A 71,599-nucleotide genomic window follows, 5' to 3' on the forward strand; every position below is an offset into this window, starting at 1 on the left:
TGGTGGGCTCCGCTGAGAACTCCTTCCTGCCTTACAAGTGGAAGGGATGGAACATGGCTCTCTCTCTCCCCCTGTCTTCTCCCCTCCCCCTCCCCCTTCTTCTTCTTCCCCTTCTTCTCCTTCTCCTTCTAAGGCCACTGCTCCTATCGGATGAGGACCCCACTCCTGTGTTCTCATTTAACCTTAATCTCCTCCATGTACCGTCACACTGGGGTTAGGGCATCAACACAGGAATTTAGGGGACCCACTTCTGTCCCTGGCCCAGGACGTCAGTAAATGCTCCCACATCCGCCCTCGCTCTTCCCCTGAGACTACATTTCCCAGGCTGCCCTGCCCACTGGCTGCCATCCGCGTGGAGGCAATAGGAGGCCCGGAGGGGGGCTGGGGGAAGGAGCACCCAGGAGGGCCATGCCCATGGTGAGGACGCTGGTGTCCCTCTGAGGTTCAGTCGTTCAGTGACTGAGCTGCGCCCGGGTCCCTCTCTGCTCTCTATTATGGTCTTCTGTATTTTCCACACGGTTTCCGACAAACAGTTGTTACTTTTGTTAACAAAAAACACCAATAAAATCTAGAATTAAGAAAAAAAACAACCCAGGGCTCTCCTCAAGCCCAGTGCTGTCCATTAGAACTTTCTACCGCGATGGAAACGCCCTTTACATCTGCACCGACCAATACAGCAGCCACTCACCACATGTTGCCGCTGAGCACCGGCAATGTGGCTGGTGGGACTAAAGAACAGAATTTTACATTTTATTTAGTTTCAATTTAAACTTCAATAGGCACATGTATTGGTTGCCACATGGGGCAGCGCATCGCCAGACTCACAGTGACTATAGCCGCTTCTGAGAATTTCTCTCCAGGGTGTTCACATCTGTATAAACGTCTTGTACAAAACCCCAAAATCATCAGTCAGCAAGTTATCCGAGTGCCCAGCCTGATGTGAGGGACAGGGTGAGCCAGGACGGGAGGGGATGGAGCAAATGCCAGGAGGGCTCAAGGTCAAATTTAACTCAAGGTCTTTTACAAATCCCTGAATGGCACAAGTGGGGAACACCTATAGAGGTCAGCCTATACGGATTTATGTGCGTGGAAAATGGAGTTTTTCATTCTCCATGCAGATAAATCTGCCGGCTCGGTGCGCACCGGGCCGTACTTTAGAGCCAGTGCCCCAGGTGGGTGCAGCAGAGAAGCCCCAGCCCCTCCTCTGTGGTCCTCTCCACATCCCCGTCCTCCGGGCAAGGCTGGAGTGTGGGGTACCGAGGGGGACAACTACCTCCCGGTGGGATAACAGCTTCAGGAAGCAACCTGCTAAATGCCAAGGCCTTCCTCCTTCCCTCACATGTGGAAATCCACCCCCCCCCCAAGCTCTCCCATCAGGCCCCACTAGGTACCGGGCTGTTTGTTCATTTTTTCAGTCTTTTGACCATTTCTTATAGGATCTCAGCCAAGGTGTGAATGGGGAAGAAGGAGCCCCAGAGGGGTGACAGGGCTGACCTCTACCAAATTCCAGTGAGTCTCAGGGACGGGCGGGCTCCGAGGTGTTACCACATTTCATTCTCCAAACCACCGCCCCCTGCCCCCAAGAAAGACATTTTACATTCTCAGGAGAAAAGGTAATTGAGGTGTAAGGAAGTGCAGCACCTGCCCAAGGTCCCACCACAGGTGAGCAGGGGGACTGGGATTCTACAGGATTCTGGAAGATCCTAGAAGAGCCTGGAAACTCCTAGAAGATCCTGGAGGATTCTGGAAGCTTCTGGAAGATCCCAGAGGATCCTGGACCATCCCAGAGGAGTCTAGAAGATCCTGGAGGATTCTGGAAGCTCCTAGAAGATCTTAGAGGATTCTGCAAGATCCTAGAAGGTCCTGGAAGATCCTAGAGGAGTCTGGAAGATGCTGGAGGATTCTGGAAGAGCCTAGACGGTCCTGGAGGATTCTGGAAGATCCTGGAGGATTCCAGAATCTGGGTTTGTTCTGCTCACCATGCCCAGAACATCTTTCCAGGAGAGACAAACACCACCACCCACAGTAGTGGATGAAAGAAAGGATTCAGGGCACAGAAAGGAAAGTCGGGCAGGGTCGGGGAAAGCTCTGGGTCATTGACTGCATGGTTTATCAAACCTAAGATTAATCACAGGAAGTATTTTAGGCACAGTTGTCATGGTGGCCAGTTTCTGAATTGCATGCCCAGCAGGACAAGGGGCTTTTCTTGTATGGGTACCTTCAAATGTGCAGCTTCCCAGTGAGATGCACTACTGCCATTGCCTGCTTCATGGGGGAAGAAATGAGCTTGGAGAGCTGGACTGAGTTGCCCAAGGTCACATAGTCCGTGAGTGGGGGACAGGGCCTCGAACCCAGATCTCCAAAGTTGGTGTCTTCATCAGCACACAGCCCCCTTTCCTAGGCAGCTGGAGCGGGAGGAAATGCAGCCTGGCCAGGGCAGCCTCTCTGCTCCAGGCGGAGCCAGAGCCCAGCCAGGTCCCCAGTGCATTTTGCCCACCCCAACAGTGATGGGATTGCCTCAAAATTCAGTCCCTTAAAGGCCATCAGAACTCAGCCTAAGTGGGCCCCAGAGTGATCTTGACATTTTCTTTCCCTCCTAATGTTGAAACCCTATCATTCATCCCACCCCTCCATCACTGCTAGCCCTGGAAGATAAGGGCAACTCCTAGGATCATTCCAACTCTGATGACCTGGCTGGTCACGTGCCTCGGAACTCTGAATTAGGTGGTGATGGAATGGATTCCAGGACCTTCAAAAAGCAGGAGGCGTTAGTGAGAGCCTGTGAGGAAAGAGATGAGCTGGGGCCTCAGCAATCTCTACAAGAGAAAGAGGGTGTAAGACATGGGCCCCAGATGCCATGGGCCAAGGTTCTGGAAGGGTCTGGGCATCAAAGCCTGGTCCATCACCCATAGCCCCAGGGGTCCACTTTCTCTCCATCCCCTCCTCTGCTAAGAGAAGGAATAGGGTACTAAGTGTTTAAAACAACAACAGATCTGAAGTCACAGAGCTGCGCCAAATCTCAGCTCAGCCACTTACTAGCTGCCCTTGACAATGTCACTTAACTCCTCTGACCTTCTTTATCCCTCATGCACAAGACAGAAAACAGTGGTGCACACTGTGCCATTTGTTAGAAATAGAGCAACACGTGCTGCTTGAACTGAGGCTGGGTGCAGAGTGACGGCTCCAGGTGTGGTGGCTGCTTGGTGCTGTAGAGACCCGTCCTAGCTCCTGGGTGGCCAGAGGTGATGCATCTGGAAGGCTCCCACCTCTGAGCTCTGACTTGCTGAGGACTTTCTGGGGCTGCAGAGCTGAGCTGAGCTGCTGCAAGGCGCCACAGGTTCGGCAGGTGAGAAAGCTGCGTGCCAAGGATGGCAGTTCTTCCCGAAGGATGTGCCCTGTGAGGGGCTGTAGTTAGTGTTTCACGTATGTAAACTCATCACTTGTCTTATGGTTGTTTCACCAACTTTAAGAGTGTGATCGACAGTGTGAACTGCTTCCCCTTCTGCCTCCAAGGCTAACAGAACCCCACCTGCATGGGCTTGTGCTGTTCCCAGCCCCAGGGAATGAGTGGTGACTGGTCGAAGCCAGCCATGATGATTCCTTTCTACTTTGTCCAATGCTTGCTTTCTAAGCCTCCCTTATAACTAGGAGTGGCCCTGTGACCCAGTTTTAGACAATGAGAAGAAAGGAAAATGTCTGCTGGATTACATCTGGGAAGGATTTTCTTTCTGGATAAAATGACAGGATCATCTGGGGAGAAAGTCCTTAGTTCCTACTCTATTCTTCCTGCTGAGGATGTTGCATATGAGGGCGTGATGTTTGGAGTTGTGGTAGCCATCTTGTGACCATGAGGCAACAAGCATGAAGACAAAATTTCACTGGGTGTAAGAATGGACACTGGATCCTTGACGATACTGTTGAATGTCTGAGCCTGCCCTGTGACCCAGTATTTCTGGGTACCTGATTAAGTGAACAATCTTCTTATGATTTAAACCATAAGGTCTATTGCGTTTTCTAGGGCTTGCAATCAAAAGCATTCCTAGCACCAGCCATTGAGGAGTGTGCTCAGGACAATTAGGGCAGTGAGTGAACACAGAGGCAGTGCTGAACGAGGGGCTTGGAAGTGGTTTGCTGAGTGTGAGAGAATTGGGGTGGAGGCAAAAGGCATTTTTCAGAAGTGTCCTCTGGGTTGTGATTTGCATCCCCTCCATATCCTTCGAAAATGAAAGTGAGAATTGGAATTACATTTTGTTTCCTCTTGACTATTTAGCTGTGTTTCTCTGACTAGCAGAGGCTGAGCCTTGTGGAGCATAGAAGTTATTTGGGTCACATTCAAAGCCACAGTTTGGCTTCTGAAAAAAAATGAAGGATTAAAAAGGATATAAAATCAAGAGACGTTTACGCAATGATATTCACATGTTTTAAGTTTGGGCTTCTCATTTGGAATAAACTGAGGGGTATAAAATAAGTTTACTGCCAGAGAGACTAGAGAAAGGGGACTAATGTAAAAGTATAATATTCAAAAAAATTAAAAACAAAACTCTCATAAAGCACACAGTGAGTAGATGTCACAAGTATTTTATTTGTTAATGAGCGAAATAGGACGGCAAAGTCGATTCAAGAGGATTTGAGAGTTGGATACAAGTGAGATACAAAACTGGTTAATGTCTTGTGTCCCACAAGGCAAAAAAAATTTGTAAACTCTGAGATAATATTTTCTATGAGCCATTAATCATTTCCATCTCTTCCGGACGGTCATTGCAACTTCTTAATCTCTACAAGCTAACATTTCACTTTACTATCAGTCTGGGCTCCAATCGATAGTCAGTCACAGATCAGAAAATCAGATCAGTTTTAGTCAGGTGTGTTGGATATTGTTCTAGTACGATTCTGAAAGAACACGCAGCAATATTTTCCTTTTATTTCCAAGCTTGAATAATGCCTCTGAACACCATAAGAGGGCTACAAAACATCTGGCAGCTTGTGCCTCTGTGACCTGGATTCCAGGACGAGAGCCTCAGGACTGGGGCTGGAAAGAAATCACACTCGGGCAAACCGAATCCAAGAGCACGAAGCCGCTAGTTTACCACCAACAAAACAACCATCTGGAATTAGCAAAAAGCATCTGGAACCAAAGGGGCCTCCAGGCGATTCGAGCTGTTAATCTTGATTGATTGTCCTTTGCGATCAAGAGAATTTCTTGTGGAAATTGATCCTGTGATCCTGTGTGGGATTTGGGAGGAGGGGTGCGGGAGGGCATAGCGTCTACACCGCCTGGACCACTCAGCTCCACGTCACAGTCTGGTGCGGCGGGAAGGGCAGGAAACCTAATCCGGGCTCTGCCACTTGCCAGTTGTTGACCTTGGGCAATTTACCCGTGTCGGGGTCTCAGTTTTCCACCTGAACGATGGGGTGAGGACAGCGCCTGTGTCTGCAAGGACCAGGAGGGTACAGAGCACGGAGCACAGACAGTGCCTCCCACAGAGGTGTGTTGGGGGCCGGTTAGTTCTACGTCCTGCTTGTGGGCAGAGGGTGGGGAGTCGGGGTAGAGGAACGGGCGCTGCGTTCGGGGGGAGTCCGGCAGGGACCCTCCCAGCCCGGGCCTCAATCTGGTCACCAGATCCAGCGCAGCCGCGGTTCCCGTTTGTAAGGAGAAGTCACAGCGGCAGTGCCTCCCCGTGGGACGATCCTATCCCGTCCTCACAGGGCTCAGCGCCTGTATTGTTCCCATTTCATGGGCGGGAAAGTGTCTGCACAGGGGGGTTTAGACATCTCCAGAGGTTGGACACCCCCTCCTGCTCTGGGATTCGGTGTCAACTGTCAGTAGGCAGGCGACTTTTCTTCAGCTGGGGAGGATCCAGGTTGAGAGGAGGGCGGGGTGGAGGCCGACGACCTACTCGGTCTCCAAATACCATCCAACAAGGCCCACGTGTGGGCACGCGCAGCGACCCCGGGGGCCTCTTGCAGCCGCTTCTCAGAAGTGGGGGGACCCGGGGGCTCCAGCTCCAGCAAGAAAAGTGACTCCAGAGAGGGGCCCCGGAACCACACGCAGTGCAGGGCTGAGGGGACGTCTTGGGCCCCCAAACAGCGGTCCCGTCCAGGCTGCACGGACTCTGTGACCACCCGTCCGTTTCCCGTGGGAGTGAGAGTCGGACCCTTGAAATGCAAGCCCCCCGTGGGCTTGTCTCTGAGGCCAGCTGGGAGGATGGGGCAGAGGGACTGCCCACCAAGAGCCCGAGAGGGTGCGAGAAACGCTCCCCCACACACGGAACGTGTCAGCCCGCAACTCCTTACCTGGCCCAACTCCAGCTGTTAGATGAGGACAGACATCTGAGCCCAGAGTGCCTGGTCCACAGGCGCCAATAGCCCATGACCTCGTCAGACGTGGAGAAGAGGCGCGTGCGGCGGGGCCGCCGTGATGGACTATGTGCGCACAGACCCCCTGCGGCTGCAGAAGCCCGAGGGGCGTATGCGGGGGACGTGGGGGAAGGGAGGACCTGGGGGCAGGTGGGAGGGTCCCCCGAGGGCAGAGCCCCGGGGTCATGCCCTTCAGCCGCCCAGCCCAGGGCCCTGGATCCCCGGGGAATCCCAGGGCAGGCGCCAGCCTCCCTCCCTGAGCTCCTCCTGACATTTTCCACCCTTGAATCTGCACAGCGAACCCACCCGCTTCTGGGCACCTTGAGAGCAGCTAGAATACTCACCCTCATCCCAAGGAGCACCCCTCCCCTCCCCTGTCTGTCCTGCGGGCCTCAGCCTGACCCTTGACCGTCCTCTTCTCGGGGCTGGCTCAGAGTTGACCGATTCATGCCCCCGTAAGGGGTGTGGTCCTTTACAGAGCTCCCCACTTCTAAACGCCCACCCCATACCCCCTGCACATCCCCAATCCAGTAGATGCTGAGGGCAGGGATGGTGGTCTCCTGGGCACATAGCAGGAGCTGAATAAACACAAAAGGAATAGACAACATGGGCAACCCATGTTGCAGACATGGCTGAGACATGTTCAGGAAAAATAAATGGTAATTGACTGTTGTCCGTTCCTTTAGGATGTGAATCTTCTCGGTGTCTCTAACTCCCAGGAAAATCTTCCACGCATGTGCACATCTTATGAGAGTGACAGCTTTCGGTGGAAATACGGGAAAGGCTGAATCCCTCACATGAATCAGCACCATGAAGGATGGAGACCAAGATAATGGGAGGACCCACAATTCATTATGGGGACAGACCAGAGGGGACCGTGACAAACTGACGCCCCTTCCCCAAATTTGCAGACATCGAGCAGAGAGTTTGGACTTACACTGGGTGTGCAAGGAGGGGGGCTGGAAACCATCTTTTCTTAGGGGGCAGGGGGATTGCAGCTGGTATCTGTACTCCAGTTCTACACCCACCCAGAAGCCGATGGCAAAAGTCTGTTGACAAAACAAATGAAAAAACAAATGACCCAAGTTAGCCAGGTGTCTGCTCTTGTGGGTTTTTTTTTTCATATTTATGAAGAAAAAGGGGGAAGAGACAAGGCCGAGACCCCATTTATACCTCCAAAGCCAGATGTAACGCTCCAAGACAGGCTGGCTGGCTTTCAGTAAGACAGAAAGTTTTTGAAAGGTAAAATGCAGCTCCCCTCTGTCGCTGAGCAGAGAGCTTCCCAAAATCTCAGCAGCAGGATCTGATGGGCTGAGGGCAGGAAGTGCTTTGCTAAAAAGTCTATGTCACAAAGCACCGAGCTGATCTCCCTGTGCTCTGACGGGTGGGATAGGGAGGGTGGGAGGGAGATGCAGGAGGGAAGAGATATGGGAACATATGTATAACTGATTCACTTTGTTATAAAGCAGAAACTAACACACCATTGTAAAGCAATTATACTCCAATAAAGATGTAAAACAAAAAAGCCTATGTCAAGGCAGAATTCCAGAGCTGACTTGCTTGACCTGGGAACCAGCAGCTCAGTGGAGAAGCAGCAAAGCAGCACTTCTAGGTCACCTTGCACATTCCTGGGACAAGGAGGAGACCTCAGCTGTGCTGGGGCCTGGGGTCTGCAGCATTCCTCCGTCAGACTCCATTTTCTGGAAGTGCTCAATTTGCCCTTGGAAAAAATTGAAAGAAAGAGACCAGGAATGGAGGGGATGGAATGAATTATCCAGTGGATCAGACACTTCGGTTGAAGCCCAGGACCTCGCAGAGTCTTGCATGAAATCTTACGAGCAATATAAACAGAGCAGCCGCCAACCTCGCCACCAGAAATATTCAATAATAAAACACAGCTGTCAGCACTGGCGTTTCCCAAGCAGAGTTTGTCATTCTTGCCATTAGAAATGCTGACAAAGACAAAAACTGTAACATGAAAGCCAGTTTTCTTTTCCCCACCAAAGAGGGAGGCTTTTGTGAACTCTAGTCTAAATATTCCCTTAAAACCAGAACGACCCATAAAAATAATTTAAGACAGAACTTCTCCTTGAAAACTCATTTTGGCCGAGTGTTTGTGCGAGACCTGGGTTGATCCTGGCTAGGATAATCGCTTTGATTTGAAAGCTGTGTCCTGATTATTAAAATACTCTGCAGCCCCTCTTCTTGGCTCACCCCAGAGGTAATTAAGCGGGAGTCTTCTTAGCCGACTCCAAGGGATGGAACTGATGCAGCGCTGGCAGCTGCAGTTGGCCAATCTTGTGGGGACTTCATGACAGTAACATCTTAAAATTGTTCTGTGCGAAGAGAAAGACCCAGATGTGGGTGACGAGAAACATCTGCGACCACAACTCAATCCTCTGGCCTCAAAGCTTCCCACTCCCTGGGGTCCCAAAGATGGCAGCAGGAATTTTGGTAATAAACACAGAGCTTTTGAGGGGGGCGGGGGGCAGGGAGACAAGGAAGCCAGAAGGGCAAGAGTTCGGGTGATCGTGTGTTCTCGGGTTTTTTCTCGTCAGAAAGACAGGTACCGTTCGAGGATACACATCCGATCCAGGGTGTGGGCTGCATGGAGAGGCGGGAGATGGGAAACCAAAGCGGGGATGGAGGCAAGGGGAGGGGAAGTAAGAGAATATATGAAGCGACGTGGAGGCTTTCCGGGGACACGGGAAGATGGAGAGTTTTGAGCTCAGAAGTTAGATGTATTCAAACCTCTCCACCTTAGATCCAAAAAGGAAAAAAAAAAAAAAAAAGAGCATTAGAGGGGGGAAAAAAGGTAATGTTCAGTAGCACATGCTTGCGGTTCAATACAGCGTGTCATAGGATTTGGCTTGGGACAATGAAGGCCCGGGTCTCAAAGGAGCTCCTACCCTGGGTGGCTCTTCCTGCCTGTGGTTTGCTGTTTAAAGACTGATTACATTTCGCCAAGTGCTCAGAGAGGCCGGAAAAAAAGATGGCCCTGCCCTTGGACGCTGTTCTGAGCACGAAGCAGAATGACAACAGGGCAGCGAAGCAGAGAATGCTGGGACTTTAAAAGAGCAATTTTTACCCTAGCAGCAGGGAAGGAATGTTATCTCTTTTTTAAAGGAAAAAATTCCATATTTATTCCTGCTTCGCCTGAACTCGGAGGAGTGGGATGCGATTGTAACGAGTCTGTTCGCCCCAGAGCCGCAGGCTTGGCCAGACTCCACGCAGGGACGCTGTAAGCAAAGGCACGGGTCTTATCTTCTTCAGATAAAGTGACCCCCAGCTGAGAAGAGGCTGGAGCAGCGACTCAGGGGACGCGCCGCCCGGGCTGGTGCCTCGACCTCTCCCGTTTCCTAGCCTCTCCTCTGAGGGGTTGAAGAGCTCTCTGGATGTGAAGTAGTACTGCTTTTTCCTTTGACTGGGGCAACACAGACCCTCAGAAAGTGCAGACACCCTCAGCCTCGCCCACCAGGGGGACCCACTAGGGGACCCGCACCGGGATCAGGCAGTGTAGACCCGACCTGGGGCTGCCATCCCACCGGCTCTCCAAGAGCCCCTCTCAGTCACACTCTGAAAGGGTTAATCACATCAGACAGGCCTCCCCCCCGCCCCCTGTCTGCTCATGGCTCAGGGAGCGAGGGAGGGGATCCACTGACTAGACACCTTCAGTGAAATCAATAAAATATTGTTTTAAAAAATGAAGTTAGAGTGCATTATCTCTCCATTCCACGGGTAGGGCTTGCCCCAGGACACTGCCAGAGATGCAGGTCCCCCAAGGTAATCAGTGCCTAGGTTTCCTGCATGTAGAATGAATTCACCCCAGGCAGCGGCAGGGGGCGAGGGACAGCTTTTCTTTTTAAGCCTTTCAAGTGCATTTTTGTCACATTGAAGAAGAGGACTGCAGAGTCCGGGATGGAACGTGTCTGCTTTCCCTCGCGTATCTGCAGCTGGCCCCGCACCGGTGCCGTCTCCACCCCAAGACCCTTCACGCGTTCCTGCCGGCCTCCAGGGGAACCTACCCCGTTCAAGACCCCTGAGTCTCTTTTGAGGTACCTTGACCTGTGAAGCAGGAGGACCAGTGACTTCTAACTCGGTTTGGGTCCTCATGCCTTCTCTGTGCACCCACCGTGCGTCAAACAATCAAAACCAGCAACACTGACCCCGTGACCGTCACTGGTCACTGTTCTAAGACCCTTCCACGTATCAGCTCACTGAGTCTTGACAACGTCCCAGGGAGATAACTAGGGACAGTTATCCCCACTCGACAGAAGGGGAAACTGAGGCACGGGAAATCGAGTAAGTTGCCCAAAATCACAGTGATCATAAGTGGAGGATGTAAAATTCCAACCCCATCTGACAGCCTCAGAGCCAAGGCCCTGAGCCCTGTGCTCCAGGGACGTGGACCAAAGCGTCAGCCCAGACGGCACGGAGGCCCCCATTCAGGCAGACGTAGACCTGTCGGTGCTTCAGACCCCCTAAGCCTGGCTGCTCTGCCTCCATCAGAGGCCCTGGGGGGAGCGGATGTTCCCACTCCCTGGCCGGGGCCACCGTGCTGCTGAAGGGCCACTTGCAGTGAGGCACAGCCTGAGCTCAGGAATTCTGCTCTTCCATAGAAGGAAGCTGTATTTGCAGAAGGAGCCGCATTTGGCTGGTGAAATTCATCCAATCGAAAGTTGTACCCAAGTTGTTATAATTCAAACTCAGATGTCGATTTCAACTCCTATCTCACAACTATTTTGAGCCCAGGAAAGCCCACAAGCGTGTCTATTCTGAGATGACACAAAAAGATCCAGTTAGAAAAATGTTCAGAGAAACTTGGGAATTATAATTACTCCTACACCCGAGAGCATTCAGCTACTCTCATTTTATAAAGTGGCTTTGCAGAAACTGCATCTTAATGTTCTGCCCCAAAGGCGGTGGGAAGGGGGTGGTGACAATATTTTTAATTGATAGAAGGCTCCCCCATGAGAGGCTTGCAGGGGAAATGGGTCCAGGAACTCGTGGGCAAGCAGGTGTCCGCAGGAAGGTGCGGAGGGGGTTCCGTGGCAGCTCAGACAGAAAGGGGCCCATCGCAGGGAAGAGGAGAGAAGGGATTAGGTAAGGGAGGGCCAGAGGCTCAGCACATACAATACCAGACTTATTTTAGAAACAACGACGTTGGCCTCCATTTAGTGGCCGTTTTATGTTTATGGCCAAGACTAGACTAAGCCCTAGACATGTATGAACTCATTTAATTATCAGAAACAACCCTTAAAATAGATTCTGTTGGAATCCCAATAGCATTGGGATTTTACAGCTGAAAAATTAGGGCAGAGAGGTTTAGTGACTCTGGAAAGTCACACAGTAGAGCAATGAATCCAGGATTTGAATGTAAGCCCCTGACTCCTGGGTTTCTGCGCTCCGTCTCGTGTAATTCTCAGACGAATTGGAGTGAATCAAAGGGTGGCTCCCAGAAAGATATGTCCACGTCCTGTTCCCTGGAACCCGTACATGTGGCCTCATTTGGAAAAGAGGTGTTTGCAGATGGACTTAAGGATCTTGAGATGAGATCATCCTGGATTATCCAGTTGAAACTTAAATCCATTGACAAGAGACACACAGAGAAGAGCGGGTGAAAATGAAAGCACAGATTGGAGGCATGTGGCCATAAGCCGAGGAAGCCAGAAACCACCAGAAGCTGAAAGAGGCCAGGACGTAATCTCCCCTAGAGCCTTCAGAAGAGTGCGGCCCTGCTGACACCTTAGCTTTGAACTTCTGGCCCCCAGAACTGTGAGCAAATACCTTTCTGTTGTTTCAGGCCATTTAGTTTGTGGTAACTTGCTACGGCATCCACAGGACACTGATACGCCAGCCCTATAAGGTTAGTACTCAGTTAAAATGAGGATGCCCAGGGCTTCCCTGGTGGCGCAGTGGTTGAGAGTCCACCTGCCGATGCAGGGGACATGGGTTCGTGCCCCGGTGCGGGAAGATCCCACGTGCCGCAGAGCGGCTGGGCCCGTGAGCCATGGCCGCTGAGCCTGCGCGTCCGGAGCCTGTGCTCCACAACGGGAGAGGCCACAACAGTGAGAGGCCCACGTACCGCAAAAAATAATAATAATAAAAAAGAAAAAATGAGGATGCCCAGGCTCTAGGGGTTAAGTGACTGTAAGCACACATGGCAGGTGGCCAGACAAGGACGCAGACCCCATCTGTCTTCGCTCCACACGCCTCTCCCCATCAGCCCATGAAGCATCCCTGTGAAGTATTTCCAGGGGGCATCTCAGGTTCAGGGAGGAGAGAAACGTCCCGACACTACACAGGGGTCAGTGCCGGGGAGACACTCAGTCTGCCGGGGTTCTGGATTGCCCACCACGGACCGTGGGTTGGACAGAAGGTTCTGGGCCACCATTGATTCAGTGATTTAATCTGCTTGAGGACTCCCAGTTCTAGGAAACTGAGGCAGGTCCTCCATCGTTCAGATGTTCCACTTGGAAATTCTTCCCTTGTATTGGGCTCCAAACACCTTCCAAGGATCCTTGCCACCCCCTGGGAGTCACTCTGAGCGTGCCAGAGTGAAGGGACTCGGTGTGGTCCTGGAGGTCTGCTACCCCACAAGTCTGAGCAAAGATTCCTGCCCTCAAAGAGCTTACGGTCAGCCAGGGAGCGCACTTGACGATATCTGATGTCAACATGGGATTGGCAGAGGGAACCAGTTCCAGATTCAAGAAGACAGGGCTTCTCTCCACATCTCTCGAGTCATCCTGCCTGGCACAGGGTTGCCCAGAGGAGTTGGAGGAATAATCATCACAATAGTAACAAACACAGTGATGGCTCCCACGGGTCCAACGCTGCCACCGGCCAGGTGCCGCTCTGAAACCTTTTGTCTCATCCTTACTTGGACTCCCACCAAAGATGCCATCACGACTCCCATTTTATAGAGAAGGGGAGGAGGTGAGACTCAGCCTGGCTGGGGCCCCTTTCTCAGGTTACGTGGTCGTTAAATTTCTGAGCAAAGATTGGAACCTAACTGTCTAAGTCCAGAGGCTGTGCTCCTGGTCTCTTGTTTCCTAAACTGCCCACTTATGGATGAAGCACTTTGCACCACTGCTGTCCGCTAGACCATCTTCCTGGCCTTGACAACCCTCCCAGAGTCTCCTCGGGCCTGTCACATGAGCATCCCTAATAAATATCTGAGTGGGATGGAAAGGGGTGGGGACCGGTGGGCTGACTTGGTCTGATCGGATCCAAGTTGATTTTAATGGACTTAACCTGACTTGACATGGCTTGAGATGACTTGACATGAGCTGATGAGTTGAATAAAAAATAGTTTAGGACTATTTCTGGGAAACTAAGGAAACATCACTTTACCCCTTTGCACTGAGACCCACCCAGCCCTCTTCCCTCGGACTATGTTGGAGTCGGGAGTGGGGAGGAGGGTGTTAGGGAGGGATGGACAGTCTCAGAAGTGACAGCCCTGGGAGCCTGGGCAGAGCTGGCCAGGACCACAGACATCAGAGCAGGGCAAAGGAAGCCGAATCTGTGCCAGGAGTTGGGTTTCAAACTCTGAGCCAAGGCTGGTACAGAGGCCAGCATGGGCGCAGACAGAGGGAAAATCAGAGGTCGGGTAAGTAGTGAGCCTCACTCAGCCGCAGCCATGCCCACTGGTCACAGAACACGGCCCACTCGGTGTGTAAGTGCGGGGAAGAAACCGAGACCCGTGGCCTTGACCCACCGAATGTTTCCACTGGGGCCAGTGTGGTTCCAGGGTCCATGAGGGTGTATGCCCTCCAGGGTTTCATCTCTGACTTTGGTTCTGGAAGTTTCTTTCCCTCCTGGAGGCAATGCAGAAGCTTGGGAACAGTGAGAGCTTTGAAGTCAGACAAACCTGGGTGAGCAACTCTGGTGGACTTGCTGTGGGCAAGTCGCTTCAGCTCTGGGGGCCTTTGGTTTCTCATCTCTAAAATGGGAATACTGTTGTGCAGAACAGAAAGCGCTCCGTGGAGAGCACTGAGTCCTGCGCTTGGCATGCAGCAGGCACGCAGTTAATGCTAGCTGTGAGTACGGCCTGGGGGGGACAGGCAGAGAGAGCTGAGGCCGTCCTCCCGTTGCCACCCCAGCTGCCGTCGCACCGATTCCCCCTGCATTGTTCGGTGACTATAACAGCTCTCTCTGACCATATGCATTTCACGTGCGTGATCTCATTTAGGCCTTACAACAACCCTGTCATTATCCCCACTCTGCTCACGAGCGAGCCAAGGCCCCGTGACCAACTGTCCTGATTTGCCCGGGACTGAGATGTTGCCTAGGATGTGAGATTTCCGGTGCTAACGCTGAAAACCAGGCAAGCTGGCGGGCCTAGACCAGAGGACCTTGCCCTGGTCTCATGACCAGCCCTCAGCAGGGCCACCGTCAGCCGAGCTGGCTGGATTCCAGAATGTGCAGACCCAGAGCAGCACCCCCCAGGGGCCATCCTTGAACGGAGGCAACTCAGGCAGACATGGACTGTCTCCTACCTCCACCCTCCACAAACCCCTAGAGAAGTGACAGGCAGTTTTGTCCAAAGAGGCATCCTTAGCATGAATCCATCCTGCTTCCCAGCAACCCCGTAGAGGAGGCATGTCCCAGCCCCATTTCACAGCATGTGTAAACTGAGGTCTCCTGAGGTCAAAGAAGTTCCCTTGGGGCCTGTGACCACACAGTTCTGCACCCACATGCCCCTGGAGGTCTGGAACCGACTTTGGAAATATTCAGAAGTATTTATGGGAAAGAGGAACTGTCACTCAGGTTTCATTTAGGGCATAAACAGTCATTTTATAACATTCCTTAACCCAACCCAAGGCAAAGCAAACAGGGAAGTAAACATCGGTGTGCGTCAGAGGGCTTGTCTCAGGGAAAATCACTCACCTCAAACTCCAGCCTGAGCCCAAGAGGGTAAGTGGGGTGGTGGGTAGAGAGGGGTGGGCAGGTGGGCTGCAGGGACACATTAGGAAGGGGGGCTTCTCAACAGGGCTGCACCCTGTAGGGCTCACAGACACTGTGTCACAGCCTTGAGAGTGAAAATTGCCAACGTCCTGCCACGAGGCTCTTCTGGACGGCAACACTGCCAGCTTCTCTGTTGCTGGATGGATCCCCCAGCCCGCTGGGCCCTGCCCGCTGCCCTCAGATGCAGCACCTCGTTTGGCTGTACCTGAAGCCGAGAAATTAGATAAAACTGTGGATCAGTCAGGAGCAGGCAGTGGGGTGACCTTCAGCTCTTGTCTGGGGCACAGGATCTGGGTTCCGGGCCCCAGAAAGTACCTATTCTGTGGGGCAAACAGGAGACCACTGCTGGGGGCCTCCTAGGGGCTCAGGCTTCTTTGCGGGTTTGGGGGATCATGGGAAAGGCAGGCCCTGAGGACCCAAGTCACTGTGGGGAATAAAATGGAGAGACCAGTCTCCATCCTCATCGTCCGTTTTAACTGAGAGCTTACGGCATAAGTGCTTTTCAGACGTTGTCTCCTTTATTCCCACCGTGGCCCCCAGGGAAGAGCAGTTTCTGGCCGGTATCCCCAGCTTGGAGGAGACTGGGTCCCCAGCCTCTAGGTCTCCATTCCTAAACTCTCACTCTGCTGACCTGGAAGCTGGGGCGTTGGCGTCGAGTGGGGACAGCCCTGGGCCAGCAGGGAGGCCGCCTGGGGGGCCCTGAAGCCCCCTCACTGCCCTGAGCCCTTTGTCCTCATCTGGGCCTCCAGGCCCCCAGCTGAGTGTTTGGTTGGTGTGGACTGATTTCAGCCTCGGACTCTCAAGGAGCCCAGAGGCTGCCCCAGCGAAGGCTCTGACGTTGGACCCCCAAGGCCGTCCAAGCCGGGATTTCAGGGGACGGTCCTCACGACTCATCCTCCCAAGATGCTAAGCCACACGGGGAGGGCGGGGCTGTGCATTTGCAAATCCCAGAGACCCCTGGGCTTTCCGGCCCTCCCTGGGGGGGCCACCTGAGTGGGGATCCTCCAGGTCCCACGTCCCTTCCGCCCAAGCAGTTCCTGGCGCAGGGCTCCCAGCACCGTTGCATTTTAAGGAAGAGCGGAGGGTTGCAGAGGGCGAAGGGGGTCGGTACAGTAATGTCACTTAGCACTGTCTTCAGAGTGGCCTGTGATGACCTAGGTTGGGGGGAGATGCGGCCCCCTCTGCCCCCAGCAGCGAAGCAAAGGCCTGAGTGCAGGTAGCTCGTCTGAAAAGTGGCCTGGGGAGCCGGAGTGCAGCTGGGAGGCAGGCGGGAAGGGAGGGAGGAAGAGGCTCAGGGGCCCTGGCTGCACTGGCACCGCTCGGGGGCTCAGCACCCCCGGAACAGGGATGGCCGGGGAGGCGTTTATCCACCGGCTCCTGTGCCCCGTGGGTGCTGACAGGGGCCAGAGGCATGATAGGCTCACCTGGTCCACTTTCTGTGTGGACCCTGTGGGTGCTCTGTGGGCAGCAAAGCCCCAGGACAGGCAGGGATTGTCAGGTGGGCACTCAGAACAAAGCAGCGTGGGCGTGCAAAGTGCACGGGGAGACTGAATGAAGAACAGGAGCCGGGTGAGACAGAGGGAGGTGAGAATGGGGCAGAAAATGGAAACACAAGCGGAGGGCTCTGAGATGCCAGCCCTGAAGACCACCGCGCTGTGTCTCCCGGCTACAGATACAGGATTGCCCAAGCGAGTGCCACCTCCCAACCCTTTAGCTGACTTGTCAGAATCCGCAGCAGCATTTCCAAGGCCCAGTGCAAACTGAATATGCAGGACCTTCCGTTCAAAAATTGTTAAGAATTTCAAGGTGGGACTTCCCTGGTGGCGCAGTGGTTAAGAATCTGCCTGCCAATTCAGGGGACACAGGTTCGAGCCCTGGTCCGGGAAGATCCCACATGCCGCAGAGCAACTAAGCCCGTGTGCCGCAAGTACTGAGCCCGCAATCCACAACTACTGAAGCCCACGCGCCTGAGCCAGTGCTCTGCAACAAGAGAAGCCACCGCAATGAGAAGCCCGCGCATGGCAATGAAGAGTAGCCCCTGCTCGCCGCAACTAGAGAAAGCCCGCGCGCAGCAACAAAGACCCAACGCAGCCAGAAATAAATAAATAAAAATTAAAAGAAAAAAGGATTTCAAGGTGGTGACAGCAAAGCATTAAACTGAGCTCAGGACCCTTTAGAACATGGGGCCCTGGGCGCCTGCCCAGGTGGCAGGCCCGTGAAGCCAGTGCTGGTTAATATCGCCGAGGCTTAGGGGGGTCAGGGAGCTTGTGCAAGTGTCTACACTGCTGGTAAATGGCTGGGTTGGGTTATGAAATCAGTTCTGTCTGACCCCTAAATCCTCGCTCCCAATCAAGGCTGGGTTCTGGGTGTTCAGAAGATGTAAAGGAACCCCGTGTGGGACTGACTGCAGCACCAGGGCACAATTCCAGGCTAACCCAACACTCCCACGCATCAACACGTGCCGTGTGTGCTGTGTCTGCTGCCCAGCATCCACTCCCAGTCTGTTTACCAACAGCACCTGGCTTACCTGTGGGGACTTCTCCTCACTCCTGTTCCATGTACAGGATGGGGTGGGGCTGACCTCACCCTTAATTCCTGGGGAAGACACACGACCCAGGCCTAGTCAATCAGGGCTTTTCGTTCTTGTCATCTTCCTGACTACAGTCATTGGTTCAAGGATGTGCATGGGGCTCCAGAGAGGCAGCCACAGAAGTTGGGAGAGTGATGCACTCTCTCACCAGGACATGTAAAGCTGCAGGAATGTAAGCTGGGAGCTCTGGGAAGCCAAGGCAGGGGAAGGTCCTGCTTGGGACAGAACTTACATGGACAAAACCATAGTCAAAGGATGGTGAGAGAGAGAGAGAGAGACATTTCTTGTGACATTGTTAGAGCCCCTGGATCTAGCCGTTCCTGAAGCTGGCTAGATCTCTGAACATTTTTTCTTAAGCCAGGTTGAGTTGGGCTTTTGTTACTGGAAATGGAAAGAGTCCTGTGACAAATGAACATAGTTTGAGACACTGAGCTTTTACTATTACCAGGCAAACAACAACAACATTTGAACCTGGTTCAGTGTCCCCGAAGAATAATACGGTCAGGGCTCTGGGCTTAAGAGCAGGGACCACAGCTCGGCAATGAGGAGCTTCCCACTCCTACGAGCCCTAAAATCTTTCTAGACATCCACAGGCAGCCTGATGGCCACAACAGCGTTTGAATCCACCCACCACTGGGTCTTCATGAACATCTGCACCGTCCCTGGACAGCGGGCACGTGGTTTCTGTAGAGTGGGGTGGCTTTCATTTCTGGCTCGTCATGGGAGTGGCTCTGGGGGCTCAACAGACTGAACAAAGGGAAGCCAGGGGCCAGGATTAACCTGACACCCAACACTTCACGGCTTCCACACCAGGGTGTCAGAAAAACCCGGAATCTTCCGGGGGCTAGGTTTGCGTTGGAGGAGGGAAACCCTAGATTCAGAAGGAGGCTTCTCTGGGTGCAGACAAGCTGGTCCTCCCAGGGCTGTGACAGGTCTCAGCAGCATTTTAAGTACGAGTGCACAGTGGGGTCAGCAAGCTTACACCCGGCAGAGAGACCCAGTGATGGGGGAACTTGGGGACGTCTCAGAAGGCAGCGGAGGGGGTGACAGTTGGGTCTCAAGGTGAGCAAACGTGGCTGAGGAATCAGGAATTATGAGTGTGGAGAGAGAGAGGGATGAGAATAGACAGACAGGACAGAGGCGGAGAGAGAGGAGGTGGGAACGGAAACCAGCGTAGGCTAGTGTTCAACCCGAGAAAGGAGGGGTCGGAGGAAAATTTTCCACTTTCTTCCCCTGAAACCTCCCTCACCAGACAGACTTCTTCACTGCTAAGAAGATGTGTTTTGGTTTTTTTTGTTTTTTTTCTTTCATCAGCAAACTGTCAAAATTACAGATGCTTGGTATAAGGGGAAGTCAGAATCTTCCATCCCTTTGGAGTTTTTGGATAAAATTTCCTGCCTCTGTATCTCTGTCACATCATTAAGGAGAAGTTTATTTTCTTTGGGGCAACAATGTCGGCTCTGATTAACTTTCAACAAGACAGACTCGGCAGTGAGTCGCCAGGATGGGAAATTAGGGAATGTCTTTTCGGGTCTTTTTGGGGGTTCTACAAGTCAGTAATCACTTTCCTCTTTCCTAAAGGGAAAGCAGTTTTGATTGGTGTGAAGGTGATTTTGTTTTTATATAGACGTAAAACTCACGAATCAGAAGGTAATGGGGGGAAATGGGCTTGTTAAACTTGGTACTGAACTGCAACGTGCCCACTGAACTACGAGCTCATCATAGATGCCTGGGTATCAACTCATCTCATGCTCACTGCAGCCCTACGAGGTCCTCTGGGCTCTACCCATTTCACAGATGAGCATCTGACACTCAGCAGTATTAGCCGTGTCCGGGATCACATGGCTTCATGGCCTGGAGCCAAGGTCCAGACCCTGGCAGGCAGAGTCCAGAGCTCACTCCCTTCCTCACTGACCGCTACCTGCTCTAATCAGTGTTGACCACAAAGGGGGCATTATGGGTCCTACAGCTGATGGCCCCAAGAATCTGACCCTGCGATTCCTGATGGGTGCCCTAGCACCCAGGAGGTGCACAGGACGTGATATTGAACGAATGGATCCTCACCACATACACGCATACTGGACAGATGTCCTGGGAGACCACAGAGAGGGCTTTTCCGGAGACGAAACTCATCCCTGACAAATCGCTCCATTTGGGTGCAGCCCGAAGCAGACCCTGAGACAAGCCATGGAGGAAGGTAGTTGATGAGGGTCGTGACACCAGGAAGCAGGGGTCAGAGAAGAGGGGTGATAAAGCTGCAGCTGCTCCTTCCGAGGAATTGTGGGCGGCACCTCGGAATCGCCCTGCTGAGACCAGGCACCCGGGGTCTTCACCCACTGACTCAGACTCATGGCTGAGGGCGGCCAGGGGCCTTTCCCGGCCACCCCTGCTGATGGGCTGGACGAGCTCTGGGGTGCAAGAAAGAGCCAGCAGGCAGCCAGGCTGAGAACAGGGGGCAGCGGATGGGGACATGGGCTGGCCGAGCTGCAGGAGAAATTAGAATGGCTGAGGGAACCCAGCGGACAAGCAGCTTCTGCTACAGGAGTCAAGAGAGGAGAATAAAGACAAGTGACATGTTTGAGGGCTTACTATTTGCCAGTATCTTAGTCTGTGTGAGCTGCTATAACAGAATACCACAGATTGGATGTCTTACAAACAATAGAAATTTATTGCTCACAGGTCTGGAAACTGGAAGTCCAGGATCGGGGCGCTGGCAGATTTGGGGTCTGATGAGGGCTTCCTGGTTCATAGATGGCTGCCTTCTCACTCAGTTCTCTCATGATGGAAGGGCTGAGGGAGCTCTCTGGGGTCTCTTTTATAAGAGCACTAACCCCATTCATGAGGGCTCCACCCTCATGACCCAATCACCTCCCAAATGTCCCATCTCTGAATGCTGTCACACTGGGGGTTAGGAGTCTAACATACGGATTTTGCTATAGACAAACATTCAGTCTATACTACCCACTAGTAAGCACTAGCCTTATCTCTACTCTACAAGTGAGGAAACTGAGACACAGAGAGGTTCTAATCTCACCCAAGGTCACTCAGCCAGCAGGCAGCAGACAAGGATGAGGCTGGGCAGTCTGGACTCAGAGCTTGTGCTGGTAACCAGGGCTGGGACTCAGGTGATCAAACAAGGCACTCAGGTTTAAAATTTAGGGAGATGTCACTCTCAGGGTTGGTCCTGTGCAAAGTTGGTGCCTGAGAGTCAGGCCTCCTTAAATTTTGCACCCTGAGTGCCTCACTTGCCTCACCCTGGTCTAGGCCCTGCTCATGGCTCTGTGCACTCCGCCCCCTGGAATGAGCTTCCCTGCAGTCCTGCACCCGACCCATCACACATCACTCACAACCTGCACTGGGGGACGTGCTGGCTGGGTTCTGAGGCTGACCTAAGGTCATATGCCCCCACATGCAGAAGGGGTAATTGAGACAATTATGCAGATTGCTTACACAAGAAATAATTTGTCCCTTTGATCTGAATTTTTCAAGAGGTTTCAAGTAACTGACAACAAAATACATTACAACTTGATTTTAAAATGTATTTGAGGACTTCTAGTTTCCGCTCCAACATGCAGAACTTAGAACTCATCATTCTCATCCTCACAACAAGAAAAAAGCAGAACAAACTGAAAATCAACATCTCTTCTTAGATCCTTCAAGGAATTGAGGTCCCAGGGCAGACTGCCTCCCCAGAAACTTGGGAGAGACAGGCAGATACAGAGTGCTAACTTACAGGGACCAGAAGCTGCTAAAGCCAGTAGTGGGCAGGAACTCCTTAACAGCAATTGACTAATTGCTGGAGGTTGAGTGTGGGCTAGCATGAGATGAAAAACTCCAGGGTGTCCCGTTTCAAGACGGGTCCCACACTTTCATGAGTTTTCCCTTCGGAAGTCCCACTTGTGCTTCCAACAGGGAGAGGGGGAAACAACCCTTCTGAAATATGCCCCAAACCTTCTATTCTCCTTAGCAAAGGCCTGCACTCAAGGGAAAATACTTTACCAGAGCCTGATCACCTAGGTCAAGGGCAACTAGATAGCTGGAGCCCCTTCTGGCCTTCCATCTCACTTTAGGGGAGAGGAAGAAACTCTTTTGAAGGTCACAGCCCAGAGGCTCTGGCCCACAGAGATTTGATGATAAGATTACAGAATAGGTCCTTTCCTCATTACTTTACTATCACATCACTATACTAGCTCCAGTATAATAACAGGAGGTTACAAGTGAGAGCCATGAGACACAGACTCAATTTAAGAAAGAATTTCCAGGGAAAACCAAAAACAACAAGAGGATGAAAACATGGGCGTGAGAGGAACTTGAAGCCTTTGTTGTTACCTATGTTTACAACAAATATGAAACACAGCCCAGCTCTGAGCCCCAGACTGTCATAGCGCCTCACACTAAGTCCTGTTTGCCTCAGCTCCTGTTGCTCAATACAACATGTCCAGATTTCAAGAAAAAGTTACAAGGCATACTACAAGGCAAGACAAAACACAGTCTGAGAAGACAAAGCAAGCATTAGAACCAGACTAAGTAATGGCAGAGATTTCAGAATTATCAGACCAGGAACTTAAAATAACTATGATTAATATGCTAAGTGCTCTAATGGAAAAAGTGGACAATATGCAAGAACAGTAAAGCAAAAAGATGGAAACTCTAAGAAAGAATCAAAAGGAAATGTTGGAAGCCAAAAACACTACAAAAGAAAGTAAGAATGCCTCTGACAAGCTCATGAGTAGACTTGACATGGCTGAGGAAAGAATCAGTGAGCTTGAAGATGTGTCAACAGGAACTTTCCAAATCGAAAAGCAAAGAGAAAAAAAAGAGAGAGAGAGAGCACAGAAGAGAATATAGACTATCCAAGAAATGTGGGACAATTACAAAAGGCATAACATAAGCATAATGGGAATAACAGAAGGAGAAGAAAAAAGAAAGGAACAGAAGAAATATATGAATAATAACATGGCTGAGATTTTCCAAAATTAATGACAGACACCAGGAAGCACAGAGAACACCAAGCAGGTTAAATACCAAAATATCTACACCTAAGCATATCAAACTGAAGAAAACCAAAGACAAAGAGAAAATCTTGAAAGAAGCCAGGGCGGTGGGTGTGGGTGGGAACCCACCTTACCTACAGAGGGACAAGGATGAGAATTACATCAGACATCTCTTCAGAAACCATTCAAGCAAGAAGAGATTTGAGTCAAATATTTAAAGTGTTGAAAGAAAAAGCCTGACAACCTAGAATTCTGTATCCAGTTAAATTATCCTTCAAATCTGAAGGGAAAATAAACTGAGGGCATTTGTCACCAGTAGACCTGCCTTGCAAGAAATATTTTTCAAAGTTCTTCAGAGAGAAGGAAAATTCAGATCTACATAAAGAAAGAGCATTAGAAACGGAATAAATGAAGGTAAAATTGAATCTTGTATTTTCCTTACTTGTAATTGATTAATAGATAACTTCAAAATTATAAAAGCAAAATGCATTGGGTAATTATAGCTTGTGAATAAGCAAAACTAACGACAACAATACTATAGGAAACAGAAGGAGGAATGGATTGAGAAGACTGTGTTATAAGGTATCTTCACTACCCATGAGGTGAGATGGTGTTAGTTGATAGTGGACTTGGATCAGCTATAAATGTATATTGCAAACTCTAAGGCAACCATTAAAAAAATTTTTTTAAAGAAGCATAATTGATATACTAGAGAAGAGAGAAAAATGAAGTCATAGAGAATATGCTCAATTAAAACCAGAGAAGGCAGAAAAAGAGAAGACAAAAATTAACAAGTACAATAAATAGAAACAACTACAGTAGATATTAATCCAACTATATCAATAATCACTTTAAACATCAAGGTCTAAATACACCAATTAAAAGACATGGACTTACAGAGTGGATAAGAAAACAAGACCTGACTATATGTTGTCCACAAGAAACCTGCTTTAAATGTAATGACACAGATGCATTAAAAATAAAAGGGTGGAAAAAGATAGATCATTCTTTTTAATGAAAAGAAAGCAGGAGTGGATATTTAAATTCAGACAGAGCAGACTTCAGAGTAACGAAAGTCAGAACGATAAGGAAGGAAGGAAGGAAGGGAAGGAGGGAGAGAGGGATGGGGGAAAGAAGAAAAGAGGTGTTTGGGTTTTTTTTTTAACATCTTTATTGGAGTATAATTGCCTTACAATGGTGTGTTAGTTTGTGCTTTATAAGAAACTGAATCAGCTATACATATACATATATCCCCATATCTCCTCCCTCTTGCGTCTCCCTCCCACCTTCCCTATCCCACCCCTCTAGGTGGACACAAAGCACCAAGCTTATCTCCCTGTGCTATGCGGCTGCTTCCCACCAGCTATCTATTTTACATTTGGTAGTGTGTATATGTCCACGCCACTCTCTCACTTCGTCCCATCTTACCCTTCTCCCTCCCCATGTCCTCAAGTCCATTCTCTATGTCTGCATCTTTATTACTGTCCTGCCCCTAGGTTCTTCAGAACCTTTTTTTTTTTTTTAGATTCCATATATATATGTTAGCATACAGTATTTGTTTTTCTCTTTCTGACTTACTTCACTCTGTATGACAGACTCTGGGTCCATCTACCTCACTACAAATAACTCAATTTCGTTTCTTTTTATAGCTGAGTAATATTCTGTTGTATATATGTGCCACACCTTCTTTATCCATTCATCTGTCGATGGACACTTAGGTTGTTTCCATGTCCTGGCTATTGTCAATGATAGTCATTTTCACAATGTTGATTGTTCCAATCCAAGAACATGGTATATCTCTCTGTTTGTATCACCTTTAATTTCTTTCATCAGTGTCTTATAGTTTTCTGCATACAGGTCTTTTGTCTCCTTAGGTAGGTTTATTAATAATCACTTGATTCTTAATCGTGTTTATATTTAATTATAAACATAAGATTTATTTTTAGAATAAAAAGAATGAAAAACATCTCCATCATGTGTCTTTGTTCCCAATAATCCCTTTCAGATAGATCTGTGAAGTAATACAGAGCACAGTGTCGACATACCTTTCATTTCAAAGGCCAAAAAAAATAGAGCTTAAGTAGTGAGATCATTTCTATTAGGCTTTATGTTAGTATCAATTAATGAGTTAATCAGTCAAACGAGTATCTGTTGATTTAATCTCACCTAAATGAATGGGTCTCTATTGGTTTATCAATGTGATAGAGCATCAGAGTTCAATGGGCAGGAAGAAAATTCTGCCGGCATAATGTGAGTCTTCACTTTTCCTTTCTGAATCACGAAAGTACCTCTCATTCCTACAGGCTTATCTCCATAATGTTTTTCAAGAGTCTGTCTTATACAAGTCACGAAGTTAAGTTTTCCAGTTCTTCTTTTGGCTTTCACCTCAATGACCTTTTAGTTCCTTGGAAAAATGCTATCGCTTACTAAATATTTTTTTTATTTAATTTTTTAAATTTTTTTTTATTTAAAAAAATTTTTATTTTACTTAAAAAAAATTTCTTTAATTTTATTTAATTTTTTATTTAATTTTTTTATTTTATTTAATAAAAAAATCTTTTTTATTTTAATTTTTGTTTGCATTGGGTCTTCATTGCTGCATGTGGGCTTTCTCTAGTTGCAGCGAGCAGGGGCTACTCTTTGTTGCAGTGCGCGGGCTTCTCATTGCAGTGGCTTCTCTCGTTGTGGAGCACAGGCTCTAGGCGCGTGGGCCTCAATAGTTGTGGCACATGGGTTTAGTTGCTCCACGGCATGTGGGATCTTCCCAGACCAGGACTCAAACCCATGTCCCCCTGCATTGGCAGGCGGATTCTTAACCACTGAGCCACCAGGGAAGCCCAACGTATTATTCTTAACCTTAGTTTTAAATGAGACTCTCACTCTGCCTGTAGTATTTTCTGAATCTTTTATAACTGGGTTATTTAAAGAGGTTTGGGACTTGGGTAGCTTTGGATTTTCTGAAGAAAACTACAGTAGTTGCAGTAAGCATTCAAAGTTTTAGCTATCTGAGAACTTTTGGAGAATACTGCATTCCTAAAACAAAATCACCTTTCCAGGTTGGCCTTCACTGGCAAAAAGATTAGCCAGTAATGCAAACCCCAAATCGTGATATTTCTCACTGTATTTCCCTAGTAGGCACCCTCCATCTGCAGAGTTAACATGAGCAAAGTAACGTCCATTCACAGGAGGTTTGTGTTCACTTTCCTTGTGAACAACTGGCATAAACTCAGAATTGAATCCAAGAGTCGGAAATGGGCCTGCTTCTGCTCCAAGAACAAAAGCTCCAGGAAGCTGGATTTCTCCTGCGATTTTATTTAGATCATAATTTTTTTTTATTTATAAGAGGCAATAAGTAAGGCACACCTCCTACTTCTGCAATTCTAGTTTTCCCACAGATACCTTTTACGGGAAAGGTAAATGGCTCCTTAGTCAAATTAGGGCAATCCACTACAGAGACCTGGACATCAGCAAAGGTATCCGTTAGCCCCTTCTGCAGAACTCCAAACTCCGGAACTCCACACTCCAGAGGCCCTCCTTTCGATGTGCTGCCTCTCCCCTTCTGCCGAAAAGAGGTATTTTTAAAAAAGAGTCCAGGGTTTCCCTGGTGGCGCAGTGGTTAAGAATCCACCTGTCAATGCAGGGGACACGGGTTCAAGCCCTGGTCCGGGAAGATCCCACATGCCGCGGAGCACCTAAGCCCGTGCACTACAACTACTGAGCCTGCACTCTAGAGCCCGTGGGCCATAACTACTGAGCCCACGTGCCACAACTAATGAAACCTGCACGCCTAGAGCCTGTGCTCCACAATGAAAGAAGCCACTGCAATAAGAAGCTCGCACATCACAATGAAAAGTAACTCCAGCTCACTGCAACTAGAGACAGTCCGTGTGCAGCAATGAAGACCCAATGCAGCCAAAAATAAATAAATAAAAAATAAATAAATGTATTAAAAAAAAAAGAGCCCAACCAAGAAGAAAATATGTCTCCAGAAACAGAAGAGAATTTCTCTCCGTTGCTTCACCCTCTAGAAAAACTTAATAAACATTATGCATTCAGTAAAACAAATGCTGGAAGACAAAATGATTTTCAAATCCTATTTAAGATATAAACTGACCAAAGGGAACAGACTTTTTAAAAAAATTTTTACATAACTAAGAAATAAAATTTTAAATGACAGAGAACACAACAGATACAGCTGGAAATCAAATATTAACAGAGAGAAAAGGCATGAGATGAAATGAATACACATGAAAAGGGCAAAGAGATCAAAGCTGAGGGAAGCTAACAGAGGTGGAGGCCTGTCGCAGGAGATGCGATATAAGCGTTTGGGGGTGTCCCTGGATTACAAAGCCCAACAGTGACAATGTATTCAAAGACATGAAGCAGGAAACTTTCCCTGAAATGAAGAAAAACCTCTGAAACTTTATACTTAAAAAACTCATATGTTCCAAGAAACTTTTCTTTAAAATGCCCAACACCGAGATATGCTGTAATTGAACAACTGAATTCCAAAGACAGAGAAAGACTTCTTCAAACATTGAAGCAGGAAAACAGATCAGGGAAAAGGAGGGAAATATTTGAGCTGATCTGACTTTTCCACAGAAACACGTTGCACCAGAAAACAACTTCCACAAAGTCCAGACGGGCCGTGGATGTGACCTGGAAACGTTACATGTAGGCAAGATGTTCAAATCAACACAGTGGCTAGATGCTCCACACACAAGAGGACACACATCCCTGGAGAAAACTCCTTGGGAGAGTTTTGGACAGAGAACTGGAGTCAATTTTTTGACAGTGAGATCCAACCAGCAAGAGAGTCATCAAAAAAGAATTCAGACCAAATATACAACTACCCTACAACCCAGCAATTCCATTCCTAGAAACACCCTAACAGAAAAGAGGGCAAATGTCCAGACAAAGACCTGCACATGAATGTTGGAAGCAGCTTTATTCATTGTAGCCCAAATCTGGAAAGAACCCAAACGTGCATCCACAGGAGAATGGACAAACTGTGATACATCCACACAGTGAACACTACCCAGCAGTGATGCAGGAACTACTGGTCCACAAGACACTGATGGATCTCCCAGTGGAAGAAACCAGATGCACATTTTACAAGAGTCAGTTTTCCCAACTCAACTCACTTTACGTGACGATCAAGAACAGGCAACACAGGGCTTCCCTGGTGGCGCAGTGGTTGAGAGTCCGCCTGCCGATGCAGGGGACACGGGCTCGTGCCCCGGTCCAGGAAGATCTCACATGCCGCGGAGCGGCTGGGCCCGTGAGCCATGGCCGCTGAACCTGTGCATCCAGAGCCTGTGCTCCGCAAAGGGAGAGGCCACGACAGTGAGAGGCCCGCGTACCGCAAAAAAAAAAAAAAAAGAACAGGCAAAACAGATCCAGTGATAGAAGTCAGGACAGAGGTTACATTCGGGGGCTTAAACAGAAGAGGTGCTGGAAATGGTCTGAGTGACCTGGGTGGTGATGACACAGGTGTGTGCACGTGTGAAAATTCATCAGGGTGCACTTTGTGTGTGTTCACAGGGAGAAGAAAGGAGGGAGGGGAGGAGGGAGGAAGGCCACCCGCCAGGTCACAGTCACACAGCAGAAAAGAGCGGCCCACCGAAAGGACCGTCAGGGTGACGGCTGATTCCAAACTCGGGGAAACGTCAACCACTGCGGACGAGGAAACCCAAGGCTAATGCAACAGCAGCGTCAGTTATTTCGTAGTGAGGAGAGTGGAGCACAAATACTCTGCAGCTCCAGGAGGCCGATCTGGAGGGAGAATCAGGTAGTGTAGACGCTTGGGTGCAGGGAAGCCCACAAGCCAGGGGCAACGCAGAAGGCATCGCCCCCAGGTTCCTACAAGCAACGTCAAGCCCCACATCTCCGATGAGGGGAGCGTGACATTGTTCTGAAATGAAGGCGCTCCGACAGCAAGGACCCATGTGCCTGGCGTGTTCAGCGCCCTTTGCTGCTCTAACAAGTTGCCGCAACCTGAGTGGCTTAGAACAGCATGGATTTATTCTCGTAGAGTTCAGGAGGTCAGAATTCTGAAATGCTTCTTACTGGACCAAAATTCAGGTGTATCAGGGCTGTCTTCCTTCCCCGAGGCTCTAGGGGAGACTCTGCTTCTTTGCCTTTTCCAGTTTCTAGAGGCTGATGCATTCCTTGGCTTGTGGCCCCTTCCTCTATCTTCAAAGGCAGCAAAGTCATCACTCCAACCTCTGCTTCTGGCCTCACATTCTCTCTCTCTCATCCTCCTGCCTCCCTCTTATAAGGACCTCTATGAATACATGGGGCCCATTCAGACAATCCAGGTTAATTTTCCCATCTTAAGATTCTTCAACACGTCCGCAAAGTCCCTTTTGCTACATAAGGTGACATATTCATAGGTTCCAGAGATTAGGACTTGGGCTTCTTTGGGGGCCATTATTCTGCCCACCACACCCAGAGACAGAGCTTCATTTATGCAACATCTCAGAGCCTCGATCTCAGACTTCTGATTGGTCCAGGGTGGGTCACACGCCCATCCCTCATCCAATACCCAGGAAGAGAGGAGGGAAATTCTGGTGGGCATCTCTGAACCATAGCAACCAAGTGGATCTGTGCTCAGCTAACTCCAGAGGGGACCTGAGAGAGATGACAGGACCCACCCGCGCCACATCCCCAGGTCCCTCACCAGAGGCTGAGCTGGCCTCACATCATGGGTCCTCCTTAGCCAACCAGGCAGGACAGCAGAGCCGGCCGCCCACGCCTCCAGCCCTGTCCACACCTGCTTCCCTGCCCTCATTTTTGCTGATCCTGGGCCAGCAGACGAGTGAGGCTGCCAGCTCTTGGCACAGTGCTGATGTCCCCCGAGGCCGGCGAGGTGTGACGGTGACTTGTTATGAGGCTAGCGTGGGGAAGACTGGACTTTCTCACCCCTGGTGTCTGGAGACAGCTGCTCTAAATTCCCCTGAGCTCCCAGCCCAGAGGGAAGGAGAGCAAAGCCAGAAACGTAAAAGAGAAGCAGATTCCCGGTGCTGAGAGCCAAGGGCCAGGGCCCCGGCTGCTTGGAGGGGAGCTCCCCGCTGCTGGGGGTAAAACCCAAGCCCCTCCCACACTGACGAGGCCGGGCGTGGTCTGGCTCGTGGTCCCCACTTCTCCAGGCTCATCCTAGCCTTCTTCCTGCTTCAGTCTCCCCCTGCACCTTCCAGCCTACCTACTTTTGCCTACCTGGACCTGCTGCCTGGAACACTGTCCCTGCCCCATCCTTCCCCTGGCCAAATCCCACTCATCTTTCCAGTGTCGGGATACATGTTCCTTCCTCCTGGAATAAGGTCTGTCTGAACCTCGCAGACTGTGAGATGCCCCCTCTCCACAACCCCTCGGACACATGCACCCGTGTCTTCACTTGTCTGTCTCCCTGTGTTGGGTCACAAGCTTCGTGTCCCTTCTCAGATTCTCCCAGGTGCCCCTTCCTTCCCTCTTGGATGACACCACCCCACACCTCCACTTCCATACGTGAGATACCACACAGAGGGGACCCTGGCTTTTCTAGCAGCCCAGAGGGGCTGGATGAGGTGCCTGGGGAGGAAGTGTGTTAGGGGGGATTCCCTGAGCCGGGCAGAACGCCTTCTCCTTTCTCTCTCCCGTGACTCCTTGGAGATGCGGTTCCTCCTTGAAGCCCTTCCAGGGAAGTTCGTGTGCTGGGTGAACACACCTGCCGGGCAGCCCACTCTGTCCCTCCTCAGCACTTTGGGTGTAGCAGCCAGTGCCCTGCAACACCGCCCATCAAATCCTCCCTCACCACCTCACCTCCCTCTCCATCACCTCCACTGCCCTGGGCTTGCTCCTCCCCAGTACATCAGAAGTCACCTAATCCTTGCCTCAGGTTCTGCTTTCTAAAGGATCCCTGCTCTTTGAAGACAGGAACATGTCTTATTCATTATTTTAATCCCAGTGCCTGGCAATGAATATATGAGGAGTGATGTGTTCATTCATTTTTCTGACACTCACTTTGCCAATGAAAAATAAAAGCACAGAGGAGGTGAGTGGAAGTTCTCTTTTAGCATCCTTGGTCAGAAATTGATCTAATGGCTGAACTGGAATCCTTATGCTCTTATCAACAGGTGGGGAATTGAGAACCTCTTTTCACTTCTGTGAAGATGAACCTGGTTGATATAAATTCAGAGAGCTGGAAACACAAGAGGTTTCCTCTCCAGGCCTCGGAGCTTTCCCAACTGTCCGGAGGTGAATTAACCTTGAGCTTGGACTTGTGCCGTCTACAAGGCACATGTCTTTCAGCTACTTTCTTGCAGGTCCTTAAACCATGACACGTGGACGTATCAGCACAGTGACAGCCTCCCTCTACCCCGGGTTTCAGCTGCTTTTGAACCACGTGCCCCAATAAAATGAGGCATAAAGGTGTCTGTTTCACATCTTGCAGCAAAGTGCAAGAAATTTCTCCAGATCACTTCCTGAAACAAAGTCCCCTCCGTTCTGAGAGGAGGCAGCCAGATGTAGCCAGTACACCTTGAGAACTTGGCCCCCTAGAGGAGGGACGACCCTCAGTGCCTCTCCAGCATGGTTGCGTATCCAGTCGTTCAAACAGAAGGCGAGTGACTTTTGCGCTTCTCTCCGGTAGTAACAGTGTGTTTTGTGATATTGCTTTTGTAAGTTTCCCAAGCATGACTCACAATTCTTCCGTTTGCTTGGCTGTTTCCTAATAGTACAACCTAATTAAGCATGATTAGCTTTCAAATTGCGTTAGACTGAGGCCCCCACATGTAGAGAACCCTGAATCTAATTAGAGGCCACCGTGAGCATCGGAGAAGCCTGCAGACGTGACACCACTCCACGAAGCATAATTGTCTGCTGGATTTTCTACTTCAATGTTCTTAGTGATGAGAGTTTAAAAAAAAAAAGTGGGAAAAATACTATGTTTTTCAGCTGCCGTGATGACTTGAACAAATAGCTTTGCATCCTCATATAACGTATTTCCGGTAGACATTTCAGAAAGGAGGTGATCATAAAGTGTCTTATAAAGAATGGACGTGTCCCTTTGCAGCTTTTCCCTCCGTCCTTCAAAATGACTTCATAACATTTATTTTATTTCTTTATCTTTCAACTAGCATGTTTGTATTTATTCTTATAAACTTACAAGCGCTGTGGAAGCCTAAGGCAAGAGTTCTGGAGAGTACTCTGTGTTCTAAACACCACACAGCACCACTCCCATCTGGGCGGTGAGCCTGAGTTCACCCCTCTGCCCAGGGTGCTGGAACCTGCAGACCCTCCCAGCACCCTTTACTGAGGTGGTTCCGGGCACTTCGGTGCCTTTTTTGGTGATATTTTAGCCTGTGGCCTCTGTAGTCCCAGACAGTCAACCATTTCCACCCTTGCCGCACACCGTCCTGTGTGTTCAAGGTAATGGCTCTCACACAGGGTCAAGCTCTGGAACATCCTCTGGGGACACGTGTGGCCAAAGACACCAGTGTTGATTTACAGCAAGACATTCCAGAGGACCTGAGCCTGGGGGTCCTGCTGCCACTGACTTTATAACATTCCCATGTTAAAAGGAAGCAGCCACGGGACTTCCCTGGTGGCACAGTGGTTAAGAATCTGCCTACCAATGCAGAGGACGCGGGTTCAATCCCTGGTCCGGGAAGATCCCACATGCCGCGGAGCAACTAAGCCCATGTGCCACAACTACTGAGCCTGCGCTCTAGAGCCCGCAAGCCACAACTACTGAAGCCCAAGCACCTAGAGCCCATGCTCCGCAACAAGAGAAGCCACCGCAATGAGAAGCCCGTGCACCGCAACGAAGAGTAGCCCCAGCTCACCGCAACTAGAGAAAGCCTGCACACAGCAACGAAGACCCAACACAGCCAAAAATAATTAATTTTTTAAAAAATGAAGTATCCACAGCATTGGTGCCAAGACCCAGTCAAACTCCTGTTAGCCCCAAGCCTCCCGGGAGCTCATGCTGGAGGATTTCTTTTGACTGTTTCTGAAACAGAGAGGGACTTGGGGCAAAGAGAGGAGGCCTATGAGGTCCCAGCCCTGAGGACACCCCAACTTGGTTGATGAGATCACTGAGAACCTAAGTGAGAAAACAAAGCACGACTGGGGTCCATCTCCCAATAAAACCCAAACCCAATACATGATTTAACTAGTTTGGGGACTGAAAGTAGAAAAAGTTCAGTGGTTGCTTTTTGGGGAAAAAAAAATTGGCTGGGGGCAGGGGGATGAGTCAATGCTTTTCCTGCCTGAAGTTTAGTGCAATGAACTTCATTTTCTCATGTTTCTGCTCCATTGGGCCGCCAGGAGCCGTCCACCCTCTCCGGCCAGGGGCTGACCGTGCCCTCCAGTCCTGAGGCTGCTTTGGCCGCCCGGCTCCAGGGAAGAGACGTTTGGGGCTGGCTGGGCTGGGGCAGGCGGTCGGACCCACCCCTCCCTCCCGCGTGGGTGGGTGGGCCATCCAGAGGCGTGTTCCCGGGAGAAGGGACAGTTCTGATGTGAGACTGAGCTGGCGGCAAGGCGCAGGGGCTGGGAACGTAGTAATGGTTGGATGGTGGACAGCTGCTTAAGGGCCGGAAGTTGATGGAATCACTTGAATCGGGTCAGCCAGCCCCACAGTAGCTGTGCCTGTCCACCGGGTCTCGCAAAGACCAGCACAGAGTCCACGGCCAGAGCAAGCAGCGAGGCATCGCTCCCTGCCTTTTCCCAGGAGCACAGAACTCACACCCCTCCAGGAGCCAGAGGCCCGGGGCTTTGGAGGCGTTTAGGAACAGAGCCTCAGCCCGGCACTCTCGTTCCCAGATGCCACTGGTGAGACCGGCTGGTGGCTCTCAGGCTGCTGGAGGGGACCAGTGCGGCCAGACTCTGGAGGCCAGTGGATGACGGATGCTGTGCAGGGACGCTAGCTTCGCACATCTCACCTCGGGACCTTGTTACCCGTTCATGATGAGGGTGTTTAAAAAGCTTTCTAGCGATTTGACGCCACAGTGACATCCGAGCACGTGACCAGTGCATAGCCAGGCCTGGGCACCAAGGGGTTACCTCCAGGTCTCTGGCAGATTGGAAACAAAATACCCAGCCCTTTGCCACACTTACTGTGGGGAGCTGTAACTGGCAGCCTCCCCTCTGAACCTGCTCGAGGTCCCCACTGAGAGCACCCAGAAATGGGGGGACACATGGCACGAGGGAGGGGCTAGGGCCAGCTTTCCATCGGTCAGGCTGGTGCTGCCCAGCACCCGCCCCCACGTGGTCTTCAGATGCGCACAGGGACCTGATTCGGAGCCACAGGCTACGGTGGGAATCCTGGGTAGGACCCTGTGTCCCCAGGTATCTTCGGGAGGCTGTGCAGCCTAGTGGTTCTCTGTGTGGGCCCTGGAGCCAGGGGGCTTCGGTTCAGCTTCTTGGTTCTATATCCTTGGCAAGTTACTTTGGTTCTCTGTGTCTCAGCTTACTGATCTGTGAAATGGGCCTCGAGGCGGGGGCACAGCTGGCAGATAGCATCAACTGGGTGCATGAGGCCCTGTGTCATTTTGTCCTTCCCCGGTGGGGGGGGGTCTTCCCTCTCGATTCAGGTCTCCCCACAAAGGCCACCTCCTCAGAGTGGTCTTCCATGACCCCCCTTTCTCCACAGGTCACCTCATCCCCTCCCATCACGTGTCACTCCTGGGTAGCGTATTTTTATTTGTTTCTTTATATGGCCTGTGGCTCTCCCAGTAGAACACGAGCTTCGGGAGAAAAGACTCCATCAGTCCTGCCTGTGGCCGCATCCTGGTGCCGATAGGTTCTGGGACAAAGGAAGTACCAAGAAATATTTGTGAACAAAAGACCAGATCTTTTCACGCGCCCATCCCGGCTTCCCACCCGGCACAGGTCGATGTGGGTCCCGTCACACCTGAGCCAAGCACAGGGGAGCCCCCGGGAGATGCCGGATGCAGCTCCCATGGGTTACACGCCCCCAGCAAACATGCAAGGAGCCGTCCTCAGGCTGGGTGCCAGGGCTCCTGGGCCTCCCGGGCGCCATCCCCCGTCAAACCAGTTGTGAGTGATCTATACACGTTGCCAAAACAGCGCCTGCTTCCTTCAGCTCCTTACCGTGGAACGCTGTGTTTCAGACTCTCCAGAAAGCCGGCACCCAGAGAGGTGCTTTCCACATCCCCAGATCCCCTCTCCCTTGAGAGGGAGAGTCGCAACGCCCCATGTCTGAGCGAGGAAAGGTTGGCAGATATCAGTCCCCGCCCCCCACCAGCTTTGCACAAGCAGTCCCAGAAGCCTCTGGAGCCTGTATGGGTTGACACCTCCCCGAGTTTCCAAAACGTTTGGCTGGAAATAGGAAAAGTGGAACCACGTTGTGATACAGAGGAAAGCTGAGACGCCGGGCGAGCAAACTCCCCTGGACGTTGCATTTTCAGCAAAGAGCCTCCTTCAGCCCACAGGTCCCATCAGCAGCCAGCCCGGTCAGCGATGGCTCCACGGGCCTCCCACTTCCTGGACCCTCAGGCTCTTCTTCTGCTAAATGGGGGTGATGAGAGTTCTCACCTCACCAGTTAATACAAGAGCAGCACGAAATGCCGTATGTGTCACGTGATGTACCTGCCATAAACCTAAGTCCCCTTCCCCCCGCACCCTGGATATTTGGGTGGTGGAGTACATCACTGATAGGTTATTTTCTCTATTTAAGAAGGTCCATCTCTTTGACTTCATTTCTGACCACCCACCCCCTCATTCACTGACTTTATGGATTCTTCAGTAAGATAAGCTCATTCCTACCTCAGGGCCTTTGCACTTGCTATCCTCTCTGCCTGGAGCTCTTCGATATTTTCATGGCCACCTCCTGATCATTGTTCAGGTTTTATCTCAATGTCACCTCCCTAGAGAGCCTTCCCTGCCCCTTCACCTCAAGATTCCCCGACCCCTCCCCCCAGCCCAGCTTCCTGCTCTGTTTTCACGACTTCCTCATGGGAAGTAGCCACAGCAACAATCTGCTTCTCCCACTAGAAGGTGGATTCTCTCCTTCCAAGAGGACAGAATCCACCTTGAATGGAATCTTTTTTTAAAGCTTCAAGCAAAGCACCAGGCTGTGCTCTCCACAGCCCACCCCAGGAGCCCTGCAGTTCTTGGGGGTCATGATGGGGCAGGTGGGGTGCCCTGGTGGAGGGGATCGCTGCGAACCATGGGCTGGATAGGACCGCCCACTGCAGGGCAGGATCCCCACCCGGGGAGGGTTTCTAACCACCTTAGCGGAGGCAGGTTTCAGAAGGGACCCTTGGTGGCCATGGTGGAGGCCGTCCACATGCTCTACCCGGTCTGCTGCCCGGGGGCCTGTGGGACCCCTGGGGGAGACAGAAAACCGGAAGTCAGGAAACAGGAACTCTGAGCACATCTCAGCCTCTCACTTGCTGTGTGACTTTGAGCAAGTCACTTCCCCATTCTGGGTCTCAGTTTCCTCAACAGTAAAATGGACAGAGTAAGACTGATGCCAGCTTTGCCTCCACTTTTGCCTCTTCCCAGCTGTGCTGTCCTGGGGGAGTCACCCCACGCACCTGGGCGCATTTCCTAGGATCTCAAATGGGACGAGACTTGTATCCACCTCATAGGATTAAACTAATGATACTAATACTGACAGAAGCTTCCTTGCACTTAGTAGGTGCTCAGTAAATATCCGGCTCATGATCAGAGGCTGGGAATCTGCTCAGACCACTCCCAGGAAGAGGAGGAAGGACCTCCACCATGAACACGGCAGGGGATGCAGAAAGATTTTTTGTAAATGGTGGCGAGGCTGGAAAAAACAAAAGCGTGAGCTGGGAGGAGTAGAGGGTGTGTTTCCACCTGGGCTGGTCGGTGGGTGGGAGCTGGTGCCCGCTTTGGACACAGCTGGCATTTTTAGCACCAACCTGGGGTCTGGACCTCTTGGCTCCCAGCTGCTCATTAAGTGAAGCCATCTGATTCCTCGACGCGGGACAGGTAACCAGCAAAGAAACCAAGATGGCTGGGAGACCCACCCCTGACACATTCCTCCCTTCTCAGAGCTTTGAGGGGGTCAGAGAGTTTGGGGACCAGGAAGAAAGCGTAGTCTGGGAAATATTAACTGCACACCCACAGCTGACCAGACGGGCAGAACCCACAGTGACTTCCAGGCGAGTCCGGGGCTGGAGAGTGGCTCAGCCAGAAAGCCGCCTTCTAAAGGCTCGATCACAAGCAAACGTGAGCCATGTTACGAGTGCGGCAAAGTCAAGGCTGGACAAGCCCAGTTCTTTCCTGAGTCCTGTCGGCAGGAAAACCATCCAGAAAGTGTGCACTCAGAGCCCTTTCTCGTGGAACTTCAGAAGGCAAAGGGGTAGAGTGGGGATGAAAAGACCCAGATTTTGGTCTCGGCTGTCTCCTAGCAGCTGTGTCACTGTGGGCAAGTCGCTCCCACTCTCTGTATCCGTGTAAAAAGGGTAAAACTAAGGACTAAGAGGCTCCTAGAGGCTGTGCCGTTGTAGGATTATACGATTCAAAGGCTCCTTGGCATCTGAGTTTTTTGCTCTCTCTCTGAAAACCTAAAGGGCAGTGGGGGGGGGGGAAGGGGTGGGGGATGTTGTTTGCACAGAGGAAATCAAAATCAAGTTCTAATCCTTTAGGTTTTCAAAAGCCATGCCCAAATCCTGAGATTGCCAGGAATCTGTCCGTTGTAAGAGACAGAAAGCCCAGCTCAAACCAGCTTGAGCAAAAAGGCATGTTTATTTGTTCCCGGAATGTAAAGATGTGTTGGTTTCAGGAATGGTGGTATCCAGGGGCTCAAATAATGTCACCACCTTGTTTTTCCTCTCACCCCAGTTCTGTAATTCAGAACGACATTTACCTAGTGGTAGCTAATCCACCCCTCCAGGCTATAGCACCTATGTCTTCAGCAGCCCTGATGGAAAGAGATTTCCTTTCCTGTTTGTTCCAAGGAAACTCCAAGGATTGCTTTGGATTTGCCAGCCTTGTTCGCATGTCCATCCCTGAACCAGTCCCTGAGGTCTGGGTTTAAATCCAGCCCCACCATTTACTATATGTGACCTAGGATGAGGAACTTAGCTGCAGTCGGTTTCCCACGGCTGTGATGACAAATTACCACACACTTAGTAGCTGGAAGCAACACAAAATTATTATCCCAGAGTTCTGGACGTCAGAAGTCCAGAATGGGCATCACTGGGCTAAGATCAAGGTGTTGGCAGGGCTGATTCCTTCTGGGGGCTCTAGGGGAGAACCCCTTTCTTTGCCGTCGCTGCCTTCCAGAGCCGGCCCCCCGCCTTCACTGTGGCCCCCTCCCCCACCTTCAAAGCCAACAATGTCCACCGAGTCTTCCTCACATCACATGACTCTGACGCTGCCCACCTGCCTCCCTCTTTGACTTATGAATACCCTGTGATTCCGCTGGGGCACCTGATAACCCAGGATCGTCTTTCCATCTCAAGGTCAGCTGATTAGCAACTTTAATTCCACCTAATCTTCCTTTGCCACGAAACGTAACATGTTCACAGGCTATGGGGATTCGGCTGTGGACAGCTGGGAGGCCACTAGTCTGCCCACCACACTCACCTCACTGCCATTGTCTGTAAAATTGGACAGTAGCATTTGTCCCTCAAAGGATCATGCTGAGGCGGAAAGGAGAGCCCTCAGCATAGAGCCTGGCACACAGTAGGTGCTCAACAAGTGAACAGGTCACCCACCAGCCTCAGAATCTGTGGACTTACTCACGAGCATTTCTGAGGAGCTTCATAGTTATGTTGGAAGAAAGGCAGCACATGGTTTGGGTGACAAGCAATGTCGAATAGAATAAGGACTCAAGGGTGCAATGCCCCACGTCCCGGGGCTACCTCTGTGACTGCCATTTGGACAAGGCGGAGAGGGTATGTTTTTACCAGACACCACCCCATGGGAGGGCCCAAGAGAGAAGGAAAAACGCCAGAGCCACCCAGGAGGGTGGTGGCAGCTCTGTAACAAGGACACTGGGGGTTACTGACACCTCACCCCACTCGCCATCCCTCTGTCCACTCGTCCCAGATTAGAAGCGCAGCCCTTGGTGGCTGGAGCACACGGGGCACTGGGCACATGTGGCTGCTTGATTGACAGTCTGCATCTGAATAACGACGGGATGCAGAGAGGTTTAGTGAGGTGGGGTCCCAGCTGCTCTGCCAGCCTCCACTGTCCTGGTGGCTATATGGGGCTCCGCCGTTGTCTGGCAGCACGTGGCCCGGGACACAGTCAATGTAAGGAAACGTTTGGTGAATGAAGATGCAGCAGGGAGGGAACTGAAGCTGGAGTCCGAGCGTTGGTTCTGCCGCTGCCCGGCTCTGAGCCTCAGTTTCCCCATCTGCAGGTGAGAGAACCCCTTGCTGCTGAGCACACAGTGTGCCCTCTTGACATGGCCGCTGCAGGAGGCACCAAGAGCGGCGAGGACTGTCCTTATCCTCAGCTGCCTCCCAGCCTCGGCCTCCGTGGATCTCCAGTCTGGGTCCCATGGGGACTGTTGGGGTTGAAGAGACTAATTCTGCCAATTCATGAGCCCACTTTATAAACGAGGACTTGGAGGCACAGAGAGGGGAAGGAACTGGCTGAAGATCACACAGCTTAGAGGAGGGCGGGTCAGGTGCCCCAGCCCCAGCTTCAGCATCCCAGAGGAGTGGCCAGCAGGAGCCTGCTCTGCTTACCTTTCCAGGTGGAAAATAAGAGAGAAATACGGCCAAACAATGGGAAACGCCAACCCGACCCCATCCCTTACTCTCTTTCCCTTCCCTGCTCAATGTTTCTGAGAGCTTAATTACAGGTTTAATGATCCCTCTTACACAGTCACTGTCGTTCTAACAGTGGTGCGAGCCTCTGGTAAAGCCCTCATCCCAATCAACTTTGTTTTTATTGATTTGTAAGCAGCTCAATGGTCTGGGAAAAGACAGCCCACCAGCCGACATCTCTCAGTCCCGCTGCATCACGGTGACACGCAGCGGCTGAGGCCACCCGCGGGCAGTTGGGACCTCTGTGATGTATGTCCACAAATGCACAGTAAATGACACCCCGTAATCTGGGGCGACAGGCAGGAACCATGCTGCATTGGATGGAGCGTTGGAAATAATTCTGCATCTCAACATTTCTCCATGTCTAGACAAGAAGTACTGCCTGCCTGCCTAAAATATTAAAATTTCATATGCTACTCCCAGAGAGGCCCTTTGGTTGTAAACATACAGAGACAATTTGAGTTTTCTTTCTTTTCCGTCAGGTTTCCTCTTTATAGCCAGTTGTGTACGTTGCAGAGCTGGAGAGGCACCGTGAATTTCGGGACCCGGGTGCTCCCCACCTTCTCGTTCGTGTCCTGGTTTCATGTCTGGTACAAGTCCTACATCTGTCACTCGGCAGTTGTTTGCGCCCTCAGTTTCCTCATCTGAGAAATGGTGGTGATAATTCTGATCTCACTGGGTAATTGTTGGGCTGGATGAAACATTACACAAGATAACCTCTGTGCTGGGTTGAAATGTCCTCCTGAAATCCACATCCACCTGGAACCTCAGGATGTGATCTTGTTTGGAACCAGAGTCCCTTCAGGTGTATCGAGTTAAATGAGGCATCCTGGAGCAGGGCTGGACCTCGTCCAATATGACAGCTGTCCTCAGAAGGAGAGGCGAGAGAAACAGAGACAGCAGACGCTGAGAGAGTTAACTAGTCAGTTCAGGCTGCCATAGCAAAAGACCACAGATGGGGTGGACAGGGGGTGCTTAAACAACAGAGATATATTTCTCACAGTTCTGGAGGTCACAAGTCCAAGATCAGGGTGCCAGCATGCAAGTTCTGTGGTGTCTTTTCTTATAACGGCACTAATCCCGTTATGGGGCCCCACCCTTATGACCTCATCTAACCCTAATTACCTCCCAAAGACTCCACCTCCTAATAACATCACATTGGGGGTTAAGACTTCAATATACAATTGGGGTGGGGGACACATTTAATCCATAACAAACAGAGAGGAGAAATACACAGAGAGAATCCATGTGATGACAGAGGCAGAGATTGGAGTGATGTGCCTACAAGCCCGAAATGACAAGATATGTCAGCAAACACCAGGACCCAGGAAGAGGCATGGAAGGCTTCTCTCCTCAGAGAAAGCCTGGTCCTGCCAACACCTTGATTTCAGACTTCTATCTTCAGAACTATGGAAGAATAAGAGTCTGTTGTTACATCACTCTATTTGTGGTTACGTTGTTACAACTGCCCCAGGAAACAAATACAATAATGATTTGTGGAATACTTGGCACACGCAGGCACCCATCCTCACAACCATGCTTTGAAATATAGAGATGACTATTAGCCCATTTTGCAGATAGGGAAACCAAGCTCCCAGGCACTCAAGTGACTTGCCCAACCTCATACTCAGGGAGTTCCTCTACCCCTCCTGCTTGGCCTCACCCACAGTTCAGGAGAGAATCCTGGGCAGGAATGGGAAGATACTCCCTGCCCTCAATCCCTCCTGCCCTGCCACAATTGCGGAGCCTGTGTCTGCGTTCCCCAGGCCAGAGCTCATCTTACTCCTGGAAGGCAATTCAGTACTTCTGGGAAACAATGTTTCGCAGAAGCCTAACACCTAAGTCCGAGGGGCATCCTGCTGGATCCCTCAACAGATATTAACAGAGCACCTACTTTGTGCCAGGCTCTGTGCTAAGCCCCTCAAGCCGTCAGTGAACCTGACACACCAGGGCCTGCCCTCTGGCGCTCCGTGCTGCAATGGGGCACCCTGAGGAGTCTGGACTGGGGGCAGAGGAGGGGCTTCCTGTCGGTGGTGACCACCACACTGAGAACTGGGGAGGTTGGGCGGCTGAAGCAGGGCTGGGAGGTGGCAGTGATGGAGAACTCTTGTCCGAGGAAGCAGCAGCACGTGCAAGGGCCTGTGGGTGGGAGATGGTGGGTCCACGTGAGGAGCTGAGAGGTCCAGTGCACCCATAGCCTGGGCGTGAAGAGATCAGGAGGTAGGAGAAAAGAGCAAAGAGGCAGGACCCCGGCAGATGGGGCTGGGTGCCGGGGCTGTCCTGAAGGCTGTGACGAGCCGCAGAAGGGCTCATAGAAGGAGCACGTGTGCAGTTTGGAAAGCTGGCTCCCCCGGGGGGACACTCTTCCTTCCAGGCTCCATCCTTCTCCACAGGCAGGGCTGGGGGCTCCCTGGGTCCTCCCTCTGCAGGTGGGGCCCAGGACCTCCTCAGAGGCTCCCAGCCCTGAATGGGGAAGCCTGGGGTTTGCACCTGCAGGGGCGTCTAAGGTCACAGTGAGTGGTGGCACCAGACAGGAGGGGACAGACAAGGGCAGACACCCGAGCAGGTATCCACAGAAGGCCCAAGGCATGCGGCCACCAGTCCACCTGCAGAGGAGCCAGCTGGTCAGGGCAGCCCCGCAAGCTGGGAACGGGAGCCGGGTGGGCCCCATAATCCAATATGACCAGTGTCCTTGTAAGAAGGCAGCCATGTGAAGACATGGACACACAGGGAGAGGGGCACGGGATGATGGAAGCAGAGACTGGACCGGCGCAGCTACAAGTCAAGGAACACCAAGGATGGCTGGCAGCCACCAGAAGCCAGGAAGAGACAAGGACGGAAGGAGACCCTACCGTTGCGGGAGGGAGCACGGCCCTGCCCACACGCCTTGGTTTGGGACTTCTGGCCTTCAGAACCCTGAGAGAATACATTTCTGTTGTTCGAAGCCAAGTTTGTGGCACTTTGTCACAGCGGCCCGGAGGAAACTGGTACACATTTTACAGGTAACGACTCTGGGCCTCCGTAGAGGATGTGAACAATGTCAGGTCACACGCTGGGACCAGTAGGACCCAGCCTTCCGACTTGGGTCCACTCCCACCCCTGCTAAGGCTATGTCTGTTCAATTAAATGTTTGTGGAGCTCAAACAAGACCTGTGTCCTCAGGAGGGGTTCCCAGACTGCCCCGGCCCACGGTGGCCTCACCTCTCATGAGCTTAAAGCCCACCTGGGGGCAGCACCCCATGGATGAACTCACCCTGCTGCGTGGCCCTGCTTGGTCTTGAACTGCCCCACTGCTCCCCTCCACACACACACACACACACACACACACACACACACACATCCCAACAAGCATATGCACACATCCGTGCAAGGCACACACACACGGCCAAGAAGAGTGCAGGGAGCTCAGTGATGATGTGGGTCGATGTCCTTTGAATTCCCACTTCCCAGCTCTGCTGCTGCTGTATTACAATACACGTCAGCCAACTCCCAGCAGACACGGTGGAGCACCTGCAGCCTCCTGCAAACGCACGAGGGCAAGACAGAGTCCGGTTCTGAGACGCCAGGATGGAAAATATCTGGAACATCATCAAAATGGAGACGCTGAGGCTCAGGAAGGGGGAGGGCTCGCTTGGCCAGCAAGTCTGAGCCTGGGCAGAGAGGGACACCCAGCCCCTGTGACCCCCTTGGCAGGCTGCCTGGTCTCAAGGACATGGCAAGTTACCAAGCGCCCGGCTCGGGAGTGAGGGAGCCACAGGCAGACCCTCGCTCTGCTCCCTACCGGCTGGGCCATCGGCCAACAGGGGGGTGCTGGGCGCCTCTCCTGGGGCCAGTCCCGGGCCAGGATCGGGGGCTAAATAAACACTAAATAAACACAGGGTTGCATCTCATACACACAGCAGACTTACGGGGGGAGTTGAGTATAAGCATTCAGCTTCCCCAGGAATAAGGGTGGAGGGAAGTGCCCATCAGGAGGGGCCGAGCCCTCCAGCACGCGGCCCACAGATCTGAGCCGGAGGCTGAGCTGCCATCTCCTCAGTTCCTCTGCTCAGAGCTGAGCACCCCGCGGGTGAAGGATGACGCTGCAGCTTAAAGATGTCATTTTCCACGCAGCGTGGTCCCAAGGCCAGGGCTCCATCCGGCGCCCAAGCTCTGCATGGAAAGCATCGCCTTGTCCGCCTTATGCTATCAATCTTGGCAACCAGGCTCGGGCTGAGCCCTCTCCGTGGTCCGCAGTGGACACTCCTGGTCGCCCAGACAGCATCCATTCCCCTGTTCCACTGCCCTCTCAGGGCCTTGAAGTTCCTGTGTGCACAGGATTGCCAGACAAAATACAGCATATCCAGTTAAATTCGAATTTCAGATAAACAGTGAATAACATGAATATGTTTAGATATATATCCATATCTATGTATACCTGTAATATATAAGTGTAAATATAAATTATAATACATTACATGTACGGCTTAATATATATATATTTGTTAATTTATATGTTGGACATTCTAAAAATCTTGTACTCAAAATTCTTCATTGTTTATCAGGAATTCAAGTTTACCTGGCCCCCTGCTGAGCATGGCCCATGCTCTGTTCGGGGACAAGCCCTGGCCAGGTTAGCCAAGCAGCCCTGGGTCCCGGTCCAGCCACAGGCCCTGCTTCCAAGATGGGCCCCTGGCCCCAGACGGAAGTGAACTGCTTGGGCTCTTGCGGAAGTGAACTTTCTCTTTCCTACTATTTTAAACCTGGAAGAAAACAGCGACAAGAGACACTGACTGTCACCTTTGGCCAAATGCAGGCTGGTCTGAGGATGATGTCAACACAGCAGACACAGAGGGACAGGTGGGGGACTCTGGCCCAGCCGTATTGCTGGAGCTGCTGAAGCCACAGCAGCTTCTGACTTTCTAGGTTTAGCAGGTCCCCAAACCTTCCCTTCATTATTAAAGTCTGGAGTTGAGTTTTCTGGGGCAGCCAACCCACGCTGCCTGTCTTGTGCGTGGGCTTGTCCCTTGAGCCCTAGTCTCCCTAATGAAGGTGAGTCCCCAGAATTAACATCACTCAGTCCCCGGGCACCCGCGGGCTTTTCCAGCAACAAAGCATCCACTCCAGGGGCCTCCTGGGTCTGACTCTTCTTGTCTGGGCTCGCCGACCCTGGCAATGCGTATGGCCTGTTGGACCCAGGAGCCCTGCCAGGCTTTGGTCTCCACCGTCTCCGCACTGATTTATCTTCTCGAGGAATTCCTCACCTGACTGCGGTCCAGGGTACAGCATCAGACACCCATCGCCGAGCCTGACTGATAAACCTTCACGAGGGGAGCAAGAGGAAACTTGCCTTACTGTTTCCGACACACGGAGCCAGGGGCGGCTCCCAGCCAGGGAAGGCGTTCTCGCTTCTGGAATTCTTTGGGTGTTAAACAATGGAACAAGAATCACGAGTGTCTCCACAGGCCCAAATGGGAAGCAGAGCCGAGAGGACCCTCACCCTTAAACGAAACCGCCCCTGAATCTCGCCCCAGCTGGCGTTCAGCCATGTTCTCCTTGTTTCTTTTCCTGGTTCTGACCCCATGTCTAGGTGGGATCCCAGACCAGGCAAGAATGAGGGAAGCTAGTGTCAGCGCAGGCAGAGAACCCATCTTCCACCCTGCAGACCGCATGCACGGAAGAATCTGCATGAGAAACGAAATAGATTCCTGGGGTTGGAAGAGGTGGCGGCCACAGTGGTGCTTGATTTTCCTGAGGCAGGCAGTGGAGTCTCTTTGCTGGACATTCAGTCCTCACAAGGGCCCCCAGCTCGGATCAATGCGAGGCACCCAGCTTTCCTACTGTTTTACAATTATAAACGCATCACACACTTGTCGGAACAAGCCAGGTGACCAAGATGCATGAAGAGGAAGTTGACTTCTCCCGTCCCTCCCCTCCCCCACTCCCAATCCCACACTCTGCCATCCACACCTCTTCTCTGTTCCCCCCCAAACACCCCTCGAAGACCCCGCAAAGTGTAATCGCGCAATAAACACCACTCAGAACTGTTTTACAGAAACCTGTGCTGGCATCTTCCCAGATCTATTCATGTGGCCCTAACTTGTGACTTTCCATAGCAGCAGATATTCCTCACTTTACCCTGCGCATGACATTTAGGCTGTTCCTGGTTTTGTTTTGTTAACTACAAACCACCCTGCCATTGACATCTGTGTATGCAGGTGTGAAAGCCAAGAGACTGAACAATTGTAATTGCGCGGCACCATCCTGTCGGAAGGAGGTGGCCTCCAGTGTCTGGAGTGGGCGGTCAGAGGAGGCCAGCTCTGAGAAGAGCTCCTGGGACGGTGAAGTCCCCAGGCTTTTATTTCTCTAAGATCCATTTGTACAGACGGGTTGTTCAGTTAGGGATGTGCACTCTTCTTTTAATATAAATCACCAGCATTTCTTTTTCTGCAAATGATACAAAACTCTTACATTGACCTCTATGCAAGGGGCCTCGGGGCTGAGTGAGCTGAGGGCCTTAGAGCACAACACACGCCATGAGTTGTGTCCACAAGCAGGAAGGCACTTCCTTTGCAAAGATGGGTGGCGTGTGAACTGCAGAGGAGAAGAGAAGACAGCAGGACCTGCACAGTGATGGGTCCCACGTCGTCACCCACACGCCACCAGGCCGCTGGGGCGGGGGAGGGGGGCGGGACCGGGCTGCACCAGCCCAGCAAATATCCTGAGGACGATGCTGAGTGGTCACAGCTGATCGCTGTTTGGAGTCCTTTGATCCTTTCAAATACACTGCTGAAAACTCCTTATTTGTACGTATGCAAAAGAGTGGAGTGAATCCAGAACTGTTGGGAACTGCTATTCTAGGCCAGCTCGGCATGATTGAAATGTAATGCAAGCCACATTTAAAAGTTTCTAGTAATCCCTTCTAAAAAAAAAAGAGGTAAAAAGGAAGAGGTGACATCATTTTTTTTGGGCCACGCCATGTGGCTTGAGGGATATTCGTTCCCCGACCAGGGATCAAACCCAGGCCCCAGCAATGAAAGCACCGAGTCCTAACCACTGGACCGCCAGGGAATTCCCAACATTAATTTTAATAATATATGAACTTAACACAAAATATCCAAAATCTTATCCTTTCAACGTGCAAGCCAATTGTTGACATTTTCATTTGAAAATACCAAGACTGTGAAATCCACCACGTATGCTATACTTGCTGCACAGCTCAGTTCAGACCAGCCACATTTTAAGATGCCTTACTGGACAAATCTAGAACGTTCTGGGCTTGGAGGACCACTACATGCATCCATCCAATGGGTACCTACTGAGCCCCTGCCCCAACCCCGGGGTTTGCTGTGCCGTGAGGAGACGGACGGGGGGGGACCTCTCAGCCCCAGGACCCTGTCAGGTTGTTCCCAGCACCCATTTAAAAGCTTCCACGATGGGATGCAGGCTCCCCGTCACCCCCAAAGAAATCCATTATTAAAGCAGCTTTTATGTCCTTTTCAGCCCCTATAACTGGTTCTGCCTTTTGGAAGCACAAGATATGCACCAGCTCCTTCTTCCCCTCAGACCTTCACTCATTCGTCCATCTCTCGTTCACTCAGCAGTATTTACTGAGCACCTACAAGGTGCCAAGCTCTGTTCTCAGTGCCGGGGGTACAACTGTGAACGGCACCGACCCAGTCCCCGCACTCAGAGCTCAGAGCTGAATGGAGCAAATATGCAAACAAGCAGGTAGTTATAAGCCCAGGGGAGGCCTGTGGGAGCCCCAAGGAGGGGGCCTCACCTGACCTTGGGAGCAGCAGTCTTGCCAGAGGGAACAGTCTTGAGATAAGACTTGGGAGGTTAGGGCAGTTATCTTGGGGGGCAGGGGGAGGCGGAGGCGTGCTTGTAGGCAGAGCGAACAGCATGTGCTAAGGTCCAGGGGTGAGAGGGGGCCTCTGGGGGGCCTGGAGCTCTCCCACGCCTGAGATGCAGACCTGTGTTAGAGGCAGAGAGGCGTGAGACGGGTGGGAGGCGTTGAAGGAGTCGGCGGGGGCTGCGCAGGGCATGCTGAGGAGTTTGGAATGGTCTAGATTTCATCCCAGAGGCACACTGCGGAAGGCTGGAAGACAGAGAGCCCTCCCACGACTTGCCCCCAAGCCTTCCCCTCCCTCTCCCCCTCCCCATTCCCCCCTCAAATAACCAGGCATCCAGACCCTGGGGCTCCCTGGTTTTTCCAGCTGTTACAGTTTGCCAGGAGCTGGACCCCTGGCTTCTCTGAAGGGCTCGGAGGTGAGGGATTGAGGGGTGCCGAGTTCACCCAGGACGAGGGCTACCACCCTCCTCGCTGGCATCCTCCTTCCCATCCTGCCCCGCAAGTCCATTCTCCACAGACCGCCGCCCCCCCCCCCCGCCCCCGGGATCTTCTCAACAGCCAGACAGGCCCCGTCCCTTCCCATCGCCCTCCCAAGGCCAACCAGGCCCGTGTGGTCAGCCCCGGCCCTGCTCCCGTGTCCTCCCTCTAGGCCTCACTACTCTCCCACCACGTGGGCCGTCTTCCTTTTCCCCAAACATTCTGAGATGTTTCCCACCTCAAGGTCTGTGCACGTGCCGTTCCCTCTGCCTGGAAGGCTCTTCCACACCGACCCCTTGCAGGCTGCTCCCTGAGGCCCTCAGGTGTCAACAAAGCTGGCGTCTCCTCCAGACACCAGGGGTGGCGCTTCCGCCCTTCATGCCTTGGTGGCACGGCCACGGCCTGTCATTACTTTGTGTTTGTGACTGTTCGCTGTCTGCCCCTCCCCCAGCCCCCCAGCAGACCGGGAGCTCCTGCTGTCACACCCCCAGCATTGACAACACTGCCAAGCACGGAAGAGGAAGCCAGCGGATACGTGTTGAATGAATAAATGACGTTGTTCAAACGTTTCCGAGCCAAATGCTCTTCGGCTGTAAAATGAAAATCCCAGTCCCCCCTCCCCAGGGTTTTCGGGGGTCCTGAGACGCTGTATGTGAAGCCCTCGGAGTCAGGTACGGCCGGTGGCGACTGCTCGGTGACCGCCAGCCCTCACGCCACCTGCGGCTCCAGCTAGCAGGACGCTTGAGAGCACAGATTCCGGACCCAAACTGCCCGCTTCCTCCACGTCTGGGCTGGTGACCTTGGGCACGTATGGAGCCAAACCTGCATCTATGTAAAGCGTGCGCTGCTGTGAGGATGAAAGAAACGGACACCGTGGCGATCTTAGCAGGTCCCTGGTGATGGAGAACACCACAGAAATGGCAGCTGAAGTTACTCGGCACACGTCTCTCTGGCTCAGCTGGAATTCCCTGGAAAACAGAGCTGGGGGCCGAGCTCGGCCCTGACACTTGACTGTGGAGTGCAGTCCCAGGAAGCAAGAGTGAGAAGAGGGAGAGGCTGGCATCACCAAGCCAGCCACCGCTGCCTGCTCGCTCAGGCAGGATGTCCTGGGAGAGGCCGTGAGACCCCTTCCTCCCAGACCAGTCTGCCTGCAGAAGGAGGCGAGGCTGACTCATCTCCTGTCCCACCCTGGTCCGTGTTCTACCCTGGTGGGTGTCGACTGCTCCCCATACTCTTAGACTGTGCTGCTTGGGACAGCCACTGGAGAAGCCAAAGCATCTGAGGGTCCTCTTTGTGTGAACCTGGGCCCCCAAGTCCAAGGGCAAAACAGGGGCTTCGCTGAAGCCAGACCCTCACCAGGGGCCGGGAGGTCCAGGGGTGGGTCGTGCAGAGGTGCAGGGATGTGACAACAAGGGAGGCGGCTGGTGGTTTGCAACCCTGGGGACAGAATGCTGCTTTGCTGGGGAAAGCAGCCGAGGCCCCAGGAGCAGGTGGGACCGTGTGGAGCCCGGAGTGACACATAAGCTGGGCTGGCGCCCTCACTCCGCACCACCTGCACGGCTACCCACCCCACCATCTCCACGACAGGCCCGGTAATCGTCCCACACCAACTTGTAGGAAACAAGTCAATTACTATTTCTCAAGCACTAGGATCAGTGCCCTGCGTTCCAAAAGCACCACCTAAGAGTTTGTGAATAAGTGAACGAATCTAGGTATTTTTCGTGAAAAGCGTGCGGGTGGTTCCCGGTCTGTATCTGATGTATTTCATTTTTCTTCGGCCAGCGTTGGGTAGATGGCAGCTCCCTTCGGGGCGAGGAGTGTGGCGCGCGGGTCTGCCCCGCACCGTGTGTGCGGGCCGGCCTCGCGCCGCCGCTCCCAGCGCCCTGGCTGTGCAGTCGCCACCCTCGGTGGCCGTGGCTGCCGCAGGGACCCCTCCATTATCCCAGAGTCAGAACTGGTGCTCCAAGTGTCATTTCAAACTAAAATAAGACGGGGGAGTTCATTTATGCCGAGACTACGGTATTTTCCCAAGCTGCCTGCAGGACAGAAGAATAAAAAATGTATCCTTAATCGCATTTTGCTGAATTTCGCCTCAGGAGATGTTTCCTCCCCGCAGGAGTTTGGAAGGATTCCAGTCTGTGCTGCATCCCCTTCCTCAGCCAGCCTCCTGCCTCTCTTCTCCCCTTCGGAGACTCTGCAGCCACAGCCTGTCTCCTCTTCTTCCTGTCTTCATCCCGGAGACATGTCTGGACACTGGTCACCCCACCCCAGGCAACTCTGGGAAGGAAAGGGAAAAAGCAGACAGCCCCATGATCAACTTCCCCTCCCTTTCCCCCTGCTCCCGCCTGTGGATGTGTGAGAAGACAGAAAAACAGGGCACTAAAAGATGCTAAACATTAAGGGGGTGCACAGAGAGGTGGTGAAGCAAGGTCCAGGACACTAGATGGTACAGTGATAACAACAGTTACGCATTTAAAAAGCAATCTATGTGCATGAATGTGTATTATGTAAATGCAGAAGGAAAAACCTAGAAAGATACCCAACCAACTTTTACCAGTGGTTGCTCTGGAATGGGGCATGAGGTGAGAAGTAAGAAAAACAAAGAGGGGGCTTCTGATTTCCGCTCCATGCGCACTTCTCCGCTGTTTACATTTTTTAAAAGTAACTTTTAAAATTTTAATTTAAAACATTAAAAGGGGATATCCAGGGCTTCCGTGGTGGCGCAGTGGTTGAGAGTCCGTCTGCCGATGCAGGGGACGCGGGTTCGTGTCCCGGTCCGGGAAGATCCCACGTGCCGCGGAGCGGCTGGGCCCGTGAGCCATGGCCGCTGAGCCTGCGCGTCCGGAGCCCGTGCTCCGCCACGGGAGAGGCCACAGCAGTGAGAGGCCCGCGTACCGCAAAAAAAAAAAAAAGGGGGGGGGATATCCAATGAGATTAAAAGTAAATTCAAACTGTATTACATCGCTTTTTGGCAAATATGTGGGGAATTGCTATATGCTACCAATGGGAGTGTATACTGATAATCACCTGGTGGATGATTTTTCAGTATTTGTGGAAATTTAAATGCACAAGCCAGCACCCAGCACCTCCATTTTTCTGAGATGCGTGCACTAAAGAGACAGGCAAGGACATCCACTGTGGGACTGTCCACAATACCAAAGACTGACATCCTAAAAGTCCCTCCGTAGGTGGCTGATAAAATAAACTATGGGGTGTCCAAACGGTGACATCCCCTGCAGCCTTTAAAGGCACGAAACAGAGTTACACACGCTGAATGAGGGAAGCCCTGGGTACGCACATAAGTGTATGCAAACACGTAGTAGGGCGCCTCCAAAGGAAGGCACCAAACTGATCCCCGTGGATGGCAGCCACCATGCTGTTCTCCAAATACTTCCGACCCACTCCGCTTCCTGACTGCCTCGAGGTTGGGTGGGACCGTGTGACCACATCTGGCCCCTGAGTGGTGAGCAGCAGTGTCCCAGGATCACTTAAATGATGCTGGGCGATCCCCGCGAGCTCTTTTCTCTGGCCACGTTTCTTTGAACAGCCACATTCAAGATGGTGGCTCTGCACTGACCTCGTCCCCATGAGCAGAGCCCCCTCCCAACCGAGATGTACATGTGGCTTTGAACCCTGGAGAACTGGGCTCTTCGTCTTTACCCTTGTGGAAGAATAACCCAGCCTCCCTCGACATGTGCTCCGTGTCGCTCCCACCCAGGGGTTAGGGGTTTGGGCAGCTGGGCCAGGCCCCTGCCGGCCTTGTCTCCCACCACTGGCCCCGTTCTCTGCTTCTGGCCACAGCTGTCCCCATGGCGCCAGCAGACCCCGTGAGATTGAGAACCGTGTCATCTTTTTTTAATTTAATTTTATTTATTTTTTTATACAGCAGGTTCTTATTAGTTATCCATTTTACACATATTAATGTGTACATGTCAATCCCAACCTCCCCATTCATCACACCACCCCACTTCCGCCTCCTTCCCCCTTTGGTGTCCATACATTTGTTCTCTACATCGGTGTCTCTATTTCTGCCCTGCAAACCAGTTCATCTGTACCATTTTTCTAGGTTCCACATATATGCGTTAATATACGATATTTGTTTTTCTCTTTCTGACCTACTTCACTCTGTATGACAGTCTCTAGGTCCATCCACGTCTCTACAAATGACCCAATTTCCTTCCTTCTTATGGCTGAGTAATATTCCAATATACCACATCTTCTTTATCCATTCGTCTGTCGTTGGGCATTTAGGTTGCTTCCATGTCCTGGCTATTGTAAATAGTGCTGCAATGAATATTGGGCTGCATGTGTCTTTTGAATTATGGTTTTCTCTGGGTATATGCCCAGTAGTGGGATTGCTGGGTCATATGGTAGTTCTATTTTTAGTTTTTTAAGGAACCTCCATACTGTTCTCCATAGTGGCTGTATCAATTTACATTCCCACCAACAGTGCAGGAGGGTTCCCTTTTCTCCACACCCTCTCCGGTATTTGTTGTTTGTAGATTTTCTGACGATGCCCATTCTAAGTGGAGGTATCACCTCACACCAGTGAGAACCGTGTCTTCTTCTCGATGGCATTCCAGAGCCGAGCACTCAGTAGGTTTCAGCCAACATTGGTGGAATGAAATAAATGAATTCATTTCTCAGGAAGTGTCCAAGAGACTTGACGGGTCCTTGTCAGATCTGGTCCCAGAGGAAGGCGGAAACTTTCCATAATTCTTCCTTCTTTCACGGCGGCAGAGAGTGCCGGCTGCCGCCCCATGGCCACGCTCCCCACCTCCTTCCTGAGCAACAGATCCCAGCTAATGGCCTACGGGTCCCTGCTGCCCTTGCAGCTCGAGCACAATGAAATGAGCGTGGATGCTTACTGGAGCTGTGGGAGGAGGGGCTCCTTAAGAGGTGGACAGACAGCCGGGGGTGCCCCTTCTGCCCTGTCCCCTGTCATTGACTGGGTTCCCTCACAAGCTGACTCTGAGTCAAGGATGCAAGCGTAATGGATTTTTTCAGAGTAGCGCCATGGGGAGGTGAGTCGGAGAAAGGGAGGAACGGTGCAGAGCACACGGATGGGCAGTCACTGCTGTGGGCAACGACTCGGTGCTGCTGGGACCTTCGGGGAAATGGTGCAGAACACACCTCTCAGACTTATCCCACCAGGAGGCGAAGAAGCTGAGGTATTTATCCGCCAGCTCTTGTTTATCTCTGAGGACTGCTTGAGGGTACTTCCTGTTTTCAGCTCCTGTTCCTGAGCTGAGAGTGAATCTCCTGGCAGAGTCATGGGGGCTTACAGTAGGGCAACCTTGGCCTATATAAGAACAGTGAGAGTCATCAGCAGTTCTTCTTACACTCCCAGTCCCTTTCTTCCTCCCTGGAACACAGAGTTGATGTCCGGAGTTTCAGCAGCCATATTTGACCATGAGGCAAACCTAGGTATGGAAACCACACGCTAAAGATGGAGAAGCAAAACCACAAAAACAAAAACCAAAATAACAAGAATAATACCTGGGTCTTAACTAACACCACAGAGCTGCCATCACAAGCTACTTTCAAACCAGAGAGGTAAATAAATTCTCATCTTAAGCCACTATTATTTTAGATGTTTGTTAGCAGCAGCAAAATGCTCCTAACTGACAGATCATGTAATGGCCATGTTCCTCATTCCTGTTACGAGCTCTAATAATGCTGCTATGGGTGATCATGAGAGGGAGGAGGGGGATACTCTAATGATACAAAAATAACAGCTAACACATAATGTTTCTTCTGCACTTAAGCACTTTATGTGCCTTAACCTGTTTAGTCTTCATAACAACCCCAGGAAACAGATACAATTATTATTTCCATTTCATGGATGAGACTGAAGCACAGAGAGGTTGAGCCACTTGTCCAAAGTCACACAACGAGTAAGTAGCAAAGCTTGGATGTGAACCCAGGCCGTCTCGCTCTGGAGCCCAACTCCAATCCACTACAATGCTTCACCTTCTCCCTCAGCCTTTCCTGATATCCTTGAAAAGCCATTTCATTCCCCCACCTGCTCCCTGCCTTGAAACTTTCCAGAATGACAACTTTGATACTTCACATTATAAGTGAAATAAACCCATCAGGCTTAACAAAGAAAAGAATATGATTTCTGAACAAGCCTTTCTCAGGACAAAGATTAAATTGCCTCTTTGCAATTTAACAAAGCTCTTTATAGAAGAAGGGATGGAGGGTGGAGAGAAAACTCCTCAGAACCTAAGGAGAAGGCGTTGGGCTCCATAAAGCCTCGGCAGCCGAGGGCACGTGGACCTTCCCGAGCGCGTCCAACAAGAGAGCAGCGGGGCCTCTACCCTATGCCGGACTCTATGCTGGGCCTGAGGATACAGCCGTGAACAAGACCACAGAGATCTCAGCCTCGTAAAGGCACAGTCTGGGGAGGAGTGAGACATTAATCACATTGTCAAAGGCATAAATGTAAAAGTATGATTGTGATAGGAAGGTCTGACCTTGACACGTGCAAAAGGCCCTGTGGCTGAAATGATTAAATGTGATAAAACGTAAACCTTTTAAGACACAACTTGCTGAATGGGAGCATTATGGGTATTTCCTCGGGCTGATGTCAGCAAGCATTTGCATCAACTAAGAAATTTCCCTTGTGTGACTCTGCGCTCCACAAGCCACCCGCTGGCTTGTCTTCCGCGGCAAGGTCTGCTTAGGAGGAGAATCGGGCTGATCACTGACCCAACAATAGGTATTTCTTATTATAAGCAAATTCGGTGGCATTCTGGTCTGATGTAAGAACCTGGTTAAGATGCGAGATGGGCCCAGCTAAGCAAGTTGGTGCAGTCAGGCGTCTCAGCCAGTGTTGATGTCTCTGACCTACTCTAATTTCACCCAGATAATCAGCCCCACCCAGTGAGCCAGCCCTTTGCAAGTGGACATTCTCCACCCCACCCCTCACCCACTGGAGTTACTGTGAGGATTAAAAATAAGGGGCTTGGCAGCCGCATAGCACAGGGAGATCAGCTCCATGCTCTGTGACCGCCTGGTGGGGTGGGATAGGGAGGGTGGGAGGGAGGGAGACGCAAGAGGGAAGAGATATGGGAACATATGTATATGTGTGACTGATTCACTTTGTTATAAAGCAGAAAGTAACACACCATTGTAAAGCAATTATACTCCAATAAAGATGTAAAAAATATATATATAGTTGACAAAAAACGCTAAGTACTTTTTACGTATAATCTTATTCTTAACTTCTTTTAGTAAATTAAAATGTCAATCAATTTAATTATTTCTCAGCCATTTCTTGCTAAGATCTAATAAACACATTCCTTTAGCTTATGAAGAAATTATACTGGAATGTTTTCTTTTATCCAATGCTGGCAATATTTTTTAAAATTTCATATTATATAACAATTTACATCATGTTAAAATCTTGCCGTAGCATCAATCTCTAGATTACAGCATCCTTTTCTTATATTCGTTTGCTTTTATCTGCTGTGGAGAAATTCTTTTATTTCGTACTTCTTTACAGTTTGTTTTACATCTCTTTGTCAAAAATGTCAGCCATTTATTTACCCCATGTAGATTTGAAAGAAACAATAAAAACAATTCTTGTTTTTTTAAAAAAAAAAGGGGGGGTGCTTGGGAGACAGTATGTTTCCTTTTTATCATTTCCCAGATTTCAGACAAGTATCTCAGCCTGGCTTCAGGCAAACCCGGTGCTGCAGGAAGCCCTCAGCTCCTGCGTCTTTCCAGACATCAGCTGAGGGTCTCAAACATCCTAAGAGCAAATGTAAACTTTGCATTCTGTGTCTCCACGTGAACGAGGAGGCCGCTGGCCCCAGCAGCAAACAGAGACTGCATTGACATGTCACCCCACGACCTCATTTCTAAATTCAAACAAGGTAACGTCTCCCATAATGGGCTGTTGGGGCCTCCCTGCCCTGAGAAGGCATATTTTATCATCGCCTTGTTGGACCAGGATTCAGAAAGGGCTCACCAGCCACCTGACAAGGCATCACAGTGTCCCCTTGAAAGGCTGTTGCCAGCTGTGAGCCCATCACTGTGAGTCTGGGGGGACCAGGCCAGATGCCAGCTCATCTGCCCACAGCTTGGCCCCATCCTGGGGTCCCCCCTGTTTGCAAGGCTCCCCCCGGGAAAGATGCTCAGCGTGGCCGGGCCAGAGCAGGTGCGGAGAAGGCCGTTCCCGTGCCAGGAACTGCTTCTTCCCTGCCAGGGTCAGTGTCAGAGGGCACCTCTGGTCCGGCTCACGCCTTATTACTGGGGATGTTGAGACCACAGTGGGGGAAGGACATGGCCAAGGTCACAAAGCAAGTCAAAGCACAGCCAAGAAGAGAAGAGAGAAACTCATTTTCCCTCTACCCTCCACCGGCCAGCCCAGAGGGGCACGGCAGCCCCACCCAACAGGTCACCCAGACTACTCACGTTTCAGGACCTGGCTGGGCTCCCCCTTCTTCCAGGCCCCTCCTGACCATTCAGGCAGGCAGCAGGCCCCTTGTCCCAGCCCCACTGTCCCGAACTTCTCCCAGCACATCACTGAGCCCTGTGTTGGCCCTGCCTGGACACTTGTCTGACTCCTCATAGCACAGACCCCACGAGGGCAAGGGCCGAGGTGTGTGCCTTTATGCCGCACTATGGAAGAGGCACCCACGCTTGCAGATGTACGCACTCGCACAGACACACGCTTATACAGGCCCACATTCTCACACAAGCTCAAACTCCCACAGAGACACACACTTAAACACACATGCACACACACTTATACACACTAGCACACACCCTGTGAATGAAGGGATGGATGAATGACACACTCACCACCAGTTGCACATTCTTGATTTCACACGCCTGGATCTCTGTCCCAGCAGGACCAGGCTGGCCGCTGAAAAGAAAAGGATTCTGTTGTCCTAGTGGTGCTCTGATTTGCTTTGTGACCTTGGCCACCCTGGCCCCCCATCAAGGCCTGTTTCTCTGTTAGTCAGAGGGGTGGACCATGTGCCCACTTCTCACTCGAGCGTCCGTTCATGACTTAGCACGAGCCCAGACTGCAGAGGTGAGCGGGCTGCGTTGGATCCCGGGCCAGCGCCCACCAGCTGTGTGACTCCAGCTGAACCATTCAACCCCCCTGAGCCCCAGTCTCCTCAACTGTAAATGAGCGTAGTAATAACCTCCTCACAGGTCTGCAGCCCCCCGCACTGGACAAGCATTTGGTTTTTCCTAGTTTAGGGTACCCCAAACAGAGAGCCTGAGGCAAGGGTTTTGGTGCAAGCAGTTTAGGGGAGGTGGTCCAGGAGGGGAGGGAGTGGAGAGCAAGGCAGTGAAGAAGGTAAATGAATACAAGGTGTGATAGAGTGGCCCCCCTGTGACCAGGGACCTGCTTAGAGACCATGTAGGACATAACTCAACATTGCCCCACAAAGGGCCAAGGGGTCTTGACCTCCCAACTCCTGTCTGTCGTTGACTGAGGCTGCCCCTGGGGAGGGTAAAGGAGGACGTCTTAACTCCCCAGCACTTCTGCTCTGTCTCTATGCTTGGGTTCAGAATACTCCACCTGTGGCCAGAGAAACCCTGAGGCTTCAGAAGTGCAGGAAGCCGTCAGCAGCCAAGCTCCAGGGTGGACCATGGAGATAGGGTGGGCCATTGACAGCATCTGCTACAGTTGCTAACATCACCGTCATCAGCCACAGCAGCGGCGTCACAGCATCACTGTTATATCATCATCATCATCATCATCTTCATCACTGTCTTCATCCTATGCCCAAACATCAACCCGAACACAAACCTTACACCTTTCACAAAAATTAACTCAAACAGGATCATAGACCTAAGTGTAAAATGCAAAGCTAAGAAACTTTGAGAAGGAAACAGGAAAAAATTCTAGGTGACCCTTGGTTGGGCAATGAGTTATTAGGTACCAAAAAATGGGATCCGTATGAATGAAATAATCTATAAGCTGGACTTCATTAGTATGAAAAACTTCTGCTCTGTGAAAGACACTGTTAAGAAAATGAGAAGACAAGCCATAGACTGGGAGAAGACATTTGCAAGAGACACATCTGATAATGGACTGTTACCCAAAATATACAAAGAACTCTTAAAACTCAACAATAAGAAAACACACAACCCAATGTAAAAATGGGCCAGAAACCTTCACAGACACCTCACCAAAGAAGATATACAGAGAGCACATAAGCATATGAAAAGTTGCTCCACATTATACATCATCAGGGCAAGGCAAATTAAAACAACAATGAGATACCACTACATACCTATTAGAAAGGCCAAAGTCCAGAACACTGACAACACCAAATGCTGGTGAGGCTGTGGAGCCACAGGAACGCTCATTCAGTGCTGGTGGGAAATGCAGAAGGTGCTGCCACTTTGGAAGACAGTTTGACTGTTTCTCATGAAACCAAACTCTTCTCATGGGATCTGGTGATCAAACTCCTTGGTATTTATCCAAAAGAGCTGAAAACATGTCCACACAAATACCTGCACATGGATGTTTATAGCAGCTTTAGTCATAACGACCAAAACTTGGAAACAACCAAGATGTCCTTCAGTAGGTGGATAAATAAATAAATAAACTGTGACGCATCCAGACAGTGGAATGTTACTCAGCACTAAAAAGAAATGAGCTAGCAAGCCATGAAAAGACATGGAAGAAGCTTAAATGCATATTACTAAGTGAAAGAAGCCCATCTGGAAAGGCTACATGTTATATGGTTGCAACTATATGACGTTCTGGAAAAGGAAAGATTGTGGGGACAGTAAAAAAAGATCAGGGGTTGCCAGAGGTGGGGGCAGGGGGAGGAAAGGATAGGCAGAGCACAGGGGATTTTTAGGGCAGTGAAAGTAGTCTGTATGATACGACAATGGTCGTTCGTGACATCAAACATTTGCCCAAACCCATAGAACGTACAACACCAAGAGTGGACCCTATACTACAAAATAGAATGGTCAGGGAAGAGCTGGTTGAGGAGGGGACGTTTGAGCAAAGACCTGAAGGAGGTGTGTGGTGAGCCGTGCCGGCATCTGCGGGAAAAGCATTCCAGGCAAAGGGAACAGCCAGTGCAAAGGCCCTGAGGCCACAGTGTGCCTGCAAGGAAGCCAGTGGGGCTGGACGTAGTGAGCAAGGGGGGTGTAGAAGGAGGTGAGTTTGGACAAGTGGCAGGTTTTGTGGACATAGATCAGGTAGGGCCCTGAGACCATTTTAAGAGCTTTGGGTTTTACTGTGAATAAAATGGGAACATTGCAGGGTTTTGAACAGTGGCTTGTCACGTTCTGACCTATAATTTGGAGCATAGTGGGGTGAGGACAGAAGCAGGGAGACCAGGGAGGGAGCCATGGCCATGGTCCAGGCTGCAGAGCCTGCTGGCCTGGCCCGGGGGATGGCAGTGGAAGTGGCAGGTGTGGCGAAATCTCTGTAGGTGTGGGAAATAGAGCCGACTGGATTTCCTGACTGGGCGGAGAGGGTCTTTGCAGTGGGGGGCGATCTTGGGGAACCCGCATTTCCCAGGAGGCCCCGGCTGAGCAACCTCCCTCAGCATCAGTGCCCGAGGCCTGGCACCCTCGGGAGGCTGTCGTGGAAAGAGAATAGTTTCCCCAGAGAAGATGACGCTCTCCCGAGTGGGGCTCCTGACCCAGGAAAAGGCTCCAAGAAAGGTGGGAAGCGGGTATTCTTTTGTCCCGAGGAGAACATTCTGTGGCCATGAATCTTCATTCAGCCGTCACCAAAGTGACAAACATCCCCACCTCCCTGCTGCTGCCGCCTGGCAGTCGCTCTGTTTACAGGATGTCTAGACAGTTTGGGGGGGTCGGGGAGTGGAGTCCCAAGGCAGTTCTCAGACTGGGCACATGGCTGTTTCTGCAGAGAAGAACTAAACCAAGAGGCAGAAATCTGCCTCTGTCTGGAGAGTTCATTAAGTAGGAATACGCTTAATTCTTTTCTTTTTTATCAGTTGACAGCTTCCAACAGATAAAGCTTATTTTATTTAAGCTTTCACACGCCTGGTGAGATAAATAGCCCTGAATTCCAGTCTTCACTTTCAGGGGAAAAAAATTAAAACGGATGAAATCAGAATCTTGAATAGGTTTCTTGAAACTTGGGCAAGGGTGGTCCCACGTGACTGGGGTTGAATTCAATCAGCCCCACTCTGCGGGGAGCATGGAGGGGTGGGCAGGCCCCCGAGAAGGACATAAGAGAACTTGTCGGTGGAGATCGTTCTAGAGAGGACACTGCCCGGCTTCCATCCCGGAGGGCTGTGAGGAAGAGAGACGGGGCTGCAGGGACCGTGGGTTCGGTTCCGGCCCGGCTACGGTGAGCTGCCGTAAAACTTTGTCCCTTGTGCCTCAGTTTCCCCAGCTGGAGCGCTGTGAGCTCACGGGCACAATGTGGGAACAGGTCCCTGGCCCAGAGATGGCAAGCGTGTGCCGTCCCCTCCGCGTGCTCCAGGGAAGGAGATCTGGGATGCAGTCCTGCCTACGAGCAGCATCTGGCCCTGACCTCGGCTTCCAGTCTGAGCCCAGGAGCCCTCTCACAAGGCCAGGGCCCTCTGAGATCCACACGGAGTTGGGGGGTCCCATTTCGGGGAAATGGGGGCTCTGAGCGGCAGCGACAGACACTGGAGCTGATCTCACGGAGAAGCAGCTTGTCAACAGGAGCCGGGGGCTCACAGAACTACCCGGATGGAAGGAGACTTGGGCTCCAAAAGGCAAATCGTGATCCAAGCGTGGGAGGATGAGGGGAGCCTTCCCAGTGAGGCCAGTGCTTGCCGCGTGCTGAGGACCCGCGGTGGCTGCCAGCGCTGGGCCGGGACTTCTGCTCGCATCTGAGCTATTAGGGCTGGACCCAGGACCGCCCCACGCAGAGCCCCACTCACCTCCTGGGCGGCCAGGGGGCACCCAGACCTCAGACTCCCACCCTGGCCTGTCAGGGCTGGGCCCTGGGCCCCTGGCTCCTGCTCTGCCTCTAACCCAGGTCCAGGGACCTTCCCCCCGCACCCCAGCTCACGCTCAGAGGCAAGTCCTGGGCCAGGGCCGGGCCTCCAGCCCGGGACACTGAGTCCCTTGGATCTGTCCAGGCACCTCCACGGTGGATTCCCCAGATCCCAGCTGCTTTGTGTCACTAGTTCCTGATCCCCAGCCCGTCAGTGGGGTCTGATCAGAAAGTGGAGAAATACCTGCAGTGGCTCCATGAGTCCACCTGTTACTGACCCACTTGGAGTTTTGCATTAAGTCAGTTGGAAAAAATTGCTTTAAAAAATAGTACGAGGGAGGGAGTAACAGGACAGCTCGGGGTTCTTTGGGGTGTTGGAGTGCCTTGGGGTCCGGACTATGCTGGTGGATCCAAGAAATGCACAGGGGGCAGGACGACACCGACACAGGAGGGCAAGGAGAGTGTGGAAATCGGGAAGCACGACGGGTTCATCTTGGTTGTGACATTGTCCTGTCGTTCTGCAAAATGTTACCATTGAGCAGAAACCAAGCAAAATGCACAAATGATCTCTCTGGGTTATTTCTTACAGTTGCATTTGAATCTATAATGACCTCAGTAAGATAACAAACTTTTTTTTTTTCTTTTTTTTTTTGCGGTACGCGGGCCTCTCACTGTTGTGGCCTCTCCCGTTGTGGAGCACAGGCTCTGGACGCACAGGCTCAGCAGCCATGGCTCTCGGGCCCAGCCGCTCCGCGGCATGTGGGATCTTCCCGGACCGGGGCACGAACCTGCGTCCCCTGCATCGGCAGGCGGACTCTCAACCACTGCGCCACCAGGGAAGCCCACAAACAATTTTTTTTTAATGAAGACCCCTGAACCTGATGATCTTTGAATGCTTTTAATGCATTCATTAATTTATTCCAAAAGTTCAATCAAACTTTTATTCAAAAAATATACATTAAGCAGTGTGTTAGTCAGTGGGCTGCCACAACAAGATAACATAGACTGGGTGGCTTGACATGAGATCTAAATCACAGGAAGAATCCGACCCGTGAGGTTCAGGGCCAGAAGGTTCCAGAAAGAGGAAACTGCACAGCTTGGGCTGTGAGGTGGGAATAAGCCAGCCCGTCTGATGTCAGCAAACAGCGGGCTGCAGGACAGGGCATATGAGGAAGATGGTGCGGGCTTGTCCCGGACAGAGCTGAGGGGCCTGCATAGCACAGGTGGGTCAGGGGCCTTTGTCCCTAGTGACATGAGGAGTCCCCAAAGGTGACATGATGAGTTTTTAAGTTTTTAAAAGATCATTGTGGCTTCACATTCCTTCCAGCCCAGAAGCTATATGCTAACTGGTATTTGTAAAGTGTCCAGCCAGGACTAGGTGTGGTCAGACCCAGGAGAGGCCCAGCCTCTGTCCCGTCTGGCATCTGGTTGGTCAGTGCAAAGGGGAGACTGAGGGTCCAGGGCCCCCACCACAGGTCCCAGCAGAGGGTTGGCACCTTGGCCTCCTGGAGGTGACACCAGCCCGTGGTCCCCCCGTGAGCACCCAGGCCCTGTCTGCCCCCCGGCTCCATAAACAATCCCACCCCCCAGGCACAGGCACAATCGTGGCATCTCGATCCAGGCGCCCCACAGCAAGAAGTCACCCCCAAGCCAAGAGGTGACAGTAGGGCGAGGGAGAGGAAGGCCACCCCCAGTCTTCCCCACCTATCAGGGCTGTTCCGGAGGGGCTGCCCCAGAGGCCCAGGTGCTCACTGCTTGACGGAGAATTCCCCAAGTCATCCGTTGCAGCCGGATCTAAGGCAGAACAGAATTCAGACAGCTTCTCGTATGAGGTTTATTTCTAATTAATTCCTCACTGGCACATGCAGAATCTGCACTTTCTCTCCCTCCCGGCTCTTCCAACCCCATACATATTTAAGAGCTTGACAGCTTTCCTCGTGCTAAATATAAATCATGTTTTGAGCTGGGCGTTCACTGTGAGTCGGTGGTCTTCGCCTGAACGTCCTGGGGTGGTTCTGTGCTTCTGTTTCCTGCCGGTGGGCATGTGGGTGCCCCACACAGCCATCGTGGCTCAGTCCATCCACAGACTCAACAGGAAGTGGACACGTGTCGTTTTGTCTGTCTAGCATCTGTCCCTTCTCCTCTGGGAACATCGTCCCATTTTTCCTCTGGGGAATAGAGCTGACACCACATGTGAGTGTAGGGTGGTGCCTGACCCAGATCTGGCCAATCACAACGATGGATCCTTCCAGCCACAGTGACTGGTTCAGGGATGTGCCCATCACCCAGAAGGCACCCAATGTGCCCATTGGCCCCCAAAAGGGGCCAATGAGAGACTTCTCTGGGACTTCTGCCAGAACTGGAAGGATAGAGGCACTCTCTTTTCACTTAAACCACTATGTGAATGAGAGGAAATTCTAAAGCTTCTGGCAGCCTTCTTGTCACCAGGAAGGGAAAGCTGGACTGTAACTGAGGCCAACATAGAGAAAAGCAGAGATAGTGAGAGAGGCTGGGCTACAGTCACATTGCTTGAGGCCCTTGATCCAGCCACTCCTGAAGCAGAATCAAATGGCATGAGCCATTGTATAGGAGCAACTTCCCTTTCTTTTTTTTTTTTTTTTTTTTTTTTTTGGCGGTACGCGGGCCTCTCATTGTTGTGGCCTCTCCTGTTGCGGAGCACAGGCTCCGGAGGCGCAGGCTCAGAGGCCATGGCTCACGGGCCCAGCCGCTCCGCGGCATGTGGGATCTTCCCGGACCGGAGCACGAACCCGTGTCCCCTGCATCGGCAGGCGGACTCTCAACCACTGCGACACCAGGGAAGCCCTGCAACTTCCCTTTCTTGCTTAAGCTAGTTTGAGATGGGTTTTCTGTTGCTTGCCACCAGGAGTCCTGATACTACCAAGAACCACAGAACCATCCCGGCACAGTTGTCGTGAAGGAAAAAACAAAAACATAATAAATAGGAAGGTGTCTGGCACACGTGCCTCTCAACAAACATCGTTTACTTTTCTTTCTTTCTCGATCCAATTTCTTTCCTTCTTCACAGAAGAACCCCCAGGACACAGAACAAAAGTGGAGCCCTCGGAGGTCACGTGCCCACATCTGAACTACACACCCTGACAGGTCTGTGACATCCCTGGAGCAGCTGGAGGAGGGAGGGACCCCAGGCCAAGCTTCTCCAAGGCCCTTTCCAGCTTAACCCCGCTCCTGCCTCCTATTATTAACATCAAACACTTTATTTGACTCTATTTGGCTACAATGCGCAAAGCGCTGTAATCAGACAGTAAACGCTACTAATCCTCCCAAAATTCCCAAAACATAGATACTATCATTAACCCGTTTCCCAAAGCTGACGCTCATATTAACAGAGCCACCATTTGATGAGGACCTACCATGTGCTGGTCCCTTCCCTAAACATTGTCACACGGGATCATCCCCCCCTAGCCTCTGAGGCAAACATTACCATTTTGGTCCCCATGACAAGGGCAGGGAAACCGAGACTCAGAGAGGTTGAGTCACTTACTCAAAGCCACACAGCTAGCGTGCTGGGGATTGAAAGCTCGCTCCCTCACACCCTGCCCCGGGGCCAGTGTCGGCCCAAGTGCTGCCTCCCACTGGCTCACCCCCAGCAAGGGCCCTCGATGGCCAGACTCAAGTTGTTCCCCGGAGAGGCCAAGCCACGCATCTCTTAGAAGAAGCCCCAGAGCGAATATTTCCAACTGCTTTCTTATTGGGGAGGTGGAGCGGAATGCCCCCAAACCTGTCAAGTGGCCGCGAGCTAGTCCAGGAGGGATTCAATGGGGAACCTGGAAGAGATGGAAGTTTGTGGGAAGGGAGGGGGATGCAGACCAGGGAGAGAGTGTTGGCTCTGGACCCTGGGGTTGAAGAATGTGTGTTCAAACCTTGGTCCCCCTGACCCAGCCCTTCTAGAACGGACTGGCTTGTCCCAGGGGATGCGGGGATGCTCTTCTCCGATGAGAATGCCAGCTCACCAGTGCAGGAGGAAAGAGAGCATTAGCGAAGTCACCATTTGCAACTCTCGATAAAATAATTTATTCGGAAAAGGATTATCAGTGGAGATACTAAAACCAGGAAGTGAGAGGTTGTTGGGAGAGCAGAGTCCTTGCGAGAAGCCAACATATCCCCTTCAGAACCATTCAAAGGGAAAAGAGAACTCATCATTGTGGAAACGTTAGTGGCCACCATCTCCTCCAGGCGACCCCACTTAGCATTGCTGAGAGCGCGACAATCTTCCGTTATGTGTTTATGGGAAATAGAGGAGAGAGAAGAACAAGAGAAATCCAGAACGTGGGGTAGGCCACGAGATAGCTAGATTCGTTCACTTCAAAAGTCAATGACATGGGGAAGAAAGGTGGAGGGAAAATGTTCTAGGTTTCAAAAGATTCAAGAGATGAGAAAACGAAATGCAATGTGAGAACACTGTTGGATCCTGGCTCAAAAGCAAAACAGCTAAAAGGATATTTAGAGGATAACGGGGGAAATTTGACTGTGGCCTGCTCAATAGAGAGTACTAAGGATTTATTCTTAATTTTCTTGGTGAGAAAATGGTGGTGGACATAAAGGAGGATGACCTTTTTCTTAGGAAATGCAGCTGAAGTGTTTAGGGGTGAACTGTCACGATGCCTGCAACTTTTAATTAATTCACACATATGCATGTGCGTGTGCGTGCGCGCACACGCACGCACACACACACACTTACAAAGATACAGCGAACTTGGCCAAAAGTTAACTTTTGTTAAATCTAGGTGGCAAACAACTCCTGTGTATTTGACAATTTTCATAATAAAAAGTTGGAGTAGGGCTTCCCTGGTGGCGCAGTGGTTGTGAGTCTGCCTGCCGATGCAGGGGACACGGGTTCGTGCCCCGGTCCGGGAGGATCCCACATGCCGCGGAGCGGCTGGGCCCATGAGCCATGGCCGCTGAGCCTGCGCGTCCGGAGCCTGTGCTCCGCAACGGGAGAGGCCACAACAGTGAGGGGCCTGTGTACCGCCAAAAAAAAAAAAAAAAAGTTGGAGTAGAAACCCAGCCCCATCTCTTACTATGGAGTGACCTTGAGAAAGTGAGTCTAGGGCTGTGACTCTCCACTTCCTCGTGCATCAGATGGGGACAATGACAGCCAAACATTCATCAAGCCCTTGGAAGTATTCAATGAGACAATCCATGTAGAAATCTTGATTTTAAGGCTTGTCCCCTCACAGCACTCAGTAAATGGTAAATATTAGCGTCATTAGAAGGCAATTAACCTAAGTAGCCCTTGCTCTAACCCCAAGACCCTAATCCAAATAAACTCAGAAAGCACAGAATAATCGTCCAGGACCGGAAACCAGTGTTTTCCCTGGTCTCACCCACTCAGTGCATTGACCCAAATTCAATACTCCTGGGAGACAGGCTGCATAGGACCACAGTAGAGCCAGGCCCCCTGGAACACATCCCTCTTTGATCATCTCCTAGGATCTTGGTTTCTATGCAGGGAGACAAATGTAGGGTTCTATTCCTTGCAATAACACGCTGTGGTTATGTGTTCAATCGGCAGAGATGGAAAAGGTTGATCACCTTCAGGGTTGGTGACAAGGGGTCCCTCACATCCACTCCCGGTGGACTGTAGCCTGGTACAGCTTTCCTGGAGGGCAACTGGCACCGTGCAGCAAAATCCCTGGGAACACGCGTGCCCCTTAATGCAGCGAATTCAGTTTCCAGGAATTCCTCTTAAGGGATGAAGGACACACCCATAAAAAGATACAAGGACATTCATCCCTGAGCCCATTTGTAAGAGCAAAAGGCAGAAACTACCTAAATGCCCATCAATGGGGAAACGTAAAACAAAATAAGAGCCATCCAAACCATGGAATGATGTGAAATCACTAAAAACGGTGATGTGAACAAACATGGATTAACGTGAAAAGATGTTCACTGGAGATTAATGCAGAAAGAAAGAGTTAACAAAATCATGTGCGTAAACTAACCTGACTATGGCTTAAAATGTGTATGGGGTTGTGTTGTTGCATGAAAAGAAGTATTAGGAAGATTGGTTAAATATGTCATGGACAGCCATGTGATGGAATATCATGCGGCCATTTTTAAAAATGGGGGAACTCGGGCTTCCCTGGTGGTGCAGTGGTTGAGAGTCCGCCTGCCGATGCAGGGGACGCGGGTTCGTGCCCCGGTCCGGAAAGATCCCACATGCCGCGGAGCGGCTGGGCCCGTGAGCCATGGCCGCTGAGCCTGCGCGTCCGGAGCCTGTGCTCCACAGCGGGAAAGGCCACAACAGTGAGAGGCCCGTGTACCGCAAAAAAAAAAAAGGGGGGGGGGAACTATTCTAAGTGCTGATGTAGGAAAATCTCTAAGATGTATTGTTGGTAGTAAGGTAGACAGCAATATGCATAATACTACACTTTCTGTGAATAAAACAGGATTAAAATACATATTTGTATTTGCCTGTAAACTATATACAGATCCTTACCACTAAACTAATAAAGGATGTCACCCGTTGGGTATAAGGAACTGGGCCAGCGGGCACCAGGCAAGGAATAAAACTTTATAGTACATGCATTCTGTGCTGTTTTTGTTTTGAACCATAAGAATATATTACCTATTCAAAACCTTTTCTTCTTCTTTCATGTATCATAAAATAATTCTATAAAGACCTATGCTAAAATGATGTTAGTGGTTGTTTCCAGTTAATAAGATTCCTAGTAATTTTTATTTTCCTCTTTACGGCTTTTTAAATGTCTGCCTCTTTTTTTCACAATGAGCATGCATTATTTTCATACCTAAAAACTTCTCAGACATTTCCATTCTAAAATAAAATTACAAAAACAGCCACACTTGCTTTTGTTTCTCCTCTATTTCCCAGTCTTAGCAAGCCCCCCACCCAAATCTGGTCATCAAACCCTGCCCTTAGCACACACATGCGCGCGCACGCACACACACACACTCACACACACACATTTTCACGGCTTTATTTCCTGACCCCTTCAGCTCTCTATTTCAGGTCTATTTATTTATTCTCAGGATTTGAGCAAACAGCTGAGGGCTCCCACACCCAGGGACAAAGCTAGAACCATTTCACAGAGCACAGGGCGGAGAGGGGCGAGCCAGACGAGATGGCCACAGGCCTGCAAAGTAAATAGGAAATGATCTTCTCTAGACAGAAATTAAAATCAAGTCCAAAACCATGACAGCTGTGTTCCAGAAACTAATCACAATGGCAGCTTACTTTAAAAATAGGAGAACAAAAAAAAAAAAAAAAAATAGGAGAACAACTTTTCTATGTCAAAGTGAAGAGCAGCTTCCCCTCAACACTCAACCATTATAGATGGAGTCAGAGAGAGAGAGAGAGAGATGTTTGGTTACCTGTCTCATCTAATCCTCACCACAAACAAGTAAAGAGTATTAGAATCCTCATTAAAAAAGAAGAAAAAACAGTAATAACTAACATGAATATGGTACCTAGTGTGTGCCAGGCACTAATCTAGTGTTTTAAAAGATGTTAACTTTTCTAATCTGAACAACTATGATTTTTCTTAATGTATAGCTAAGAAAGTTAGGCACAGAGAGCTTTAGTAACTTGCCCAAGGTCACACAGCAGCTGAACAGCGCAGCCAGAATTTGGCCCCTGGCTGTTTGGCCCCTCTTCCACGCTGCCACCACTGATCCACACTACCGCACTGTCCTGGGGAAGGAAAATGGCATGAAGATAATCTTAAAAGCTTGCCCAAGGTCTCAGAGCTACTAGCTCATGGGGCAAAGATGCAAACCCAGGCCTGTCTTACCCAAAAACCCAAGCACCTGCCTGCCACGTTATCCCCCCTTTCTGGTCCCAGTTCCTTCCTCTGTTAAGATACGGGTGACAAGGCCAGTTCACTTCACAGGTGCACACGGCACCCTGGGATGTATTTGGAATCGAGATCACTCAGTTTTACACTCTCTTCCCCTCTTGCAACAGGACTGAAGAAAATCTGTCTTTACCACTTTTAAGTAGGGTAAGGCGCTGTTTCTGTTTCTCTTTGACAGGACCCCTTTTTTCTTCCTGAAGGGAAAGCTCATTGGACAGCTCATTGCCTTGTCCACCGCAAATACATTGGAATTCAATCACCCAACAAGCAGGCAACCTCCCTGAGGGCAAAAGACTGGAGTGAACTTTGTCTCCCTGGGCTGAGAACGCCACTGGTTGCAGAGGGACAGGTGCATGGATCACACTGAGGCCAGAGAAGATGGGACTCTTAGGAGGGTGTCATTTACCCACCCCACCAAGGGCCACGGCTGCTGGCCCAGGGTGGGAGCCTGAGAAGCTTGTCCTGCTCTGTCTGTCCCTCTTGGCCTCGTCAAACTCCACGCCTGAGTCCATCTGTCCATCTGAGAAGGCAGCAAAGCCCTAAAGCAGGTTTGAAGAGGTCCTTGTCACCAGCTGGCCAGGCGGAGCCTCTACAAGTGAAGTCGACACCCTCCTAAGATCCATCCTGAGCTCCGAGGGCGTCCCACTGGGACAGGCCCTGGGGAAGGAGAGAGGCAGTCAGAGGCACAGACTAGAAAAGCCCACGGCTGCAGAACAGAAGGACCCAAGTTCATATGTGAGCGGCAGAGTTGATGCCCATGAGCCTTCACCTCGGCTCACCGCTCTGAGCCTCTGCTGCGCGTGCAGAATGAGAGTCCAGACATCCGGGCACACCTTTCCCACCCCAGCGATCCCTGGAAACTCCTGCACTCTTCAGGCCTCTGCTTCTCAGGGTTTGGACCAGAAGCGTCAGCATCACCTGGGAACTTGTCAGATAACACAAATTCTCAGGACCCACCCCAGACGCCCTGAATCAGAAGCTCTGGGGTGGGGCCCGGGAACCTGGTTTGAACAAGCCTCTAGGTGATCCTGAGGCACGATGGAGTTTGAGAACCACTGGTTCAAGGAGCCCCTCAAGAAGAAAGAAGGTGAAAATGCCAGCTCTGCACTGTCTGGGCAAGAAGAAAGAAGATGAAAGTGTCAGATGTGTGCTATCCTGAGCAGACACCGTACATCTATCCATCCTCAGTCTCCTCTGTATCCCACCCCTCCTCTCAGTTAGGATGATTTTGGATGCAAGTTACAAGGGAACCCTGACTCAAAAGTGGCATACATAAAAGGACCTGGGGTTCTCTCACCTAACAAGAAACCCTGTGGCAAGGAAGCTCAGGGCTGGTCAATATGGCATGGTTATGAAGGACTCGGGTCTTATCCAAACTCCCTGCTGCTCCACCTACCGCCACACGTTGGCTTGGTCCTGGCTGGTTTCCTCCTTGTCCCAATATGGCTGCCATTGCCCCAAGAGTCACATCCAGGCATGACTACATATAATGAGAGAAGGGAGACTCTTCCTCTGGTGCATCTCTTTTTATGAAGAAAGATAACTTTTCCCAGGATGGATCCTCTTCACATCTCATTGGCCCCAACTGGGCAGAGCCCAGCCCCAGGGAAATGGGACTACCTTGATTGGTTAGGCTGCTCAGGACCAGGGCTGGGGCTGGGGCTGAAGTACAGACCCCTGGGAGGAGGGTGGATTCCCTCAACAAAGCCAGGGCTCTGTAGAAGAGGAGGAAGGGAGCAATGGCTGCTGGGAAGCAGACAACCATGGCTCTGGCCCCTTCCATTTACCAACGGGGAAACTGAGGCCAAGAAGGCAAAATGAGTGCAGGGATCCTGACCCCCGCCAGCACGTTTGTACACCAGCCTAAGCCCAGCCAGCGAGCTTTGGGGTTGGGTATTCCAGGCGAGTGGTCTGGGCTCCAAAAGATGACAACACGGTGGCCCCCTCCCCCTGTGGCCCCCTGGGCAGGGCGGCGAGGGTTTGGGCTGGCTTTCCATGCCTGCAAATGCATACAGGGCGCACACATGTCCCCGGGCCGTGGGGGCCCCCAGTGCCCTCGTTTCATGCCCTGATTAATCCGTTCTCAATCAGAGCTTGCAAGGATCTGATCTCAATCCGATCCACTGGGGTCCAGCCTGGGTTCCCCCAAATTACATTGTTTTTTGTGCACCTGACTTGGAGGCAAACAGCAAAGAGGTGGAAACGGCCTGTTTCCTGAAGGTCGACAGTGTGGCTGGAGGACAGTGGCTGTGCTCTCAGTGTGCCGGGCACCACGTCCCCCTTTCTTTCATAGCAGAGACACCCCAGAGAGCTCCCTTTGCTATTCTGGTGACATGGGCATCCCAAGGCACCATCTCTCTGACGAGGAAAGGCATCGTGGCCTGAGGTTGGACAAGCTGGACAGTCCAGCGCAGGCTCTCAACCTCTGACCGTCTAGAGGAGACGTTGTCTCCTGTTGGGTCTTAAAAGATTCCGTGAGGCACTGTACCATCTCCAGGTGGAGGCTGGGACTCAGAGTCAGGCCCTGCTATGCCCCACTTCGGCCTGAACTGGGACCCCGGTACTTTTCACAGCCCTGTCGTTTCTCAGCACCCCACACCATCAGAGTTACAGACCCTGCATTACTCCTTGTCTCCCCACACACGTGTCCTGTGCACCCACGCATCTTTCAGGCCCAGCACAGGGCCTGGCACATACAAGGATCAATATTTGCTCAATCAAGTGACTAGAAAAATGAAATAACGAGGATTTTGAATCTCCACTAAGTAGGGAATGAATGCAGTAGCAAAGAAATTAGGTCACGCCACGGGCTCTGATGGCCGTGGACCCCCCT

General features: G+C 51.2%; 1 long non-coding RNA gene and 1 pseudogene across 1 annotated transcript; both read right to left on the minus strand.

Moving 5' to 3' along the window:
* Positions 1 to 25,101: 25,101 nt before the first annotated feature.
* LOC101281701 (ester hydrolase C11orf54 homolog) lies at positions 25,102 to 42,906 on the minus strand (annotated as a pseudogene).
* Positions 42,907 to 51,859: 8,953 nt separating this feature from the next.
* Positions 51,860 to 58,403, minus strand: LOC117197656 (uncharacterized). The gene is made up of 4 exons (XR_004478397.2): positions 58,242 to 58,403; positions 57,524 to 57,724; positions 56,791 to 56,854; positions 51,860 to 53,399 (listed from the first exon to the last, which is right to left on the minus strand). It is a non-coding gene; the product is annotated as an uncharacterized LOC117197656 (long non-coding RNA).
* Positions 58,404 to 71,599: the final 13,196 nt, after the last annotated feature.

The sequence above is a fragment of the Orcinus orca genome, chromosome 16, assembly GCF_937001465.1.
Source record: "Orcinus orca chromosome 16, mOrcOrc1.1, whole genome shotgun sequence".
In the NCBI taxonomy this organism is placed as follows: domain Eukaryota; kingdom Metazoa; phylum Chordata; class Mammalia; order Artiodactyla; family Delphinidae; genus Orcinus; species Orcinus orca.